At 45.8% G+C, this 67,481-nt stretch overlaps 7 protein-coding genes across 11 annotated transcripts in view; 2 read left to right on the top strand and 5 right to left on the bottom strand.

The window, feature by feature from the left end:
- Positions 1-7,811: 7,811 nt before the first annotated feature.
- On the bottom strand, positions 7,812-10,343 carry 42sp43 (P43 5S RNA-binding protein). Of its 2 annotated transcripts, none has more exons than XM_086184632.1 (9): positions 10,147-10,343; positions 9,934-10,034; positions 9,760-9,856; positions 9,565-9,653; positions 9,368-9,441; positions 9,172-9,252; positions 8,849-9,078; positions 8,656-8,709; positions 7,812-8,345 (listed from the first exon to the last, which is right to left on the bottom strand). In XM_086184632.1, the coding sequence occupies exons 1-9, from the start codon at positions 10,273-10,275 to the stop codon at positions 8,079-8,081; spliced, it is 1,122 nt and encodes a 373-aa protein (XP_086040758.1). In that variant the 5' UTR covers positions 10,276-10,343; the 3' UTR covers positions 7,812-8,078. The 2 variants fall into 2 exon arrangements, with proteins under 2 accessions (XP_086040758.1, XP_086040757.1); XM_086184631.1 differs by having other exon boundaries at positions 9,166-9,252.
- A 3,564-nt stretch (positions 10,344-13,907) lies between these two features.
- LOC147244790 (disintegrin and metalloproteinase domain-containing protein 11-like) lies at positions 13,908-33,555 on the top strand. 2 transcript variants are annotated; one of them, XM_086185712.1, is made up of 26 exons: positions 13,911-14,393; positions 14,945-15,135; positions 18,511-18,587; positions 18,833-18,899; positions 21,841-21,923; positions 22,021-22,087; positions 22,168-22,228; positions 22,670-22,839; positions 23,383-23,454; positions 23,663-23,829; positions 23,916-24,000; positions 24,312-24,402; positions 24,881-24,932; positions 25,439-25,538; positions 25,816-25,887; positions 25,992-26,084; positions 26,418-26,498; positions 26,580-26,630; positions 26,714-26,777; positions 26,868-26,973; positions 27,489-27,608; positions 27,691-27,859; positions 29,176-29,287; positions 30,130-30,220; positions 32,488-32,505; positions 33,331-33,555. In XM_086185712.1, the coding sequence occupies exons 1-26, from the start codon at positions 14,333-14,335 to the stop codon at positions 33,344-33,346; spliced, it is 2,337 nt and encodes a 778-aa protein (XP_086041838.1). In that variant the 5' UTR covers positions 13,911-14,332; the 3' UTR covers positions 33,347-33,555. The 2 variants fall into 2 exon arrangements, with proteins under 2 accessions (XP_086041839.1, XP_086041838.1); XM_086185713.1 differs by lacking the exons at positions 30,130-30,220; positions 32,488-32,505; positions 33,331-33,555 and adding an exon at positions 29,678-30,117 and having other exon boundaries at positions 13,908-14,393.
- Positions 33,556-35,277: 1,722 nt separating this feature from the next.
- On the bottom strand, positions 35,278-40,864 carry p3h4 (prolyl 3-hydroxylase family member 4 (inactive)). The gene is made up of 7 exons (XM_086185715.1): positions 40,307-40,864; positions 38,875-39,024; positions 38,585-38,756; positions 38,144-38,272; positions 37,893-38,038; positions 37,417-37,500; positions 35,278-36,562 (listed from the first exon to the last, which is right to left on the bottom strand). Exons 1-7 carry the CDS (start codon positions 40,745-40,747, stop codon positions 36,413-36,415), a joined length of 1,272 nt encoding a protein of 423 aa, XP_086041841.1. The 5' UTR covers positions 40,748-40,864; the 3' UTR covers positions 35,278-36,412.
- A 2,431-nt stretch (positions 40,865-43,295) lies between these two features.
- Positions 43,296-49,338, top strand: fkbp10a (FKBP prolyl isomerase 10a). The gene is made up of 10 exons (XM_086185714.1): positions 43,296-43,642; positions 45,834-45,979; positions 46,059-46,248; positions 46,352-46,497; positions 47,175-47,364; positions 47,446-47,591; positions 47,688-47,877; positions 48,113-48,255; positions 48,335-48,498; positions 48,597-49,338. Exons 1-10 carry the CDS (start codon positions 43,311-43,313, stop codon positions 48,783-48,785), a joined length of 1,836 nt encoding a protein of 611 aa, XP_086041840.1. The 5' UTR covers positions 43,296-43,310; the 3' UTR covers positions 48,786-49,338.
- On the bottom strand, positions 49,179-55,067 carry LOC147244793 (cytosolic 5'-nucleotidase 3-like). Its single transcript, XM_086185716.1, has 9 exons — positions 54,905-55,067; positions 54,399-54,497; positions 54,206-54,275; positions 54,038-54,084; positions 53,208-53,293; positions 52,588-52,677; positions 52,355-52,517; positions 52,078-52,278; positions 49,179-51,211 (listed from the first exon to the last, which is right to left on the bottom strand). The coding sequence occupies exons 1-9, from the start codon at positions 54,905-54,907 to the stop codon at positions 51,101-51,103; spliced, it is 870 nt and encodes a 289-aa protein (XP_086041842.1). The 5' UTR covers positions 54,908-55,067; the 3' UTR covers positions 49,179-51,100.
- Positions 55,068-55,944: 877 nt separating this feature from the next.
- On the bottom strand, positions 55,945-59,513 carry LOC147244794 (kelch-like protein 11). Its single transcript, XM_086184436.1, has 2 exons — positions 58,920-59,513; positions 55,945-58,722 (listed from the first exon to the last, which is right to left on the bottom strand). Exons 1-2 carry the CDS (start codon positions 59,459-59,461, stop codon positions 57,138-57,140), a joined length of 2,127 nt encoding a protein of 708 aa, XP_086040562.1. The 5' UTR covers positions 59,462-59,513; the 3' UTR covers positions 55,945-57,137.
- Positions 59,514-63,031: 3,518 nt separating this feature from the next.
- brd4 (bromodomain containing 4) overlaps positions 63,032-67,481 on the bottom strand; it is a 26,835-nt gene continuing 22,385 nt past the window's right edge. For 2 of the 3 annotated variants that reach the window (XM_086184130.1, XM_086184128.1), the window contains exons 13-19: positions 67,102-67,481; positions 66,900-67,006; positions 66,634-66,784; positions 66,418-66,554; positions 66,092-66,297; positions 64,850-65,102; positions 63,032-64,393 (exon numbers count right to left, since the gene is read on the bottom strand). The exon at positions 67,102-67,481 is cut by the window's right edge and continues 520 nt beyond it. In XM_086184130.1, the coding sequence (XP_086040256.1) occupies positions 64,325-64,393; positions 64,850-65,102; positions 66,092-66,297; positions 66,418-66,554; positions 66,634-66,784; positions 66,900-67,006; positions 67,102-67,481 (1,303 nt within the window). In that variant the 3' untranslated portion in view covers positions 63,032-64,324. The remainder of the gene's footprint in view (positions 64,394-64,849; positions 65,103-66,091; positions 66,298-66,417; positions 66,555-66,633; positions 66,785-66,899; positions 67,007-67,101) is intronic. The other variant, XM_086184129.1, reaches the window with a different exon arrangement.

A 67,481-nucleotide genomic window follows, 5' to 3' on the forward strand; every position in this document is an offset into this window, starting at 1 on the left:
TCCGTGCTGAGGTACTTTTTCTGTGACAAAAACCTCAATTTCCCCCGAGGGATCAAAAAAGTTTCTTTCTTGCAAAAGTGCACATCAGACAGGCAGTTCTCAGACTGCTGCTTCATGTTTTTGTAACCTTTTCTTCCTCGTATACTGTTGAACTCATGAGAACGATTCATTCAGGCTTACACGGCTGTCACTTGAATACTTCTTTAACAATAATTAAAAAGCAAGGGCGTCTGTGTGTCACCTCTTTGCACATCTCACATGGATGCAAGATTTAACAAACCTTTGTTGCAACCGATGCAATCCAGACATACGGAGTGAGTCGAGGTGGGTTTCCGCTGGTTGTCGCGGTGAGAAGGCCTTGATAAATGATTGTAAAGGTTCAACTGGTCATTTGAGATGTGATAAAACAATGTGGCTGTCACTCATTTGCAATGCTTTTTAATTACTGGCATGTCTGAAGGGGGGCCCGCTCATCCGAAGCCAGGCTTTGCTCGATGAAGCCTCCGACAAGCTGATCGTGATGTCACAAAGGACGCATAATCAATCCGGAATGATTGTCTCATCAGGTGTCGTCTCAAGCGACACACATCTGATCAAAAATATTCAGACTGTGTGCCAAAATAACTCAGTGGCCGGCCTTCATTGCTCTATTATGCAAAACATATGACAATGAAGGACTGTGAGTTTTCTTGACCTGCCCCATCAATCCACAGTCCGTCCGCGCACGTGTGATTCACGGCAATTCAGTCACGCCATAATCTGCTGCAGGGTATAAATTCTTCACTGTACCAAGACACAAACTGATTTGCTGTATAATGAGAGAAATAACCATAGTCACCATCTCTGTATGAGACACACAAATAGGCCCGTGCTATTTATGCCCTCCCTGTGGACTACTAGTTGAATGATTTTTCATGGAGACCAAGGGGGGAAACAGCAAGCGTCGCACATCGCAGACGAAGGAAGCAGGAGATGATGAATATTTTTGCCATGAAAATGACCCCAGCAGAAGACAAAACGCGAGAGAGCTTTGATGTACGATGTGACACAATTTAATGACTGAGGGGAGATGATGAACAGCCCACCGCTGGTCTTAGGTCAGCTAGGGAGATGATTTCAACAAGAGGAGGAGGAAACGTTGGCGTTTGCTTGTACTGCCAGGAGACTGAAACTATAGAACAAGTAGCGAATGAAGTAACGTCCCTACAAAGAGACGTCACAGCTCTTAAAGCAGCATCGTGGAACTTTACTGAGCACTAGCGCCCTCTGCTGACATCAAGTGGTCAAACCAGGGGAATTTCACAAAAGCAATGCAAAGTGACTACAACGACTTAACATCAAATTACGGCATAAAATAAAATGTGGCAGTAACAGCGCTAATGGAAATGAATCAGGCTTCTTCTTTGTGGAGGGGAGGCTCCTTCCCTGGAGCATCACGAGACGGGACGGGATGGAATGGGACAGGACGGTTCAACATCAGGAGGTGTGTTAGGGGGGTGATTGGTACCAATAAGCACCAGACATTGCAGTGGGAAGCCAATTTTTCACCCCCCATTTGAGTCTCTTTTACAGGACTGGATTTTGCGACTTTAACCCAGGCAGACATTGTTTTCATAACCGTAATCATAAAACATCGTTTTTCGACTGAATTTCATTTCAAGGTTGTTCATTTCGAGCGGTTGTCAGTGAGCAACGTTTTTAAAAGCTGGCTAAACCAAAGAGCATTGCAATGTCCTACTGGGACTTTTTGTATCTGCGGTGCTGACTTGAGCAGATATTGCTGTGTTAAGAGATGGTGGTTATTTTCATGGTTATCTGACACGTTTCCGAGATCGAGTAGGGTCAAATACGAGATGCTGGTGCGTTCTCAGCAGTAAGACCTGGCAACATACTACACTATGAAAACAGGAGGCTGAAGAAACAGCAGATTTCAACAAGACTGAGACAGAGAAGAGTAGAAATATGATTTACATGAGGTGAAATAACCGTTTCATCTGCTCTCACCGGGTGACGATCAGAAAATCTGGGTCTTGTTTCTCTTTTGTCCGCTTCACCTCCTCCATAAACTTCCTCTCGCTCTTCTTTACACCTCTGTCATGATTTCTGTACTGAGAATTCTGAGGTATCTCCTTGTACCTGAAAGCAGCACTGCAAGCTAGCAGGAGTTTCATGGCTGGTCAGCTCAAATTACTGTGCAGGAACAGACGTGCGGCGCTCAAGAGGAGGAATCAATGAGGAACCACGATGTTTTTCACAGTGTACCATCACTAAAATGTTGGCTTAAAAGAAAACATGTCATCCAAAAATGAGGAACATTTTTGGATGACATTCAGAGTCCTGGCCACCGCTGCGCTTGTCCCCGTTTCCTAGAAACTGAGACCTCCTGCTTTGGCAATTTTGTGAACCAGATGAATTTCTGTAGGCAAATTTTACCCGAATGAATTCATCGTGCCACTTTGTGTTAGTTGAAGCTTCTGCTGCCTTGAGCTCAGCTGCTGGTTTATGTTTCATTCGCCAAACTGATCAAATTCTCATGAAGGAACTCACCAACATCTGAGAGAAAAAGTTAAATCAGAGGAGACGGGATTGCTTTATCACACGCCAATGCTCGTTTTTTTTTTTTTTTTTTTTTTTTTTTGCCAAAGGGATGATGGAAAGAAGGACAAAGGTCATGTTGGCGTCTTGTCAGCCTGAAACAGACGTCCTGGTAGAGTAAAACAGGTAGCATGTAACCTGTGTTGGTATAAACTGGATCTAGAATTGAACAGGTTGTTCTCTCTACCCTGGGACGTTTCGCCTCACCGACCATCCAAGTGACAGTAATAATCTCCATCTCCCCGTGGTGGAAGCTCACTTAAATGTCAGCCAGTTCTTGCTCTTCGATATCAGAGATTTTGGTCTTAGCCTAACGGCCAGTAACTGATTAACAAATGATATTTCAATGAAGTGTCACTTCAAATGAGACCGCATATGCTAGCATGCTAAAAAAAAAATTAAAAAATGCCCGCCACAACATGGACACACAGATTTAATTGCAATAATGACGGACAAAAACGTCATCTTTGGCATATTAGAAGAAAAAAAACAGATGTTTGGTTGATTGAAACAGTTACGAGCTACACCTTCAGCACCCTCCTCATGCACGTCTCGGCACTTGTGCTTGCGTTCCCCGGTGGAACGAGAACCCTTCTTACCCAACAACAGTGTGCCATCGGAGATACTCGCTACAGAGAGTTAATGATGCAAAACGCCGTTCAGCATTACATGTGCAGCGTGTCACAGCAGCCAACTGGGGGAGCGAAGCACTTCAGCATTTGTTATGTCATTCCCTTCCTCTCCCATCCTTCCCTGTCTTCTCCCTGCTTTAAATGCATAAAACTACCAGTGACATTTCAGAAATGGGTAGTGGAAAAGGCACGTCGTTGTTTCTCAGCAATGAAAAGCTCTCTCTGAACGGAAAAAGGGAGGTTTTGGGTCATCTACTCAAGAGGAAGCAGTCTAATTCGGGGGATGACGCGTGTATGGTTAACCTACTTCAATTTATCTCCTTTTTCTGGATTTGATGAAGCAACATTTCTCTATTTCTGTGAATGGGACTGCGTAAGGAGGATGTGTGCTATGACTCAAATCATTTCAAAATGTCCTGTGAGGGGTCGAGAAGGGGTTGAAGAAGCAGGAACATGAAGAAATTATTCCTTAATACCTCGAGTTTTTCTCTTGTGGTTATGTCCTCCATTTCAAATGGTTTTACTGCGAGTGGTCCAGCTGTCACCCGTGATAAACCTACCTACAATACGCTCTCAGACAGGTTTTTTTGTTTTTTTGGGTGGCATATTAGTCGTCTGGAGGTTGAACGCATTTATTTTGGATTAAAGTGTCTGCCAAATGAACGTGATCAAATAATGTAATGTATAATTTGACCCACATAGCCACCTGGCAGATTTTCAAGAGCATTTGTTGAGTAAGTGGTTAAAAAAAGAAAAGGTGCTGTCAATTCCTGCAGTTGACACATTAGTTTAATCATTTTGTTGCCTGACTAGCCACTCAGCGAGGACGCGCCCCCGTAGGTCGAGGAAATTTCATCCAGGGGCTGTCGTCATCGGGATAAAAATGATTCACAAGAGGATCAAGGCGATTAAAATGTTTTATTGGGGCATTTTTGCCCTTGAGTGTGAAAAATAATCCAAGAAAAATGTGCAGCACCTCTGAATAAAGCCGCAAAGAGGAGATTTATGAGTCTTTTCAGCACAAACGGAGGATGCAGCAGAGTGCTGTGTCCCGTCTTCACAGACTGGCTTTAACTACGACATGAAATCTGGTTTGCTGTTTTTTTTTATAGAGTGGGAGGGGGGGGGGGGGGCTTTCAACAGACAAATTGTAACCTTTTAAATAGGGTGAACATCAACTTGATTTTTTTTTAATCTATTAATCTATTGAGAAAGTAGCTGCCCAGCCCAGTTGCTGTGCATTCATGAGCAAACGGGAGCCTCCGAGGTGGAGAACGCGCTGATCGCCTGTTGAACTCGGAGTAAACCAAAAGGAAAGTGGGCTTGGCGTAGATGTCAAGTTGATTGATGTCAATCAACATGGTGACAGATGAGAAATCTGCACGCAAATAATTCACTTCAGTCGGACTCATTAACACAGGTGATGGTCATGTTTACTTTTGGAATTGTCTTCCCCATGTTGCTATTTTTCATGTGGCTCCATGATGCTACTTCCCTGTCGACACCATAACTGAGAGAAAGCAGATGAAATATTGACCCCCTGAGCTTCCTTTTATTCCTTCTTCTTTTTTTCGTCTTATTTTTGCAGTGACAAAGAGCTTTAAGTCCCTTTGTTTGTATTCTGGCAGAAATAGACCTACTTCCCCTCCTGGTGAATTCAGAAAATGCTAACCACCTACATGTTGTCTGAAGCAACTGGAGACTCAAAAATATGAGCAGTAAAACTTCACAAAGCGTCCACTTACAAATTCTCAGACGCGTCATCACGGTCAGTCATAATTTCTGGTGTAGTCTCACTTTAAATCAGAAGTGGGAGGTTTCCAAGTTTAAATCCTGATCCCATTGCAGCTTTGGTAACGCATAGCTTTTGCACAGCAGGTTGATATTGTGATTGACGGCCTCTAATTGCAGCCAACAGTCCAGGACTCCAAAATCAATTCTTTAGTTTCATTTGATAAGAAATGTGAGGCTTTTGTTTGCCGCTTTATGACGCTGCAAAAAAAAAAAAAATGAAGCTGAGTACGCTGCACCAAAGGTCATTCTTCTCAGAGGAGGGATAATTGGTACGGTCTTTCCAGAGAGGGAGGTTGATGGTGCTTGGTTAAGTGCGTGCCATTCATTTTGATAGCGATGCTGCTGGTGCTGGTCCACAGCTCAGCCTCCGTGACAGCTCTGTCAACGTCATCACTCTCGAGGGATTTCACAGCACCGGTGGAAAACAGTTATCAACTCTGCAGTCAACAAGGAACATCTAATCACTGGAGTGCTTTTTACACCTGCTGAACACCTGTAAACAGCCCCCCCGCCTCCATCCTGTTGCTTCTTCAAACCCCGCTGACAAAACAAGGAACGGAACAACGATTCAACCTCATTTACTATGTTGCATCGCCATAGAAACAAGACTTCTTTCAACTCTTTAAAAAAAAAAAAACAGTTCTGAGAGTCAATCTGAAGAGGAACTCACTCTGATTGATGCTTTTATAACGGACTGAATTATACAACAGGCAAGATTATTAAAGATAAAAGACACTGTCGGCTATGACGACATTTATTTCTACTGAATGAAGTTGTAGGACAGGTGAACATATGAGCCCCAGAGAGGAGCAGCAGCGAGCTGGTGAAGGAGGCCCGGGGCTGAGGGGCCCAGAGAGGGACCCTCAGCCAAGCTGAAGTGAAGTGCTGGTAGTTTTTTAGCTTTCTGTCAGTACAACAAATGTAAATGAACAACTTCCATCCACTGCACACAGATGCACTCCGCCTCACTGGGATGATGCAGCGCTTAAGCTTCTGCTTGGCATTCCAAGCCGTGTAATGTGGTGACTCACCGGTACGCGACAGCTCTTGGGGTTTGGCAGCTCCTCGTCTTTGTCAAAATCAATAGGCAGAAATGCAGCTTCTTCCAGTTACAGTAACCTTGGAGGGCCCCTGGGAGGCAGCAAGCTCGTGCAGCGCCTTGTGGTTAACATTTGTGTCTTTCACTGCATCGACTGCTCAGTTCTATGAATATCTCTCCAAGTGGAACACCTCAAGTGGAGAAGTGAAGTTGCTTTGAAGTAGACTTGTGATAACGAACCCCAACACAAAGACGTGCTGTATAAAACCCTTAAATCCATACAGTGCACTTTTATAATTAAGCCTCTTTTACGTCAGCAAAAATCTTACCTCTGATTTTGTCTGCAATAGGTTCAAACGATTCAATCTCATGAAAAATGACCCTGCAGGTATTACTTGGGTCAGGTTGGAAGGGGACCGACGTAAATACACAATCCAGGTGACTGCAGGCTGCAGGCCAGACTCAGTTCAACGCTACGACACGCAAGATGGAAATCAGTGACTGCAGAAAAACATCGCCACTGACATCAATGCTGCTTTTATGTGGCAACAGCAACAAAAAACAGGCCTGCAACTGTCAGTCCAAACATATCCATCATGTCTCATCAAAGTTTGATTTCTTGTACTCAGACACGATATGAGCCCAAAATCTGTTTTCCATAGACTTTATTTTGTGAAACAATGTTCTATTATGGGCTTCACATCCCCGCAAACTGGCTCGGTTATCATAATTTGATCCGTTTGGTCCAGTAACTTTTCGAAAGTCTAGAAGATTTGCAAGATCAAATCATTTTAATCCCATTCAAGTTAGCGGAGGACAAACTCTGAAGTAGGCAGGCTTGTTCTATTCTCCTGCGTGGCCCCAAGAGAACGGGAACAAGTGTTTCCTTCCTACCCAGAAGCCAAACTCTCCTGAGGTACTTACATAGGTGTGAGTGAGGCCCCACCTCAGACGCTGTCGCCAGGTCTCTGTGTACCCCCATGTGTCACCTTGGTTAGAAAAAAAAAAAACTTGTTCACACAATGGAAAAAAAAAAAAGTGTAACAGGACAAGTTACAGGTGTTAAAACCAACGAGGACACATGCGCTTTGCAAACCACTGCAGTGAAATCCAACATCTTTCTCCAAGCAACCAAAGGAAACTTGAGCAGCGACAGTAAGAACGTCACTGTGTTCAGTTGGATTTCTCATTCAGCAAAACTCCAAATATTCTGATTCCAGCCTCAAAGTAAGATTGGATCATCTTGGATATGGAAGGTGTCTTTGAGTTCTAATTAAGCCTCAAGCAAAAGCACGAGTTGCACATCTACTTCACACTTTGCCTTTTAGTTGAGGTCATTTCAGTGAAATAAAAAAAACAAAAAACACCAAGTACACAAGCATCAGCGCAACAGATTTGACAGCTGAGAATCTTGTTTTCTAAGACTCATCCACCCCCAGAGGGGACGTGCTCGCTGTGACTCAGCTCTTACTCATGTGCAGTGCTTTGTTCATATTTAATGAGCTCCAGCATATTCAGCAAATGTCAACCAACGAGTGCAGCCAAAGCATGCATAGAGGAGAGATGCCGGGGCAGAGCAGCTGTTGTGGTGCGCCAACAATAAGAACCCTTTCAACTGCAATTACATGAGCCAACAATCAAATCCAGGCTGAGATGATACCTCTCCAGCAGCTGCTTGCTGCTGACTGGCAGGCATCCAGCTGAAAACGTTTAGAGCTCAAACATAAAGGTGAAACAGCACCAAGTGCCACTTTCGGAGGAAGGAAAATCATTTTATTGGGTCAACAATTGTCATTTAGGTAAATAAAAGCACTTCAAACGATGTATACTGCAAGAATTCACTCAAGATTCTTATAAATTCTCAAGTTACATTGGAGAAAATTCTCAAATTTCAATGTACATCTACATTTGGAAAATAAAGTGACCCAATTTGCTCGCGCATAGAAGAGTCCAAAAAAAGGGTATGTAAAAAAAAAAAAAAATCAAACTTAGTCAAACGCACATTGGATTTCTTCTCTTTAAACTTTCACTAGTGTGACATCAGCAGGCCTGTCCTCCAGAGAACCAGGTCGTCTGACGGTGAACAGGTTGCGCAGGTTGACCTCTGGGTCAACATAATGAGGGATCTTGCGTTCATTGAAGAGACCAGAAAGGTTGGTTTCCACTTTGGCACGTCGCGAAATCCGCATTCGTATGGCAAATAGGTTACGCAGGTTCTCCTCCACCAGGGGCAGGTGGTGTCCTTCCAGACGCTTCTGCCAGGATTTCTTGGGTCTCAGACGTTTCTATTAAGGTTTGAAAAAATTATTAATTTTGGGCAGACGTTTAAGGGATAAAAAAAAAAAAACATTTCCACAGCTCAAAGTCACAGTACCAAGTGTTTAGCAGGCTAGCCTTGGACAACATTTTAAAGGAGAGGTGCATTTTAATGGGAAATTACGTCAATTCCAACTCAGGCTGGCTTCCCGTCAGTCGGCCACAGGGATGTCAGCTTTCAACAGGTAGAAAGAAATCCAAAATCAATAGTCCCCGTGTCAGTTCACTCTGGCTCACCGCTGTGGAACCTTTAGCACATGCAAGACCGACGTCAGTTACCTTCAGAGAGCTGGCGCTGGGGTCGTGGTGAAGCAGGTGTCTGGTCATACTCTCCTGTGGAACAGGTCAAAGCCATCACGGTATTAGGAATTCTTAGTTTTGTTCAGGCTTCGATTCCACACACACACACACACACACACACAAATCCAGTCAAACATTTCCAGATACCAGTCATGGATGAAATGCTACGTACCCGCATAGCAAACGCGCGTGGGCAGTCAGGGAAGGAGCATCTGTACTTGAGGAGCTCCAGATGCACCTTGCGGATGTGGTGTTGCAAATTGAAGGTTGTCGAGAAATAAGCTTGGCAGTCGTCTCTGGGACAAACCAGCACCGGCTTGTGAGACGCGTGGACCCGTTTGTGGCGCCGCAGTGCATCGTTTTTCTTAAACACCTTCTTACAGACTTGGCACGTAAATGCAGCTGTAAGAGGGGGAGAGAAAAAAAAAAGACAAAATGTTATAAACGTGCTCCCTCTGCCTCAGAATCCGAGTTTCAGGAGATACTCACACTTACTTGGATGTTTGGCCATGTGCTTCACAAGTTTCCCCCAGGTGCTTTCAACTACCTGGCAGTTGGCATGATGACAGCGGTAACCTTCAGAGATCCAACAACCAGTTAAAACAGGGGGATGGCCAGCAATGTCCTCCTCTATGAGAACTTTATTCTCAGACGGAAAAAGGAGCGTCTGGTAAAGTCAACACAGACCGACCTGCGTGCTTCTTCTCATGGGCCTTCCGGGCGACTTGAGAGTCTAAGATGGCCGAGCACCCATCCTTCGAACACCTTAGAGCCCCCACCACCACCACCCCGGGGACAAGAGTGAGACAATCAGCTAAAAGTTTGTAGTCTAGCCACCAGGAGGAGGCAGGTGTCAGGTTTTACACAAACGCTGCACGGCGGACGTACTTGAACCCTGCAGCCACGCCATGCTCTTGCGCGTGCAGCTTGAACTGTTTGCGCTTTTTGAAGGTCGAGGCGCAGTTCGGCTGCCTGCACTGCGGAGGACAACAAACCCGCTTAAGCCTGACATCTGACGCTGCTGTCAAATACGGCGCTTTGGCGCCATCTGATGGGTGAACCCGCTCGGTGCTTCAGAAATACCTTGAAGTACTTTTCCTTCTCGCCGTGGGCGTAGCTCACGTGCCTCTTCAGTCTCCCCGCGTTGAAGAAACTTTTCGTGCAGGTTGCAAACTTGCACCTGTGTTACAAAAAAAGGCAAATCCTCTGTGTGTGTGTCGAGGGGAGTAAGTCTTCGACGTGGGACACGTAACTTACTTGAAATGCTTCACCCCCCTGTGCTGGAGCATGTGGCGCCTCAGGTGGGGTTTCCTGGAGAAACGACACCCGCAGCCGGCGATGGTGCAGCTGTACGGACGCTGTTGACACGTTTAAACCGGTAAATATTCAACCCTGTCTCTTCTTTTTTTAGGTGCACATTAAACATCACTGGTTAACGAGGGAGAGGCGAGTGTACTGTGGCTCCCTTACCGCTCCGGTGTGCACCGTCTCATGCTCCTTCATCCTCCACTGCCTGGTGAACGTCGCTCCGCAGTCAGCGTGGGCGCAGTTGAAGAGCTGCAGCGCGGGATTACCGGCAGGTCTCCCGCCGGTATCCATTACACCCCGATATTTTCACTCTTCTTGTAGTAAACTGTGAGAATGGAGGGGCCGCCGCTTGAGTCAGCCTGTCTTATGGCCTCTTGAAAGCATTTAATTGGTTAATTGACAGCGGGGGGGGGGGGGGGTGTTCTCCTATTCGCGGCACCACAGGAAAAGCTGGAATTAATTAACCTAATTAGACATACCCGTGTGTGTATACGTAACAGGTTTTTGTGTGTTTTTGATGTTGCCTGCTTCAATGCAAGTGTGATGCGGGCATTTGTACAGCAGAGGGCGCTGCGCTTACGTCTGGCTCTCCATGTAGGTTTAGAAAGACTGTTCAGCTCATCTGAGTCCAGCTTGGAAGGTTTGAGAATAGTTCAAGAGCAGAAAACTCCACTTGATTCCAGAAAAAGTAACGATTTACCGATTTGTTCCTTAACTTATTTGAAAATTTCAGTGAAGGAAGATCGTCAACTGTTTATTCTCTGAACTATTCTGCTTATATAGCTTTGATATCTGATTGACTCTTAAAACAGGCGCACTGGGGCTATGAGAGGGTTCTCAAAAAAGGGCAGACATATTGTATTTTTGTGCCATTAGCCATTGTACTAACATTGCTGATGATGATGATGATGATGATTATTATTATTATTTGTGAAATGTGGTCATAATTGACCTTTGTATTCTTTAAATTTTGCATTAATTCTTAAATTAAAGGAACAGGAGGAGGAGGGTAGAGAAACGTCTGGACTGGTGGTCAGAGATATTTCACCTCCCATCCAAAACTCCTCTTTCGAAGTGTCTGACAGCACCACAGCTCTTAGATGCACCACAGCCTGGATGGCAGACGAGCCGCGCGGTTCCCAACATTTGCTACGTTTCGGAAAATGAGAAGTCAGATAATCCAGTCAGTGTTGGAACTGCGTGGCAATGAGATGGGAAACTGCTTTTCTAACATTAAATGTCGTGAGATTGAAGTGCTGTTTGCTTCTCAGTGCTTCTTCTCCCAGCTCACGTGTTTATCCACCACAAAAGATCCCATCCATCCATCCATTTTTTACCGCTTATCCAGTGAGAGGCAGGGTTCACCCTGGACAGGTCTCCAGTCCATCACAGGGCCAACACATAGAGACAGACAACCATTCACACTCACATTCACACCTACGGTCAATTTAGAGTATCAATCAGCCTCGTCCCCTCTTGATGTCTTTGGACTGTGGGAGGAAGCTGGAGTACCAGAGAGAACCCACGCAGGAACAGGGAGAACATGGAGACTCACACAGAAAGACCCCGTGCTCCAGCCGGGGCTCGAACCCAGAACCTTCTTGCTGTGAGGCGACAGTGCTGACCACTGCACCACCTTCACCCCCACAGAAAAATTCCATTTAGATGACACATAATGGAGGTGTCTGCCCAGCTGTACGTCAAGCCTGCTCACTCCACCCTGTAAACAGAGTAAACAGTTCCAAATGAAACATGATCATGAGAGGTTGGTTATTCATCTCATCAATTTTATTGTATTTATGTTTTTTATTCACAGTTTAATTAGTTTCTGAATGCTTTTCATGTACACATCAGATGAACAGTAGCTAGTTGAGCTGCTGGCTGTTGTGACACTCCTCCTGCCACCCCCCCCCCATCCCTCCCTTCCCCTCTGTATCTCACTCCCGCTTACTCCCATGTAGGGGTAGATGAAATATTCAGAGGGGGCTGGTGGTGCTCAATGTGCCTCCATTAGCAGGATGTGTTGCAGGGCGGCTGCTGGGAGACTCCACTGCATCAAGGAAGCCAATCACACAGGTCAGCGGGCGGAGACGCCGCAGGTCTCCACATTCACTGACTGATCTCCTCTCAGGCTCTCAGGGAGCAGGACAGTTGATTTTACTCTGTCCGACAGGTAACTTCATGATAGTAATTGGATTCAGTGATGAATGACATTTCCTTGTTCAGCTTTTTGATGTCCTTGCAGCGCAGTGACGTGTCCGTTCCAGCAGTTAACCTGATAGCTGCTGTCTCACTTTGGAGCTCGGGAGTCTGGAAACTGTTTTTCTACTGAACATAATCTCCTGGTTTCACGCTACAGCAGCTGGACCCTGCAAATCTTATATGTCACAGTCTTCCCTGAAATGGCAACGACTTTGAGTAAACAGGAAGCCTGCATTCTGCAAGCTTTAGGAAGCAGGATCGGTGATTGAAAGGAACCAAAAGTATTTGAATCGTTTCCAGTGTTGAGTAGGAACACGACTGCTGCTGCAACTGACATCCGGGGCATTTATCCCTGACAGAGTGCATCAGGTAGAAGTGCTTGTTTTTGCCGCTGACATTCAAGACACCTACAGAGTGACACACACATCTCACACGCACAAAGTCTGGCTTGCTTACTCAGTTGTAAGTTCAGTGGGAGCAAAGCCTCGGGGTGTTGTGGGAAGGAATTTTTTCTGAGCTTCCAGGGACTCAGAAATCACAAAACAGCCATCTACATCAATCATTTGTAGTCTGAATGCAGCTTTCCATGAAGGGGGTGGAGTCATGGGCGGAGTCGAGCAACAGAGGAAACAAAAGACACTCTTCTTTTAATAAATAACCCATGAGGTATCATCCATGACAGCCCTGGAGGGGCCATGGAAAGAAAAACATGTATATTTTGCGGACAAAGAGAATTTATTCATTTTTTTTGGCCATAAAATTGAACTTGTTCCCTCATTTTAATTAACTTGTGGTCACAAGATACATCTTGTTTTCTTCTTTTTTGAGGAGGATGAGATGTGGCCATTCATTTAATTAAGCTTGAGAGAAGGAGTGGCCAATATTTCTCTGTCTGCAGCCTCTCCGGGGCTCCAGCGTGACAATGAAGAACTGCAGGTCTTTACTCAGAACAGAATGAATTCAGGTTTTATGAATAGAGCTATTTTGTTTCAAGTGATCATGGGTAGAATTCTGCCCGCGTTTGGTCTTTGAGGAATGGAGCTGTGGGCCGGAGGCGCTGTGTTTCTGAGTCGTGCGTCCATCACATTCTCATTGCTGCAATATCTCAAGAACAACTTGAGAGAAATACTGCAAACTTGGCACAAACATCCACCCAAGGATCAACTCTGAGACTTTTGCGGTTACACTGACAGGCACACATCATGGAGGCATACAAACAAAATACAATACTTGTAGTTGTAAAACTCCAGTGTACTTGGACACCCTGGAAGCAGCCTTTACCACTAAAAACACTCGAACCTTGAATTAGAGATGGTGAGAGTTGGGGGTTGTCTGACACACCTGCTACAGGTGAAGCCACAATCCCTAACACAGTTATAATAATCAGGAAATCTGGCCTCAATCCCTCCTAGGAGGAATTGCACTTCTCATTTTAAGACTGGCGTCATATTTTTCTGCGTCAAAATGACTGTGATGATATTAAGATGTAAAACATGAATGGCAACATAAGGAGAAAGCCCCCCCCCCCCCGCCTCCTCCCCGGCAGTTCCTGCTCCTCTCCCGCCGAGCAGCAGCTTCTACAGCCGCGCTGTCGCATCCATCCTTGCGCGGAGCTGCATGGCAACGAGAGGTGGGACTGAGGGCGGGTACCAGCGTCCCACGTGTCCTCCTCACCGCAGACCCAACGCATTTCTCTCCGCTCTCTCATCCTCCGATTCCGCATACACACACACACACACACACACACACACACACACACACATACATACATACACATATATCGTCGTCCATACGCACCCGCGCAGCCCTGCGGACAAATGCACCCGCGGTGCGCACTCACCGATCAGCCTCCCGGCCTGTATCGATCCTCTCCACAAACCGATGCTATGATTCATTTTTTTCATCATCCTAACATGCAAATCCCAGTGTTCTGCGTTGGCCGGTGGTGAGAGAGCGCGAGAGAGAGAGAGAGAGAGAGAGAGAGAGAGCAGGAGATGAAAGGACGCGCATCATCAGATGTTTAGCAGATTCACTTCGGATCCTCGCCATCACTTGCGCCGTGCGGTTTGTGGTCTCCTTCCTCTCCTCCGTTCGTGACATTCTCGACCGCCCTCGATGTTGTAATCCGGGGGAATATGTGAAGATCATGCTGGCGGTGTGGTGCTTCATGGTCTTTGCTGCAGTGGGCGAGAGGCTTGCGGTCTCAGGTAAGAGGAGACTAGAGAGAGAAGGGGGGTGGGGGTGGATAAAGAGCGGGAGCACCCTTTTCGTTTCCTTTGCATCCGCATTTTTTCTACTTGCTCCAGCACTTTTGTAACCCCCCGGCTTGAGGCAGCGATTTTTATTGTAGCGGGATCTCGGTGCCAAGCAGCCTAATGGCCTGAAAGCACCCTGCGATGCGGTAGATTTGCTGCATCAACACATTCCCACCGCAGCACCCATCGCCTGGTGCACATAACCGTCCCCTGCCAGGTTTTACCCAATAAAGATTTGAACTCACTAACTTGTCAGACAGCAACACAGAGTTTTTTGACCGGGTGTTGGATTATAAATCCAGATGATGTAGTTTATGTGTGTGACAAACCCTAAAAACCCCACTGATATCCACCAAACTGATCATGAAAATGGCACTGCTCACTCTGCATGGCTTGTTCAGGTAACAACTGCCATCTTCTTCTTTGGCTCCCCAAATGTCAGGCTCAGGTGTGTCCCCGCCCCACCGAGGGCTTGACAGTCTTGTTCTGTTTTGAACGCGCAGGTGTGGACAGGAGCTCAGTGCAGAATGGAGACATCTGGGACTGGTTTACCTCAACTGGGCGTCCAGACGGCGGGGACCCGGCGACCGAGGTCACCTATCCCAAGCGGCTGGTGCAGCAGATTGAGTCGGAGGAGGAAATGGCTCACAACCTCTTGGATACCAGGGTGAAGAACAACACCGCGGACGCCTCGGTTAGTAGTGACTGAGGATAATCCAACCCTTTGAAAGTTTCATAATCCTAACTTTGGTTGTATTTTTTACAGCGGATCACTCGTGAAAGATGAAATGAGTTATCAAAAGTGGGGCCCGGAGTTACTCAGGGGCCCTTTAGGAATCTCCCAGTAAAATGAGGGGTAGATTAATCTCACTGTAATCTGATTAAACAGAGAGTATCCCAGATGGACAGTGTGAGGACGGCTCCAGGTCCTCTCAAGTAGAGTATCCTCTATTAATTGAATACCAGCTGCTTAATATGCTTGTCAACAATTAAAATCCTGTGTTAAATTGACGGTGGATTTGCAGCCAGTCTGTGTGGCACCTATGGGTGTGACAGCACCAAGGCAGGCTGTTGTTCTACTGAACAGAGCCTGGTTTCTTCCGTCGGTGCAGTGCTCAGCTGTCTGCTGCTCCTGCGGCCCCAGCTGCACAGGGATGACAGTGCAGGGTGGTGTCTCACAGCGTTCTTTACCCCGTGTGATTTTGACCCAGTTAGGCAATGAAAATCCCTCTGAAAGATCTCAGTGACAGTGAGGTTACAGCAGGAGGACCCAACCAAGACAGACAGGTTGTTTCACCTCCCGTTTTCTCACCACGGAGGTCACAGTTGGATGGAGTTTGACTGGAAGCAGGTTTAGGCAAAAGCTTTGAGGCTGATTTTCCTCAAACTTGGAGCTGATAAGTCATAGCGCCCCCTGGTTGCAAGAGAAAATCAAAGAGTTTTTTTAATTCTTTGATGGACTCCTCCTGAGTCGGCCAGATATGTCTCAGGTCTGGTCATATATCCCCTAAGAAAATCCCGATGGGTCCATGTGAGAACTGTGAGTTTTCCTTTCATGAAGTCACCGTGGCGAGGCGGACAATTTTGATACTTGGTTGTAAGTTGACTTCAGGGAGAGTATATTTGATTTACATCAAAATTACTCTTTGTTGTCCTCATGTGATGGTAATTGTGCTCCCTGTGCCACCTCAGGGATACAGGAAGTTTGTGGGTCCAGTAAAGTGGTCTTTTGTGTTGCCTACCAACACTGGGGGGCCCCAGCACTGCCGTTTGGAAGAAAAGGGGTTTACACAGCAGCGTATGTAAATTCCAAACACTATCAGGTTTCACCGGCCTCACGAGCGCGGGCCAGGGGCCGAACCTCTTCCTCGGTGGAGTTACTCGCACTTTGGGTGCTTTCTAGTTCCTGTTGTAACATCTGGCAACAAGTTCTGGACGCCCTGACCTGCTTTGCGTGCTGAGCAAGCATAAAGAGCTGCTTAAACGTTTGTGTGCGTGATTGTAGGGGCCCTCATTGCCACATGACAAAGCTTTGCCTCTCCTGAAATATTCAAGCATCACGTCCGATCATCGCTGCCGTGCTGAGGCTTCTTCATTATTCAGTGGTGTGTTGAAGTGTGTCCCCATTAATTATGAACCAGGACTGTGTGAGAAGTGCTGCACGGCCCACAAGTCTTGAGCGCTCCACATCCCCGTTCTTCTCTCCGTCTCACTGATATGATGTAGCTCATAGAACCGGTACGAGCGAGGACATTTAGCTCCTCAACACACGCCAGCCACTTGTTCCAGCACTGCAGCTGAGGTGAATGACGTCCCGGTGAAAGAGATCCACCTGAAATAAAAGTGTCGCTAAAAAATATTTGCAAACAAGTCCAAGTGGACACGGTCACCAATCTGTGCTCAACCTGTCTAGACCTGCAGTGTTTTGTTTTCTAAAATATTAAAGGACCGTGGGATCGGGGACGTGATATATTTAGAAGCAGCAGAGGATGCGCTGAGTTTTTTCCCTCTTCTTTTTCTTTTACATCATGCTGAATTGAGATGAGGCAGCATTTTTGCCTTGCGGGTTTGATTATTTCATGTTATCTGTTGCTGTGTGGGTCGACTCAGGTTAGAAAGTGAATGCTGCTGATGTCTTGGCAGTAACTGCACATTTTAATCAACGTTTAAGATGTCAAGGCAGATTCTGCATCGAGGTTTTTATACGTCGGTAATTATACTGCAATGGCAGATGAATGAATCCCGCCATGTTATATGAGATGCAGTAACTATCAGGATGATTGCTTAATGTTTGAATAATTACTTCATTTGAATGATCGTTCACTCACATCCTAACATCCTTTATATGTCGATAAGATCTGCAACATGAAGTTACACAGTGGGTCGATGAAGTTGCCTACAAACGCAGGTGGGAGTTAAAGCCCCTGTTGCCAGGTGCGCTTTGCATTTTGGGACGTGGCAGAACACGCAAACGCTAGCAAGTAGGAGCAAGATGCACCAGTCCAGACCCCAGCACCCTCTTCCTGTCCTGGTGCTGCCCCAGACACATCTGCTTTTTAGGGACTTCATTCACTTTTATCTGAAGGCCAGCTGTTGATTGACTGTCCCGGCTAGCTGGTTACTCATCAGACCCCCCAGTCCAAGCCCTTTTTGGAAGATATATGCAAAAGTCCAACAGAATTATGCAAACACAGGAGCTTCGTCCTTTATGTACATCTGATCAATAAACATTCTCACATTCCTCTTGTTCTGGATTTATTGGCAAACCAACTTGTAGTTGCGTCACCACCTTACACGGGTTGTAGTGACGAATTTTGACTCGCATGGATTTTTTTTTTTCCAGTGTGTGTGAAAAATAAACCAGACAAAGAGGGAAACGCCCCAAACTGACAGACCCACCGACTGATTCAGACCAGAGCAAATGAGCCGCAGAGGTCAGAGAAGCTTTAATAATCAGAACACAAATACCACCTTGGTCGATGCTCAGACACTGATGGACACCTCGCCACTTCGGCAGTATGAGGGATAATTCCACGGCAGTGACGCGTCCTACCGTAAAAGCCCAGTGATTCACTGCAACCTGGTTCCTCCAGACTGAGATCGAAGCCATGCTGGCACAGTCCGAGCTGCTGGGGAGACGCACTGTTTAGTCTGCAGTACAGCTCCCTCTCTCTTCTGGCCCTGCTGTCCTCTCACCTCCTCAGCTCTGGCAGCTGTCCATGTCCATGAGGGGACATTGGCACAGTTGAATGTACCAAGTTTTCTCCTCCTCCTCCTCCCCTCCTTCTGTCAACCCCTTCTTCATCCATCTCCATCACCAACCTTCAGTCTCGCTCTTAACTGGCCGTAGCTCTCTGCAGTCGTGCCCACCAGCCAATGAAGACTTTATCAATCATAATATTTCAGCTGCTGAGATGCTTTTAGAGCATTCACACTATTGATTCGGATGAATTATTCATGGCAGTCTTTCAAAATCTCTCCTTGGCTTCTACAGAGTGGCACACTTAACTAGAATTGTTTTCTTTCATTTTGATCGATCAGCAAACCAATCTGTTCCGTTTTCTTCCAGCGTGTCCATGTGGCTCAGAGCTCTTTCCAGGTGGAAGCCTTTGGACTCACCTTCACTCTGGACCTGGAGCTAAACCAGTTAGTATCACTGCCCCACATCCTCACGCCTGTGTCAGTAGGTGCTCTTAATCACTGCAGCTGTTCACATTAGCATCGAAGCGCTCGGCCACATGACAAGATGGGGAATACCTAAGTGGCACACAGACACACACTGCTTAATGTGTATGAGGCGCCACTGAATTTATTAACAGCACATTTTCTGGAAAGAGCACATCTTGATTCTAGGACAACTGAGGTAATATGTGTCTCTACTCTCTTCGCAGTCACCTCCTTTCTTCAGAATATGTGGAACGGCACTTTAACCAGGATGGCAGTCCCTCTGAGTCCGTGGTAAGATTTATTTTTTTTTGTGGGTGTGGATGAAATATTGAATGTCATGATTGGCACAGGCAAGCAGCTTTCAATGAGATGACCAGAGTGGCAGTGCAGCATTTAGTGATTGACGCAAGATCCCCTGTGGGCTGTAGAATACAGTTTATTTGTCACATGACTTATTTTGGGTCCAAAATCCCTCCCCTGTTCTCTCCTCTCTACTCACCTCTAGGAGTTGCAAAATGAAAATAACACATTTGGACACTACACAGATCCTCCCTGCACCTTTTAATCCGTCATCGCTGCATAATTCAGAGGAGCAGCCTTGGGCGGCGGCAGCAGCAGCAAATTTAGCAGCCATATAATTTAATAGTAAATACGTTATCCTGAGCTAATTTCCCCAAATTAAAGCTGTAGTGCATAATATTCCCATATAAATGAACATCCCTTGTATCAAGCCCTTGCAAAACGAGGTCTCACGATGCTCATAAAACTCATAGCCGGCAGGTAAACCTCTCTCTGCATTTCCCATTAGATTGAGTTTATGGTGACATTCCCACGCTGCTGGGAGGGTTCGTACTGAGCGTGCTCTACGGCCAGAGCACCAGACGCTTAATCCAGCTGCTATGACGGTTACGTCCGCTTAGCCATGTGCTAACGTGAATGTGGGTGAATAATTTAATAGCGCAGCTCTTGTAGTCTTTCCAAATGTTGTCTGATAAAATGCCACCCACCTTCTCCTCTCATCCATGTGCCATTTTTTTCTGTTTCCCAGCACTTTACACGATGACATGAGTGAGCATCGCTCGCGAACTACTACTATAGAAGGTCCAGCTCACTAGTGGACTGTATAGTGAGTGATTCACAGACACCGCTTTAATTTTCTCTAGTGCCTAACGCAACATAATGTTACATTACTATTTTAAAATCATCTCATGTGTCGAATTAAAACCCTCATTTTAGAATCCCTTTTGTCTTTGTCTTTTAAGGCAAATGTGTGTAATGTTGTCATGTATTATTGAAGTTGGAACAGTTTGATCTTGCTCTTTTATCTATTTTTGGAAAGTGTTTGCTCTGCTTCGGAGCCAGGCTGCCGTTATGACTTTGTGTGCTACAGCTCTGTACATACGTGGGTTTCGCCTGTCAGATGTTCATGCGTCTATGCCGTGGCCTTTCAGTCAAGACGAAGAGGCTCTGGATGCCTGTGGTGTAAAAACCACGAGCTCTGAGGGAGAATCGTCTTGGGATGACGGGAGAAGGATGAGAGCCTTGGCATTCAACATGACGTGTGCTTTGCTTGTCAGACAGACCAGAGGAATGTCACTGCATTCTGCTAGCCACGAGGGATGCTAATATTTTTTTGGTACAAGTGTGCCACTCACTGCCCCCCCAACCCCACCCCCCAAGCATCCGCCAGTCCTCCCAAACTCTCCCTTTGACCAATCACCAGCCTGTTTCCATAGCAACCAGTTAGCTCGGCAGCGTCATTAAGTTCTTGGCAGAGAAGAGAATGAAAGAAGAGTGAGAGGGAGCGAAGAGAAGAGCAAGCAAGAGAGGAGGAGGAGGAGGAGGAGGAGGAGGAGTAAAATTCCAGTAAAGTGAAATGAGCTTTGGCAGTGGGAGGGGTCATTTTGGGGTTTTATAGACAATATGTTTGTGGCCGGACTGGCAGGAGGGAAGAGGAGGCTTGCAGGGCCGAGGGTGGAGTCCTGCGATCAGGCCAGATTGTCGCTCCACTGGATGGAGACCTCACATGATGCCTCTGATGCTGCAGGACTTTGGAGGCGTGATGCGTTCAAGGCAGCACGTCACCAGACAGATCTTTGTTATTCAGGTGGTTTCATTTTCATGCAAAGCACCAAGCTGTTGATGGCGAGGCTGTGACGCCATTTAACTCCAGGGGAACCAGTGGTTGTCACGTTACCTGGTGGTTCATTGTCACTGACCTTTTCACAAGGTCACAGTGCACATTTGAGTGTTGTGGACATTACGATTTATCTTAGTCTGTCTATCAGTCTCTATGAGAGATGGAGAACATGATTTCAAAGTCTGCTTTCTTCTCTGAGCTGAGGTCAGAGTGCACTCACATCAGTCTGAACAGAAAACAATGTCTCAATTTCTCCGTGTGTTTTTGTTCTGATCGCTGGTCCAGTCCATGTGGTGCAGGTGAGTCCCTGTGATGAATACAAATAATATGTGTCGCCCATATGTCATGACTTCAGCCAGATGTGGGCCACATGTTGTGGACTTATGGCTCATTTCAGGCAGCCACAGTTTACCCAGAGTCACTGCTGTACAAAGAATAGTTTTAGATCAGATGTGGGCCACATTTGGGCCGAAAATTCAGTGCTATGTTGGTAATTAAGTCACTTTGTAGAGCGAGTAGCCTTACCTTGTTCAAAAAATCTTGCCGCTGGGATTCAGGAAGGAGTGTAACTGTATCTCTGCACGACCAACATGAAGGAAGCGAGAAGATTTGGCCTTGTTTTGGTCTGAGGTGCTGGTCCTGGAACGCAGCGGTTCCCAAACCTTCCCCAATGATATAAACCCCTTTGAAATAGTTCATCAACAACCGTGTAACTGACTGCCTGATGAAGAGGCAGGGAACGTTGCACATAGATCCTACTAAGAGCTATTTAACAACACATTATTCAATGTTGATGTCTCAGATCTAACAGTGTGGGCAACACGAGTGTTGATTTATTGAAGAGATCCTTATGCAGCAGCTATTTCCACCTCGATAGTCAGGGGAGCAGAGTAGAGAGGGGAAGAGTACCGGACACAAGTAGGTCACAAACTGCCGCAAAGGCCATAGGAGGGAAGTAGGAGAGGGGAGACGCTGAGAGGTTTTTCCTCTGAGTTGAACTATCACGATCCAACCAGTGAAGTATGAACACGAGCCTGCAAAGATGAAGTGTGTCACTAGTGGTTGTTTCATAAAACAGCGCTGTGTCTGCAGGGAGGGGAGCACTGCTACTACCAGGGAAGGTTAAGAGGTTTACCTGAGTCCTGGGTGGCTCTCTCCACCTGCCACGGCCTGTGGTAAGACTGACAGATTATTTTTGGCATCATATGCCAGTTCGGTATTTATTTATGTCTTCTTATTTCCATTTTCCATCGTCCTCTTCTTTGTCCACAGCGGCATGTTCTCCGACGGCGTCTTCTCTTATGGGATTGAGCCTGTTCACAACGGGAGCAGCAGTAAGGTAAACTAGTCCAGGCAGCCGGTAGTTGCAGATTCCAATGCTGGTGCTGTGAGGTCTGACGTGGCTCTGCTCTATCACAGGATAACGGCGCTCACTTAATCCGCAGGATGCCTGACATCAGATTTTCCCCCCACTGCTCAGGTATGAAAGCACAATTGACTAAGAGACTAGTCAGTGTGTTTCAGTTGCACTCCTCCTAGTAGCTGGACCAGATCCATCTCAATTTTGGTCAGAAGGTTTTAGGGGAGTCCCAGCCTGAGGACATCTACAGTCTGAATTCAAGTCATTGATTGTAGTCATAGTGCCACCTAGTGGTTCCGGGAAGTAAGCCTAATGGAGCAAACATCATTTGATTGCAGGAAAAGAGCAGGAAGTAACAACACGAGTCAACACAGACACTGATAAGTTCAGGTTGGATCATGACAGTAATGAATGGCACATAATCATCTCAAGTGTCCCAGGCTGGGTGACAACTACACTCACGACTCGTTTGATTGGGAACTGTTTGGGCTGCACTTTAGATAATTCCTCTGCAGCTAACGGGAGTTAAGCACCTGCAGCTCTGCTCCTCTGTGTGTTCAGACTGTTCTGAGGACAGCAGAGGAGACGATGGTGATGACGACAGACTGGACCAAACCGGGGAGCAGCAAGCGTCGGGGGGGCTGAGGAGATCCAAGCGGTTCGTTCGCAGGCCCTCTGTTCAGACCGAGACCAAATATATCGAGCTGATGGTGGTCAACGACAATGACATGGTGAGTTGGCGCCGGTACCATCCAATCAAAACAATCAAACAACAAGCGGTGTTAAAAATCATAAATGCTTCTACTTTTGGTTGCGAGAAGAAATCCTGAAATTTAGTAGATTCAGTGAATCCAGTAACAAGAAAGAGAAAAGATATTTACAGAATCACATCATTCGTATCTTCGAGAGATTCTGTACACAAGAAACTGAAAGTTTTTTTCTTCTTTTATCAGTTGGAGAACATGATCCTCTGTTCCATAGGAAGAGTTCTGTAGCTTTGGTGCTCAGGTGCTGTTGTTCCCCGCTGTTCGTTCTGCAGCGACGTCCTCCATCTTTCTAATAAGAGCTGGACTGATTCAGCACTTGATGATTTTTTAGCAGTGTGACAACAAATATTCATTTTCGGAAATAAGAAACAATATTTAAGCTGAGAACTGTAGGCAAAGAAGATAAAGTGTTAAAAGTGTGTGTGTGTGTGTGTGTGTGTGTGTGTGTGTGTGTGTGTGTGTGTCATCCATCTCTTATACCATCTGTGTGTCTTTTTCTCTCCACAGATTGTACAGCTGCGTCGCTCCGGCAGCCAAACAAAGAACTTTGCCAAAGCGGTGGTCAACATGGCAGATGCGGTATGAGCTCTGTTTGTTGGATTATAATCCTCCTTCATCTAAACTCTGCATAGACACACCACCTGTCAAGAAGTGTGTGTGTGTGTGTGTTTGCAATCCCATTTTTTGGAAATGATTCAACCCTGCTAGCGTACAGATCTACATGCACACGATGTTCACAACAAAGATGTCACGTAGCTGCAGACTGAAGGACATATTTGGTCTGCAGATCTACAAGGAGCAACTGAACACGAGGATCGTGCTGATCGCCATGGAGACCTGGACCTCAAAAAATATGATGCCAGTTGTGGAAGACCCACTGATAACGCTGCAGAACTTCATGAAGTACAGGAAGGACAACATCAGAGAGCAGAGTGACGTTGTCCATCTTTTCTCGTAAGACGACTACAAAACTGTCTGCAGAAAAAATGTTTTGAATGTAACTGAGGCTAAATGGTGGCGTCTCTCCTGTGCACCCCTAGAGGGCGTACGTTTCAGAGCAGCCGCAGCGGGACAGCCTACACAGGAGGAGTGTGCTCCCCCGCAAGGGGAGGTGGTATCAACGAGGTGAGGAAATCTGCGTTGGACATGAACCTTGATCTGAATTTACCTGAAGGCAGTTAAAATACTACACCTGAGTATGTTCCAGAAATATTGCAGTGGAGGATTAAAGTCAAATACTCTGCGTAACAAAAGGCCCCATCACCAGGCTGTGTGGTTATTGATTGATTCTTAAGCAGAAGTTGATGAAAAGGGTCGTTTTTGTGTTCGGTGTAAACTTCTTGTGCGGGTTTAAACAAGGCATCAAGTACGATCATTTAACTCTGACTGAATGAACGAAGTCTGTCAAATATGGTAATGAAACTCATGTGTTGCAGTTTGGGAACGTCGGTGCTATGGCCATAACTTTGTGCCAGAGTCTTGGTCAGAACATCGGGATGAGGTGGAACAACGCACGGAACTCTGCAGGTGGGACTCAGAAGGAAGCGGAGAGGAAGATGCAACCCAAGAATTGAGCAGAATAGACTTGTAAAGCATGGCACATGGGTGGGGTGGGGTGGGGGGGCGCTAGTATTGTTACCCACATCCAGCAGTTCTATTCTGTAATTACACTTCTCCATCAGGTGATTAGTCACCTGCATCCAAGAAGGATGGCGTGGTGGTTAGAGAGTTGCTGCCAGTGAACAATGAGGCTGTGTGATTAATGTCAGAAAGCCTTTAGGTCCATTTTTCAATGCCAGGACGAGAGCTCAGCACACACACTCAATAGGTCTCATACCACCGCCGCTGATGTGAGCGAGAGGTACCGCCAGGACAGACATCATCAATCTCCTGCCTCCCTGTCCGTCATAAATCTGCATCACAGGCTGTAAATGTTGATCGGCAAGTATTTTTTCCCGTGATTTATCCTCCTCCTCCTCCTTCTGCTCCACATGCTTCCTCCCAGGAGACTGCAAGTGCCCGGACACCTGGCTGGGCTGCATCATGGAAGACACAGGGTAAACATCCATGTCACTGTGAAAAGGAAAAAAACAAACAAACACATTCTTCTGTTTGTTGACGTGATTGAACAGCAGGATTGTCAGACTCTGAGCTGCAATTTGTTCCGTTCATTTCCCTCAATTAGACGATTAAACACCTGTAACACAGAGATGCTTTGACTTCAGCGCAATGAGCCAAGCAGGTGATCCACTATGACAGAATTACAAATGTGAATTAAAAGCATTTACTACACCAGTAATTTGGCTTTTTTGTAGCAGATGGAGGAATACAGATTTCTATTATGCATTTGAGTAGCATCTTACTACAGATGGTTACATTTCTGTCAGATTGCAACGAGATGGCACAACACCCACAGTGGATCTGGCATTTCTCACTGGCTACAGAAAGGAATTATGCTCCTTTTTTGTTATTGTTTTGGCCTGTCTTTGTTTCAATTCTGTGTGTGTGTGTGTGTGTGTGTGTGTGTGTGTGTGTGTGTGTGTGTGTGTGTGTGTTAATACAGATACTATCTGCCCAGAAAGTTCTCTCGATGCAGTGTAGACGAGTACATCCAGTTCTTGCTCCAGGGGGGCGGTAGCTGCCTCTTCAACAAGCCCAACAAGGTGAGGGCCACGTTGGGATGTAGGATGTAAAGAGGAGTCACCCCAGAGAATGAATATTCATAGGTTAATCAATTAGCTTCTCCATTAGAATGCATTTTGAAGTGCTTTCTATTTTCAACTGCTGCTTCTGTGTGAGTGCTACTCAGTTTCCCTGCACTCTAATCTTTGTTTCCTCTTTAAATAAATCTCCAACTCCAGCCAACAATTTCCTGTGTTTCATCTCTCATCCATCTGCCTCTCATTTATATAAAGACACATATATTTCTCTCTCCCTCAGCTGTTGGACCCTCCGGAGTGTGGGAACGGCTTTGTGGAGCCCGGGGAAGAGTGCGACTGCGGATCCCAGGTGGTGGGTACCCTTTTTTTATACCTCTGTTCAAGACTGAAGCTGCTGCAGATGGGTAGCGCCGCCATGTTGCGTCTGAGCTTGTCGTTGTGTGTGTGTGGCCGCAGGAGTGTGCTCGCAGTGGAGGAGCCTGCTGTAAGAAATGCACGCTTACCCACGATGCCATGTGCAGCAACGGACTCTGCTGCAGCAGCTGCAAGGTGAGTTGACATCAATTCAACTTTTTATTTTCTATAAAGCACCTTCAAAACAAGTGCTTCCAAACTGAAGGCAGGATGTTGGAACTTGAACAACAAAAACACAAGTACATACGTCATTAAGATAGGAAAAAATTAATGAAAGACAATACAAAACATAAAAAGTAATAAAAGATATTAATCACTCCACATGAAAAATAGGTTATTAAAGAGTATATATTATTAATAGAATCTGTAAAAAATGAAAAACAGTGCAATATTGATAAAAGACAGGGAATGAAATAGATCATTTGACAATGGAAACAAAAATGCTGACGTGGTTATTTGCTGTCCCAGTATGAGCGGAGGGGTGTGGTGTGTCGAGAGGCTGTGACCGACTGTGACATCCCAGAGACCTGCACCGGAGACTCCAGCCAGGTAGCTCTGATGGCTCGCTGTGATGTCAGCAGCAGCTGAGGTACAGTGACTGTGTCTTCACGCGCTTGTCTTTGTTTACAGTGTCCTCATAATGTCCATAAGCTGGACGGCTACATGTGTGAGAACAGCCAGGTAAGAGCCGGTGCACGCGCTGCTTTTTCTCCTCCGAAGCGTCCCTGCTGGTTGGCTTTATTACCGCGCTCTTGTCCCTTCAGGGCCGCTGTTACAGCGGACGATGCAGGACTCGTGACGGACAGTGCAGGAGTCTCTGGGGCTATAGTGAGTATTTGTTCTCGTGTGTAGTACGGCTGCTACATGGCTTCTTCTTTCCGCTTTATTGGTGACACTGTCGTTTGTTTACTCTCCCAGACTCAGCAGACAGGTTTTGTTATGACAAGCTGAATGCAGAGGGGACGGAGAAAGGCAACTGCGGTCCAGGTCCTGACGGCCAGGGCTGGCTGCAGTGCAACAAGCCGTGAGTCACCCTCATCCTTTCCAATGTTCCGCTAAAATCCTAACAGCTCTATTGTGTCTCCGGTGCATTTTGTTAAACTGTAACATTTCTACGGAAGATTAAAGCTGCGACTGGCTTTAATATTTGCGAACACAGACCTTCTGAAGGGAAAAGGTTTTGTCTTAAGTGAATCCTCAAAAAAGTGATGACATTGTTTCTCTAGACTTTTATTCATGTTTTCAAAAAAGAACTCTATTAAATTGAATTGTATACTGTGTATATATATATGTATATTTATATATATATATATATATTTATATTTATTTATTCCTTTTATTGACTTTTAGCTCTGATTGTGTAGTAGGTATGTCACTTCCTGAACTCAGAGTGATTCTGAACTCAGTCAATTCTTGTTTACAAGGAAGCCATTTTAACCTGATCTGACACGCTGACGACGAAACAAAGCACAGAAAATTGATTGTGGGTCCGAGTTTTATGCCCTTTTCTCTCTTCTGTTGTCGTTTTTTTTTGTTCAGGGATGTTTTGTGCGGCTTCCTGTTCTGTGCCAACATAACAATGAAGCCAAAGTTTGGAGACCTCCAGGGGGAAGTGACCAGCTTCACCCTCTACCACCAGAACAAGTACCTGGACTGCCGGTGAGTGGGACACCTGATCTGATCTGAGGTCTGTATGAGTATGAATGAGTGAAGTCTGATTCTGGCACCTGCCTGTGTGCAGAGGAGGCCATGCTCTGCTGGAGGACGGCTCAGACCTGGGCTACGTGGAGGACGGCACTCCTTGTGGTCCCAACATGATGTGTTTGGAGCGACGCTGCCTCCCTGTGGCGGCCTTCAACCTCAGCTCCTGTGCAGGATCCAACTTAGGACGCATCTGTTCTGACCACGGGGTACAAAACTCTTTCATATTTAGCAGGAAACATGATTCTGTTTCTTGTCTTTCAAGTCTATCTGAGTCCCAATTTAAAGCCTGGATGCATTTTCTGCTTTTCGGAGATTCCTGATTAACACTGAACTACTTTAATGCTGCTCTAATAACGGTCACTAGCTGGTTCCTGGCTGACAGAGATGATTCGTGATCGGGAGACTGGTCCCAGTGTGCTGCTCCGGAGAGATTATTCAACATAAAATGCCACATTCCTGAGGATTTTCTGCTGCAGAGGCACGTCAGAGGATGTCACTGTGATCAGCTCTCCTGCAGATATCCCTGTGATGATTCCCAGCACAAATGTGTCGATTCACAGTCCAGACAGTCCAAATCCAAGTGCCAACAATAGAGGGCCTGTTGGTGGTTGCCGTTAGTTACGTGCTAGTTTATATGTGCATGTTTTCACTGTGCAACTGATGCGCGTTCACGATTTGGAGTTGAGTAACTTCCATTCCAACAGCAACCAGGTTTTAGTTTGGAGGACTCGGTGTGGCTCAGGGGAGAAGTTGTTGCAAATCAGTGTTTTTAATTTGGTCTGGTTTACTTTCACACTGTCACTTTGCCAATGGCACCAAGTATCGTAAACAAAAGTCATGTGGTCAGATGAGGCCGCCTGACCTCCACAGTCACGTCTCGAATGACCTTGCACTTGTAACACGGTCTAACTTTGACCGCCGGTCGGCTTTGAACCACAGGGGTCACTTCGGTTGGAGCCTTTTAACTTTCTGACCGCATTTAAATGTCCGTCGTGTTCTCAGCCTGCTCTCCTGTGACCCCCAAAACCCACAATCGCACCCATGACTTTGCTGTCCACTGTTGGAACTCTGGTGTCATCTACAACTACAACGCAGTGTTTTAATCCACTTTTGCCTGAGCAGCTCAAAAAAAAATCTCACCTGCCCCCCCTCTCCCTCTGTGTGAGTCAATGAAATCAGTGTTGTTGTTTTTTTGGTTCACTTCCTATATTTGGCCAGTTTCCTTTAAATAACTCAAACCAACCGCACCAGGGTTCGATAGGAAGCCAGCCAAGACCACCCCTTCTTGGCGATCCTGCTTGTTTTGTTCCGCATCAGAGCGGATTTGCTGTGTTCAGATATGCTCAAATGAACCGGGCTGAGCAGGGAAACGCTCCCCCTGTCCTCTCCGAAGCGGTCTGGGTGTGAAAGCTGGACACACGGATGGCTTTTACCCCAGCCTTTCTCTTAGTATTTAACTTGATGTCTCTCTCTCTCTCTCTCTCTCTCTCTCTCTCTCTCTCTCTCTCTCTCTCTCTCTCAGACCTGCAGTAATGAGGTGAAGTGCATCTGTGACATTAACTACACAGGGAAGGACTGCAGCGTTTTTGATCCCATCCCCGAGCCCACGGTCCCCACGGGTCCTGAGAAGAAAGGTCCATAGCGCCTGTTACACTGCCGGAGTCTCTCTCTCTGTCCGCCTCTCATATCCCCCTCATAGTCTCTAGTCATCGTCATTGTAGCTTCTCTATGTACCGAAGCAAAGCACTGCATCCTGTCCTCAAACACCAAGAATAGATCACCTGACTATTGTGAGAAAGTTTAACATCAATATTTAGGCCTTCCTTCCTGACACGTCTTGCTTTCTATGTTGCGTGGGTGTGTGTTGAGACACTTTTACTCATTAGCGCATATGTGCATGTGTATGTTAGTGTGTGTGTGTGTGTGTGTGTGTGTGTGTGCGCGCGTATGTGTGTGTGCGTGTGTGTGTGGTGTATGTCTTGCAGGCACTGCCATCTTCAAGTGTCTTCCTTATTTTCTTGCAGTCTGCCAATGACACAGAGCAATTGAGCAGCTGCTCTCATAGGGCCAAAAAAGCCAAAGCTACCCTGAGCAAGAGGGTGTCCAGCTGAAAGAGCAGGAGAGGGCAATGAGAACAAAGTAATAAAACACTCTCTCTCCTTTGTTTTTGTTTTTTTTTTGTAACTGTTGTCTCCCTGACCTCCCTCGTTCACCCGCCCATACTCCCACCTCCCACCTCCACCCCCACGTGCTGGTGTCCTTCTATCCCTTCATCTCTCTCTCTCTCTTTCTCTCTGTCTGCAGGTAGCTGCCTCTGTCTCTTTCTCTCTCTCTCTAGTAGATGTCGTTGATGTACAGTGTTGATGCTGTCCTCTGACGTGTGTTTTTTTAGTGGTGTTGTTTTGTTTCTACCCCTCCTCCTCCTCTTCCTCCTCCTCCGCACCCTTCCTCCCCCCCTCCTCCTTCCTCTGCGCAGGTCCCAGTGGCACCAATATCATAATAGGGTCCATCGCAGGTGCTATTCTCCTGGCAGCTATAGTCCTAGGGGGAACAGGATGGGGATTTAAGTAAGAGTTCTGGCATGCCTTTGTGTACCTGTCTGCTTCTACCCAAAGGACCCCCCCCCCCCCCCACCCACCCCCTTCCACTCTCACCCTTCAGAAATAACTCATCACCCAACCCGGGGCGGGGAATTAGGGAGCTGAAATGTGCTAATGCTTGAACTGCCTTTGGCGTTAGACTCCAAAAAAAAAAAAAAAATCGACGCAGCGCTCCATCCTTTTCTTTCCCTCCCTCGCTGCCGCTAGGCTGAGTCTGCCAGGACCCGCTGCAGCAGCACGTCTCTCAAGTCCACTAGAACTGGTGCCACGTACGGAGTTTCCTCCTATGTGCAGTCCCCCCCCCCCCGTTATAGTAGATAAAAGAAATACCCTTTTCATTCTCTGTTCTCCTCCTTTAGGCGAGGCCTGAGGCCCAAACGCATTCGCTGACGTGCATCCCCTGCACCGTTCCACCTGTGCATGCTCGCTCTTGTTCACCAAATCCACTCTGACCTAAAATGACTGCTGCCGCTACGTCTGATGAGATCCGTGCACAGTAGAGAGAGAAGTTCTATTTTATACTTCCCCTCTGCTGAACACAAACATGATACTTTCCACTCTACATTATTAGACAACTTAAGTTACTTTGAATATGATTAGGCTTATGACAGGCTTGTAAAGGCCAACGCATCACACCAAGGAGTGAGGCGATGACTGGTGCTGGTGTAGCTGTTTGCAGGATTACTCAAAGGACACTTGGGTGAAATACTGGCAGGATGATAGAACTTTGGATGAAAAACAATCAGTTAGATTTTGAGATTGATCTGGAACCCCATCTGACGACGCCATATCGTCTAGACCAGGGTTGGGCAACCATGTGCCATGGCCGTGACTGATTAACACACCTTCAGCCACAGAAGAGTGTTAATCAGTGGAATCAGCTGTTGAAGTGTTTGGTTGGAAGGAAAACCTGCATACACACGGCCCTCCATGGCACATGGTTGCCCACCCCTGGTCTAGACAGAGGAATTTGGGCTCCCAACCTCTCCAAGACTGAATTAGTGGTTTCCAGGCTTTTTGGTCTAATATATTTTGTTGTCAGGGTCACATTATAGAGGTCTAATGGTTACTAAATGTTCAATTTTTACATTGTTTTATTTCAATAAATATTTGACTTTTCCCATGTGTCACCAGAAATTAAAGATCCGAGGAAAAAATACAAAACCTGGAAACAGTTTTTGTATCAGAACCATCATGTCACAACTGATCTGATCTGATGAAAACCCCAGCATATGAATTTAGTTTAAAGAGTTATTTTTACGCACTGATATGAATGGAACTAGAGAGCAACCGGACCACAGACCCCCACCGAAGAATCCGTCTGACAGCCTGACACCCAAAGACTTAAGACCTTAGCAAATCCCATTGTAAAAAAAAAAAAAAAAAAGGGGGGGGGGGGTTTGATGGTTCTTCACATAATTTTAATGTGTTGTACCTTGGCCAGTGTTCCACCTCCTGACCAAATTTGGTGGAAATCCTGCTAATATTCAATTACATGGCAGTCATTCCATCGCCTCCTTGGTGAAGGTAGTAATGAAATCATACATAATTCTATACGAGTCCGAACCAGTACTTTACTTGAGTATTATATGTATTTTTTTTGCACCACTTTGTTGGTACTCAAGTCGAGTCTGACTACTACTTCCGCGACTGCTATCATGGCTGATAAAAGGCCTATGGATTTAAAAAAAAAAAAAAAAAAAAAAAGACGCACATTTTATTCATCTTTCAAGTTGTCAACAATCCTTTTAGGTCAGAGGTTTGTGTCGGCGCATGTGTGCATGAGGACGTGTCCTAGTCGGACCTCTGGCAGAGGCTGTGGGTTTCATAGTTTCTCTCGTGCCCCCGCCCCACCCATCCAACTCAGACCGGATGGACCTGAGCGGGTTGGGGGGGTCATGACCCCGCTGCATGTGGTGTCATTACTGCAATCTGGCAGGAAATGTTTTGGAGAGGAAAGGTACCTGAATAATGGATGAAAGACTTTTTTTTTGTTGTTGTTGTTGGATGTTTCTGACATGATTTGAATATTCATCCAGATTTAAATTCACATGTCAAACAGAAGCCTGTCAGTGAAGGTTCTAGGACTGATTATGTGTTCTTCCTTGGTATTTTAGACCAAATGCAGGATGATCCCTTTTGTAACTTCCTGTAAAATGTTGTGGCTTCGTTTTTAACTGTCACTTTAATGCCCTGACATTTTCTCCTTTCTCTCGTGTGCTTGTTGGATGCAGAAACATTCGAAGAGGAAGGTACAACTTTGCATTTCTAATTATTTGTCTATGTGATGTGCTGTTAATGGAGTGGCCACCAACTCCTCCATCCACCCCCCCCCCCCCCATCGACTCACTCACAGAGCATCACGTAACCCCGTCACTGTGGCTTTACTCTCATCTCACTCCTCGTCCTTGAGTGCGTCATCACATTTAAGTAAGCACAACTAATCATCACCGTTCCCCAAACCTCTGAAACGACCATAAAAGTTTTTCTCATTTCATCATTTCCGGTTGTCTGCACGTGTGCCAGTATTTAGGAAAACGCTGACTTTCATTTGGCGTCAAGCCAAATAGGAGGATGGATCCCCTTCTCTCCTATTGAGTGCATCGGGAAGCTCAGGCCAACAGATACCAGTTCGCTTAGCTCAAAGGGAAGTGTTAGCATACCTTCATCAAAAGTATCAGAACATTGTCTGTTCCTCTCAGCCATGATTAGCATTCACCCTTCTAGTCAACGGTTAAACTTTTTTGAAGTCTTGGCTGAAGTTACAGAGGAGCTTTCAGGTGCTGCGTGAAATCAGCGAGCCCACGCGGTCAGAAAAGTGGTTCTGACCTTGGAAGCGATGCTAGAAATACAATGGTTTGAACGTAGCTCACGTTCAGTGTTATGCAGGTCTTTAGTTATGTTAATGCAGGCAAAGACTGAGTACTTGACAGCTTTTGTCGGGGAATGCTACCCTTCCCATCCACTTCCATTCATTGCGCTAAGCTAAGTGGAGGAGGGGGACTCTCTCCTGGTCAACAATCCTTTTAGGGTTGACCTGTTCCTTTAACCGTCTTTTTTTTACACCCCTCTTTCAGATCTGGAGGAGGATAAGATGTCTGCTCGTCCCTGGGTCTCTGTGTCCTGTCTTCTTCCTTGCACTGTGTTGTTTCCACATCGGAGAGGAAAGGAACAAAAAACAAAAAAAAGTCTTCCACTCCTGTCCCAAATCTCTCCAAAACCTCTTCCGATTGTCTTTCCCTCCTCTCTCCGGTCCGTGTGTCTGTCCTCCTGCCCAGCGGAGCTCCTCTCACCATACCAGCCAAATCACTTTGCTGTGGCTGCAGGCCACTGATGATTGTGTCTGCCTGGAGACGCCAGTGTGGTCCTCCGGTCCGGCTTGTCGAAGAATGTGTCTCGGTGTCTCTGAACCTCCTTTCTTCACATCAACAGTCTGATAAAGAACATATCAACAGCGGACCAATCCGACATGTCTTTCCATGCCTGCCAACCTGCACAGTTCCATGCTGGACCGGCACCGACTGGCCATCTGATGGACTCTGACGATGCTGAAATGTGCTGAAAAGGAACTGAATTTCTCGCTTAAAAAGGACCTCAGGCACAGTTCCTGCAAGACTGGGCAATGGACACAAATCTTAAGAACTACAGTTCGGCAGCATAAAAAAGGAACCTACTCTTGTGAGCATGTTTTCCAAAGATAGGCTGAAGAGAGACTAAAGAAGCATTCGCGAAAGATCTGACGGATATTTGTTCTTTTAACTTGAAGCATCTTACCTGCCCGACTACAAGTTTTCAGGTACAATAACGGAAGTGAGGCGATTTGGTTTTGGGGATTATTTAAAAAAAAAAAAAAAAACATAACACAACAGCTTTGAAGCAGCAGAAGACCGTAACTATGTGTTCTCACAACATACATTCCACAAAAATCTGTCTGTGTTCACCACTTTTCGGGGGCCCAAAGTTTTTAGGAGGTTAAATGTGTGCGTGTTTGTTCAGGGGTGAATGTTTGGATGCCAGATATTTTTCACAAGACAGAATGTGTGTGTGTGTGTTTCTATTCGTGTTAGAGGCAGTTTAACCAGGAGAGATTTCATCGACTACGGGCTTACGGCATCAGTTCATTTCACCCCGTCGTCGCTATTTTTATGAGGGTAGAGACATTAGTGGTGATGAAGGAAGGACGAACCGAAGATGAAGATCTGGATGTGGAGATGGACGTCTAAGGAGTTCCATGGACGGCTGGGTCGCGCGACACTGGATGGAAGCGAGGTGGATTAGGTTAAATCTGGACTGAAACGGAAAAGAGATGGAGAAGCATGAAGATGTTCTTCCCAGCCGAACTTCCGCTAAGCTTTATTTGTGTCCTCCTATCACCGGAGAGGCAGGTTTTGCCTCCAGGGCATCGCCACTGTCTACGATCTGTTCCGGCTGCTGCCATGACACCGTAAACATGCGGCACGCTAAAGAAGAATCCTGCCATTTTTATGTCATGTATCTACAGAAAAAATGAGCACTTGCCAACTATATGCACACTCATATGTAAATATGTGCAAGATATACTGAATGTTAAATGCACCGTATGGAAAATTATTTAAAATAATGAGTTTTATCTGTTGCAGCAAACATAGCTATCAGTTCCTTGACATGACTTGCATCTGCAAATCTCTCCTGTGGTCAAGGCTGTCCACTCGTCTCTTCTGGATCATTCCAGCCGTCACAGAAATGTCTTGAATTAATATTTTGTACATTTGTCGATAGCCCCGAGTCCCGGCTGGACGCCACAGCCCGGAGACTCGCTGTAAATGAGACAGAGGAGCTCTAAGGCGGGTTGAGTCTGATCATGTGTGCGTGTGTGAGGTCAGGTCGGTTGGTTGGTTTGAGCTTTGCACTACGGCAGATGCACTATTGTTCTTATTACAATACGTACAGAGCTGGTATCAAATACAATCTGTTGAACATTTTCAAGTTTAGTGGGGGGGGGGGGAGAAGCATCTTACCCCGTATTTTTAGACACTAACTTTTTTTTGAATTGAGATTTAAAAAAAAAAAAAAAGAATAATGAACTATGGCTTGCAGATGGATTGAAATGAAGGAAAATAAAATACTAAAACACGAAACGTAGACGCTCACATCTTTCCGCCTTCCTGTCTCTGTATTTCATTGTTTTAATGGATGGAAACACTTTAGTTTCAGGCTTCTAAAACAGACTGATGACAATTATTTAAGTCAAAAGGGGACAACAAACAAACAAACAAAAAAAAATCACATTTAAATTAACTAAAATATTTTCGATGCGACTCCAGCACAGCATCATGATGACGAACATTTACCTGAATCAGTAGGTATCAATCAGCTGCAGCTTCTGGGAAATGTGACTTAAGTTGAACTCATGTGCTACTCACGGCCGTTTACTGGTTACTTCAAACAGTTGATATCAAATTTCACATTTTTGTTTCACCATAAAAAAGCAACAAAAAAAAGAAGAAGAAGAAGAAAATACGCTGTATTTCTTGTAAACAAAATAAATTACTTTAAATAATGCAGAGAAAAGTAGTTAATGAGCTCACAAACTGGGGGAAGCTTTGATTAAATCGAGGTAATCAAGACCGTTTCCATACGTTTTAGGATTAATTGGACAGCTCTAAAATGTCAGTTAACATTTTTATCAAATAAATGAGCTGGTAATTTCAATTCAACAACAATGCAAACAAAAATCTATTAAAATATTTTAATTTTGAACAAATCATCCGTGGCTGACGCCTGATTCAACAACACCCAAATCAGTGGTCGACAAATGGTTCAATGTGAGAAAATCCAAAGGTCGCTTTCCTTATTCAGAGTCATTCAGCTTCATTAAATACGTCGGAACCCGGATGTGTCGCCAGCAGGTACGTACCTCAGGAGAACTACAGGCCTGTGCAAACAGAACCGCTTTAAAAGGCTGACGACAGCCGAGGCAGAGCACGTCGCCCTGTCGTCCCCATCAACATGATAAAAGCGTCTTTCTCGTCTTCGGCTTGTTTGTGTTTGGGTTTCTGTTTCATGCTAAGTACCGCTGGGACTGGAGTTCTGACGGCGACATTCTTTGGTGTGTAGCTGCGGGAGGTGGAGCGGCGCTGGATGACCAAGCGTTCTTCTCCGGGGATGCGGAGTAACATGTCAGTCTGCAACCTCTCCCGTGTCCCACTTCGTTTTGGGCTCCTGCCACCACTCGGCCAGGAAGGACTCCTCGTAGTCCCCCATCCCCTCGAACTCAGAGTCCGGATGCTCCGAGTGAGACGAGGCCATTTCCTCTGGACTTACCACGTCCTGCAGTTGAACACACAGAGTCAAACAACGAGGCATATCTTACTTTTAACTCTGCATCAATAAATCTGTCATTGTGGAGCCTGTAATTCAGGATAAACTCCATCTGCCCCACCACACCCCCCTCCCAGGCCCACGTGGGACGGCCCACTTACACTTTAATTTATGTGGCACAGCCTCAGCGGCCAACACCTTCCAGCCACATACCACACTCTACTGGTGGACGCCCCCCCCCCCCCCCTCCACATATCTTCTCTTCCTCCCTTCCATCGTCCCCACAGCAGCCTGCACACTCCGCTCCTCTACCCTCCACACAGGAGATCTTGTTTTGTCTGTCTGTGTTGACTTCTGCCGCCACATCGCTACGACGGCGTCTTCTGTTCAACGAGATAATCTCACAAAGTCTGGGAACCTCGTCAGATTAAATCTGTGAGGCCAGAGGGAAACAAATGTTCCTTTGGAATGTGGGTACTTTGGGTTCTTCGACCTTCTTTTGTTGAGCCAATTCTTTCCATTCACCTTTATACCACCGAGAAAAAAATGTTTTTATCCTGTTGGTTTTCTTCCTGTTCAAAAAAAAAGAATTCTTTTAATTTCTTTGTTGTTGGTGTGATTTTTCTGTCTTTTTTTTTGGGGGGGGGGCAATCACCATTTCCTGACAGCGTTCGCCTCCTTTCACAAACAGGAGGAATTACGGCGTGTAAACGAGCAGGAGACAACAACAAAGTGGAGACAATAATAAAAAAAAAAAAAGACAAGAAAAAAACCCGACAGGTTTTACAGTCAGACGAGTTATCCGGTGTCCAAACGCTGTTTTATGAGGCTGTTTTTTTTTGCCAGCGATAATTCCAACCCACCTCGTCGTCTGTCTGTAGGTAGTTGAGCGTGAACTCCAGCATGTCCCTCTGCTTGGTGGTCTGGTTGAAGTACCTCAGCGCCTCCTGGAGGAGCAGAGCTCAGCTCATCACATGTTCAACCATCAAACCTCCACCAGTTTCTCGGCGCTGCACTAAACAACAAAAAGTAGGCTCGGGGTTTTGGTTTTGGGTTTTTTTTTTTTTTTAATTCGCATTGTGAAGGGCCTCTGTGGCTCTCGGGCCTTAAAGCAAACCGAGGTGCCACATTTACTTGAAACCGAGGCAGCTTCAGCAGTTCCAGAGGTTTTATGGTTCCATCCAAATCCATGCCGAGGTGGAACAAGTACGCATAATCACCACTCTGAGATTGTGTTAATGTTCGCGCCAAGACCACTGGCTGCTATATTCGGTGGCCTGGAACCAACCCGTCCCTTCCCTTCGCTCGGTGGCGGAGCGACAACGGAAGCGGCACTCACGGGTCGAGGCTGGAAGTCCGTCTCCTTGAGTCCCCACTGCTCCCGGTAGAAGCGATAGTACTCCACGTTCTGCAGCATCACTTGGTCTTTGGGGTCAAAGAGCAAATAACTGGCTACACACGGCGCGGCGCTCTTCACGTCATTCACTGTGAAGCATCCACATAATAAAAAAAAAGAAGAAAGAACAGAAAGCATCTCACCACTAGACATGATATGAGTGCCAAATAAAGAGCTTTAGAGGTCGTTCTTACATTTATAATAAGAAAACTGGAGGTAGTGATACATGGTGGCGACAAACTTCTCCACGAAGAAGCCTCCGACGCTGGGGGTGAGGAGCTCCTCGCATCTCACCTTGCACCTGAGCACGTCGGTGTAGAGATCTGAGGGAGGAGGACACTTCATTTACCCACCCGGTGGAGTGATGCAGATTTTCAGGCAAGGTCATGGAGGCCCAGTCGCTCCTCCCGCCTGACCCCCGGCACCTTCTTCCTCAGTCTACGCTGTGACTCTAGTACCTCATTTCTAATGGAATCCAGTCCAGGAGCCACTTGGTGCGGAACAGTTCTCTAGTGGGGTCATAAGCAGGATCATTCTGCTACTGTGAGTGGGACTACAAGTTCGACAATTCAGGCCTCTACTGGGGTCAGAAGCTAAAAAAAAAAAAGGAAAAAAAAAAGCGCCCCTCTGCTCACCTGCCAGGGTGGGGTAGAAGTCTTTGTACTCCAGGATCTCGTAGGAACCCTCGCAGCCGGCGAGACAGAGACCGTAGACCTCGAAGTACTGCACGATGGCCTGTTCCATGTTCCGCGCACTGTTACTGAAGTCTCCGTTGTTGTAGAGCATCACACTCTTGAGGAACACACTCTGTGTCGAGAGAGAGAGAGAGAGAGAGAGAGAGAGAGAGAGAGAGACATGGTCACAGAGGCTGGCTGGAGCGTCAGTCACGTGACTTACCTCGCCGCGGATTGATATAGCTACCAACTTCATACGGCTGCTCCTCGTGGTCAACGAGGTATTCCTCCACGTCGAACAGGGTCTTGTAGTAGTTCATGTTCTTGGACAGGTAGGGATCCTTTGGGTTCTTCTTCAGGAAGGTGTGAGCTGCCGCCACCGCTTTCTCCACATTGTTGAGCTGATGAAAGGAAAAATAAAAACCTCACAAAAGGAAGGAGATCAAGTCGTCTTCAGGGCTCTAAAACAGCAGCCTACACAGGAAGTTGCGCTAAGAACGGCTGATCCATGTGTAATATTCGCCGGATGAAACCAGCAAAATGACCCAATATTTTACAGAGAACCTCAGAGAGCAATCCCCCCCCCCCACACACACACACACACACACACACACTCACACACGGAGCAGGATCAGCTGACTGACCTGGTGACCCCCCACTGCCACAATTTTTCGCCTGAAAAACCAAAACTAAAAACCCCAACTCATCTGCTGGCACGGCAGCTGCCAACTCTTCTCTCCATGTCACAATTATTCCCTTTGCTTCTGTCACAACCAAACAAAGAGCCACTGTTTTACACACTTCCGCTCTCTGACGCCGGCCCGTTTGGACTCATCTTGATTTCGGGGTCCAACTCTACAGAAGAGCATCGTTTATCTGGTGTTGTGTTGTTCTTTGCACCCTGAGGCACAGGTGTGAGTCGGGAGACACCTGACCAGCGCTGACATTGAAAGCTTCACTTTCTACTTCTTCCCTTGAAGCTGATTCTTGCTGATGGATGGAAGCTGCTGTGTTGACAGGAGCAGCTGTTAAACCAGAGCTCTGCTTCACCTTTTCCACGTGTTCCACTTGTTAATCTGGACTAAAACCGCAACGGAACCGGTGGCATCAGCTAGACCCGAGTGTCATGAACACATCTGGATCCTTCCCTCATGTCAGGAAATCCAAAAAAGGTTTTTGATGCTGATGGTTCTTTTAGTTGCTGTTGACTGGAAATTTCTTTCTTTCTTTCTTTTTTTTTTATTAAAAGGGCATTTAAGGACAGTCAGGATCGGACTACCAAGCCTTTCTTCTCCTGCCACATCACCTTGTCAGAGAAGAATAAGGGGATTGTTCCAGGGGGGAACACTGGAAGAGACGTGGCACATGCTCAACTACTAACAGCAGGAGGGTTCAACAAAGCGGGGGCGGAACGGGGGGGTCCTCTCAGCACATTTGGCCGACGACAAACTTCCTCTCGGTGACGTCAGGCGTCTGCCTCGAAGTCTGAGGACCGCTCGCGGCCGTTTCACACTCCCACGAATGATCTTGTGGTGTTTGAACTGAGGATGCGGTCCGGAGGCTAAGCCCCGCTAACAGGCCGGATTTCTGCATTCACAGCGGGGTGAGTGAGCTGTGCGAGGCTGCGCTCCGGACTCCGGGCCTCCCCCGTGTGAGTGTGTGTGTGTGCGTGTGCAGCCTCACCTGGTAATACGCGTACTGGATGTACCGGTACGGTTTCCTGCTCTCGAAAGTTTCCAATAAATCCCTCTTCGGGTGCGCGAGGTTAAACACCGGAAAGTCCGCTTTGCACTTTTTCAGACACGCAGCCCTCAGCAGAATGTGACGCACGACGCGGAGGCTGCTGTCGGGGAACAGGGTATCGTTGTCCCGGCTGACGGTGCTGCAGTTGCGGCCGCAGAAAGCCTGGCTGTCCCGCAGCAGCCGGTGGAGCCGCAGGCTAAGCTCCAGGAACTTGATGCTCTCTGCCCAGTTCTGCGCCGCGTACTGCTCCAGTGCGTAACCGTACGCGGCGTCCAGCGGCATGATGTCCTTCTCCGGGAAACTTCTGAAGCTGTACTTCTCATACTGAGCCTCGAGCAGGGCCGGGAGGAGGAAGGCCAGACACAAGCTGAGCGGGAGCATCGTCGCCCTCACTGGCTCCGGATGAAGACTCGTCCAGTTTTGAATGGATCAGGAAACTTCCTTTCTCGAGGGAACGCTCCTGTCTGACTGCCTGCACGTAGGCTCTGATGGCCTTGATCAGATAGAGCGAGAAAACAACAATTTCCGGTTTAGACATTCAAAATAAAAGCTGCACTGACGTGGGCCTGTGGCTTAAACTTTATTCCTTTTTCTTCTTTTTTTTTTTTTGCCTGTTTGATTAGAGCTCAGCTCAACTTGCCCAAAAACCACTTGTATGCAGTCATAGTTATTTTTCAATATGCAGTGTTGTAAGATGAAACGAAGAATTTTCACTTCATTCACATTTTAAAAAAAACAAAAAAAAATAAGTTTTTGAAAAGAATGCAAAAAATTAGGGATGCAGAATATTGGTTATCATTTATTTTGTCTGTTTTGCTCAACTACATAACAATACAGTTAATATTCAATATAATTCATATTCAGTATATAGGCTTTTCCAAATGTTTTAGGGGAAATAGGAGCAATTCTTTCAATCTTACTGCTAACATGTGTTTTTTAATTTGTACATAATGTCAATAACACATGACCTTGTTTTATACAGATAATATCAGTAGCTATCTGTCCAAAGTATTGTTAAATATTACTGTTGTAAATGTAAATAAATGAGCCAAAAAACATCCATATTCCTACTTAAAATTGATCAACATTTAAAAACTTCCACAGAAAAATGTTTGTACATCATTTGCTGATATAATGAAGGTTACGCGCATCTTCCATCCAAAAAAACCAACAAAATAAAAACAAAAAAAACCCAACAACCTTTATTTGCAGCTGGCAACTGTTGACAATTATTTTGGAGGCAGAAATCTTCACTTCCGGTCTGAATGGCTCTGAATCCGGTTCGTTTGACAGATTATAATCTGAGTTTGGACCTCAGAGAAGTCAAGAATGTCCAGTTTTCCTCAGTGTTTTCCAGGATCCTAACACCTTAACTTGACATTTACGTTGTAAAGACATTATTTTAGAATGTTTGCTGCCAGCTCTCATCATTTTAGATCGCGATTTAGACAAATATAACTTCTCCTTTTGGATGAGTTTAAATGTGTCCGTGGGGCTGTTGTCTTAATTTATGGTCGTGATTTTAACGCCCATCCCGAGCGAACTGGCGTGTTGGGACACGGATATTGAGCCTGGAGTTCATCAGCATAGTTGACTTTTTCTTTTTTCCTTTTTTTTTTGCTTGAGGGCAAATCAAAGCAGTGGTTTTTTTTTAATACCTGAAGCTTTTCTCTCACTTCAGAGGCCTGCAAACTACGAAGCCGCCGGATGGTTGTTAGGACCCAGGAGGTTAGAGGGAGCCTCTGCTATGAGCTCCAAAGCCGTTAATGATGCTGGAAAGAAACTTTATAAAAGGAGACGAAAATCACGAAATCCATAGGATTATGACTCCGAAGGATATTCTGGGATAAAAAGGGGTGGGACGGGGGGCTTCAGGATTTCATCTCATACGTGAGTGAAATCGTGTGGGCAGTCCTCAGGGCCAGGCATTACACGTTTGCAGAATTCCATTAAAAAGTGGGTGGGGGCCCGGGGGCCACTCCTCCTCCTGCTCGCTGCAGTTCACGACCCGCTGGAGTCGTCAAGCCACACGAATAGAGAGACGGAACCACGACGGAAGTTGCGTTGACATCCCAAAGAAGTAAAAAAAAACAACAACAACAAAAAAAACAGTAAAAAGTATTTTGTGTGTTTCTGGAGCAAAGCTCAGGGTTTGTGTGGGTCGCACAGGAATCATTACTGGAGATGTGTACTGGCAATGAACACATTTCCATGTTTATTTTGGTTTGTTTTTGATATTTGAATTCAAAAAGTAACGTTAAAAAATAGAAATTTTGCGACCGAAATAATTAAAATGTGCTAAAACCTGAAACTTGGAGACATCTTTTGGTCATTATTCACATGTACAAACACTGAAGAGACCCTTCACTTTATTTGTGATTTTATATCCACAAAGACAACAACAACAACTGCCCCCCCATATTATTTATTTGAATATTGGTATTTAGATTTTATATATATCCTTGTTTGTCATACGAATATAGAAAATATTCATCCAGTGTTCCAGTTTTACATTTTAAAAAAGCTTGTCTGTTTTTCAGTGATAGGACAGGATACACAGACAGTTCTGTTTGAAGTATATTGTTGTTATCACAGTTGCAGTGGTGCAAACATTACACACAGCAAAGTGTGTTTTGTTCTAAAAGTGAATTATTCAGCCCTGATTTGGGGGAGCGACAGTGCGGTTGCCTATCGTGCATCGTTACTCAAATAAACGTGACTAGCTATAAATGGAGCTCCAGGTTAATAACGGGTGTAATATCATAAATATGATTTCACAGTGGCTCTGGCTCTCCAGGTGACCCTGTCGAAGTACCCTTGAGCAAGACACCGAGCCCCTAACGGAGGGATGTCGTTCCACGTCCTTAAAAATAAGTCTTTTATTTTGTAAACCCTGACCGGAAGCAATTCATCTCAGTCCGTGCGATATCTCACAGCCGGGCCGATGAAACAAATCGTCCACATCTCCTGGTTGCATCTCACTCCGAGCCTTCATCATCACCACCGCCACCACCCCGTTGGCCAACTACCGGGCCGGGCTCCCTTGCGCGCTGCCAGCTTCCGCAGTTCACGTTCCAGGCGGCTCCTCATCATGTTTTCCGTCTTGTTTCTGCTCCATGTCGCCTCTGTGAATTGCGAACCCGGACAGCTGCTGGACGTGGTGGTGGATCGCTACGACATCCCCAAGTTTTGCCCCCGAGAAGTGCGGACCGAGGATTTCATCCGTTACCATTTTAACGGCTCCTTCCATGCGGGCGGCGAGACCTTCGACTCCAGGTGAGTCCTGTCGGATGCGACGCTGAGAAAGAAAACAGCCGGCGGCTAAACTGCGGCTACGTAGAAACTTCTGCTAGTTGACAGCAAGGTTACCGGAGCTCAGTCTCCATCAGTGAGTGAAAGTCCAGGACGAGTTCCGCATTAAAACTTGTAGTTGTTTTTTTTTTTTTTAAATTATAGTTATTAATATTACTTCTGCCCTACAGAGTGAGTATTTGAAAACGTCATACTAAACTATTGTTACTCTGATTTATGAAAACTGTCAATTTTCTGCAGCTGACATGAACCTCATTATGTAATGAGCTGGCTGCGGGGTTTACTGCATTTTCTTAGCATTATTAGTTTAGTTTCAAAAACATATTGAATGTATGTTTATGGAAGCAAACATAGATTTGCACGATAAAATGTAAAACAAAACAAAAAACAATGTTTGAATAAAGAAGCCGTGAAGTTGATAAAGTACTTTATTCGATTGCACTTTCCAGTTTTACTGCACGGTGTCATTTATTGACAACAAACACTTCTACAGTGTCTGTGCAACACGATGGAACGTTGTGTAATGGGTTACAGTTTTATTTCATTTAATTTTTTTATTTAATATTTCATTATGTTGTAAATCACAATGTTTCCAGTACTTTTTTTTTTTTTTTTAACTTTTTTGCATTCTTTCCTTTCTCATTGGGGGAGGCTGAAAAATTTTCATTCAGGCCATAAAAAGTTTTCTACTAGAAAATGTCTTTTTCTGCACGTAAACCTCTGTCAGAGAGATGGTTTTAGTTCAAAAACCTTAAATAACTCCCGCAGCTCAATATAAACAGTGACGGAGGTCAGCGAGTTGTGTTCAGGGTCTCACTCAGTTCACCTCTGCATCTGGCATTTGTCTCCAGTTGTGTATTTCTACTGCAAAACTTATTTTGTGATGTGTGTGTGTGTGTGTGTTTTTTTTTAAGTGTTCTGTCACTGTAGACGAAGGTAACACAAAACTCCTTTTTGAGGTTTAGCAAGACGTCATCATGGTTTGAGGAAAAGAAAAAAGAAAAAAAAGAACCCTTCACATCCTAAACCACGTAATGCAAAAGCCTGTGGCGGAGAGTTTTAGCAGCAGACGTCTCCAGCGAGCACGAGTGCAACACAAATAAACACGCAGGCGACATGACACAGGAGGAGAAGTCAAACCATGACTAAACAAGGAGCCGACCCACAGACGAGGGTTCACTCCTCACATGCGGACCGGCCGGCAGATTCAACCCCTGGCAGGCTCAAACACCTCCAGCCTTTTCACATTGCAAGCATTTATTAAAGACCTGAATGATGAGGATGTAAGATTTGGTCACAAAATGGGCTTCAAATACAGATTATTTGTTATTATTGGGGGGGGGGTGGTGGCACGGTGGTGCAGTGGTCAGCACTGTCACCTCACAGCAAGAAGGTTCCGGGTTCGAGCCCCGGCTGGAGCACGGGGTCTTTCTGTGTGAGTCTCCATGTTCTCCCTGTTCCTGCGTGGGTTCTCTCTGGTACTCCAGCTTCCTCCCACAGTCCAAAGACATCAAGAGGGGACCAGGTTAATCCAGACTCTAAACTGACCGTAGGTGTGTGGCTGGGAGAGCCAATGGTTTTCTGTCTTTATGTGTTGGCCCTGCCATGGACTGGTGACCCATTCAGGGTGAACCCGCCTCTCACCTGAAGGCTGCTGGGATAGGCTCCACCCCCCCGTGACCCTTAAGTGGTAGAAAATGGATGGATGTCATTATTGTTCGATCCAACAAGTATTTTCACGATTAATTAATGAGCTGTCCGGTCTATAAAAGGTCAAGAGATTTTGAAAAATACTCATCAACTCTTTCCAGAGCCCAACATGACAGGTTCAAATTGATTCTTTACAACAATCGAGAACTCAGTTTCCTCCCCAAAAGCTTTAAAAAAAAAAAAAAAAAGAAGGAACAACATGTCACAGGACCCCCCCCCCCGACCTTCTGGAGGCTTCCTGGTTTAGGGTTGTCGATACACACATCTTTCTGCACATCTGTATGATTCTTGGTACCGCGATATGTCTTGGATGCCTCCAGAACGTTACTTCTACTTTGGCTCATATGTCCACTGGGACGCGAGGCTGAACTGCCATGATGGTTGGTGGTCAGAGGTCAAGGTCACAGTACCCTCGCATGAACGTGATGTCACTTCTCTCTTCCAGTCATGACCGAGGCAAAGCCTACATCAGCCAGGTGGGCCTGGGCAGACTCATCACAGGCATGGACCGCGGTCTGCTGGGCATGTGTGTCAATGAACGCAGGAAGATCACGGTCCCCCCTCACCTGGCCTATGGAAGTATCGGAACAGGTGCGGAGGAACACCACACGAACTCCATCAGTGTCTGTCTGCGGTGTGTTTATGTCCAGTTGTGTTGTTTACCTGACAGGTGGCGTGATCCCCCCTGACGCTGTGTTGGTGTACGACGTGCTCCTGCTGGACATATGGAACACTGAGGACAAGGTGCAGATCCGGACCCTCAGCAAACCTGAAAGCTGCAATCGCACCACCGCGGTGTCAGATTTTGTTCGGTACCGCTATAATGGCACCTTGCTCTCTGGGAAAGGTTTCGACTCCAGGTGAGACTGAACTGCGGGGGTGGGGGGGCTGTAGGTTACTGAGGTGACCAGGGGTCTCCGGTTTTGGTGCATTTGAACAACTTTGACCTGTGGTTTTTTTTAGTTATATGAGGAATTCCACCTATGACACCTACTTGGGGAAGGGCGACCTCATCAAAGGCATGGAGGAAGGTCTTCTGGGAATGTGTGTTGGAGAGAGACGGATCATCATTGTTCCGCCCTTCCTGGCATACGGAGAGACGGGCTACGGTACCAACTAAAATGCTCCCGTTTGCTCGACTGATGAGAACATTCCTGCTGAGAATAATTCTGGAAAATAGTTTTTCTAGATTATTTTTAGAGCTGGGGCTGCACGGTGGTGCAGTGGTCAGCACTGTCCCCTCACAGCAAGAAGGTTCCGGGTTTGAGCCCCAGCTGGAGCACAGCCTTTCTGTGTGGAGTCTGCATGTTCTCCCTGTTCCTGTGTGGGTTCTCTCTGGTACTCCAGCTTCCTCCCACAGTCCAAAGACATCAAGTGGGGACGAGGCTGATTGATACTCTAAATTGACTGTAGGTGTGACTGTGAGTGTGAATGGTTGTCTGTCTCTATGTGTTGGCCCTGTGATGGACTGGAGACCCATCCAGGGTGAACCCTGCCTCTCACCCAAAGGCTGCTGGGATAGACTCCACCCCCCCCCCCCCATGACCCTCAACGGGATAAGCAGTAGAAAATGGATGGATGGATGGATTGTTCTAGCTTTGAAAGTCTAACAGGATTGACCAGGAGTTGACTTGCTCACAGTCAGCGAGGGTTTCAATGGGAATGTTAAAACCAGACACTAAATGTAATTGAATCACCTGTCTTTCACCTGCCGTTATGGTTACACTGTCAAGTCCAGATTCCACTGCCTCCTAGTAAGCTTCCATGTGGTCTCGGGACCCCACAGGTACTCGCGTCCCTCCTCAGGCAACGCTGGTGTTTGAGGTACTGATGGTGGATGTGTTCAACCCATCGGATGATCTGATCTCAGAGGTGAAGGAGGCCCCTGAAAGTTGCACCCGCAGGACGGTGACTGGAGATTACATCCGCTACCACTACAACGGCACCTTCCAGGATGGCACGGCATTTGACTCCAGGTAAACTCTCCATTTGTACTATTCGAGGAGGCAGAATACCATGGACTAAATAGATGCTGACTGTCACGCTTCCTTTGACAGCTACCAGCGCAATAGAACCTACAACACGTACATTGGCAAGGGATACGTGATCAAAGGAATTGACAAAGCCTTGGTGGGCCTGTGCATGGGAGAGAAGAGGAGGATTATTGTGCCTCCTCACTTGGCGTACGGCGGAGATGGTGTCGGTGAGTGTGACGCATGAATTTAAAGAGTTTAGAGGCAACAAAACCACTAAGACTTGTGTATGTTGGTAACACTGGTCCTCTATGGTCCTGCCGTAGGAGACCTCATTCCCGGCTCTGCTGTGCTGGTCTTTGACATTCACGTGATTGACTTCCACAACCCTTCAGATCTGGTGGAAATTAAAGTCACCCACAAGCCTCTGGAGTGCAACACGCGCAGCGAAGCCGATGACTTGATTCAGTATCGTTATAATTGCTCCCTGATGGACGGCACCCTGCTGTACTCCTCGTGAGCGCCCACTGCTGTTCACTCTGCCACACTGCATCCTCCTCCTGCATGTAATCATTGCTGGCTCCTCGTTCTGACAGATTTCAGTGGCGCTGCATACCACTTACGTATCCATGACAACAGCACGTATGCCTGCATGGCTCAAGGTTTTGGTACATGGAAGAAATTTTTACAGGGATGGATTTTTAAAAATGTATTCATGTTTAAAATGGTTCCACTTTATGTCCTGTTCCAGGGACCATTTTGACTCACCGTCCATAACGACTCTTGGAGCAAGCATGGTGATCATGGGTCTGGAGAAAGGTTTAATTGGCATGTGTTTGGGCGAGAGGAGAGAAGTGATAGTTCCACCCCACTTGGGTCACGGTGAAAATGGAGGTGAGGCAACCGGAACTGCTCATTTCACAAATGGCATGCAAACGTCCATGCTCAATCTGCTGTCTGCTTGTGTGTCCAGCTGGCATGGTTCCTGGGAGTGCTGTGCTCTTCTTTGAGCTGGAGCTGGTGGAGCTACAGAAGGGTGTGCCTGAGGGCTACATGTTTGTGTGGCTGGATGACAGCCCTGAGCCCCTCTTCCCGGCCATGGACCTCAACGGTGACAAGCAGGTTCCTCTGGAGGAGGTAAACCACCAGCCCTCTAATTACATGTCCTCTAAATACACTTTATAGAAGCATCTGTAGAAATGATTGATAATTCAACTCCTTTTTTTTTCTCCCAGTTCTCAGCTTTCATTATGCTCCAAGTGAAAAAGGGCAAAGGTCGTCTGCGGCCTGGGGTCGATGCCAACAGCATCATTGAGGACATGTTCAAGAACCAGGACAGTAATAGAGACGGGAAGATTGTAGAAGATGAACTGAAGCTTAACACGGATGAAGAGTCTGAACAAGTGAAACGAGATGAGCTGTGAAGAGGACGCATATTTCAGCAAACATGCAGTCGTGGGGGTGGGGGTGGGGGTGGTACATCCGTCCCAGCGGCTGTCGCGAAACTTAAACGTTTCAGATATTGAAACATTGCTGTGCCTCTATTGAAGGCAACCAGACCGCTCGCGTTGACTCTGTTTGAGTATATTCATCAAGATGTGTGTTATGTACAGGAAGTAAATGTTTTAAAAATGTGAAAAAGTCATCTGTCAAGAAAAATGTGTTCTGATGAGGGAAAAAACAAACATTTGACTCCACCACTTACACAGAACTACCTTAGAACGCACTTGGGCGGCCCATCTCCCATAGGACTGGCGATGGATGTACAGCCTGATTTATGATTATGAAAAACCACTGTGTTTACTGTATGTTCAGGGTTGCCAGTCGCTACAACAACATAAGTTGTAATTATATTTCTAGGCACTTGTGACACTGATCCTCTTGAGAGCAGAGGCCTTATTTCAATAATAAGAAAAAAAACTTCTCAAAATGTGTTGTGAAACATAAATTAAAGTTTTATAAAAAAAAAATAAAAAAAGAGAGAGAAGGTAATCCATTTTTCATTTCACACTCGGCTTCATTTGACAGTCGGCTTCAGAGTCTTTAATAAAACAAGTCGGAAACTGATGAAAACAACTTTGAAGGTATAAAGACAGAGGATGGAGGAAAAAAAATGCATGATGGGAGAATGATGCACATTTCTAACCAGACGAGCTTTGATTGCTGTTTTTAAAACCGTAGAGCGCAAATGATGTGACGGTGGAGTCCGGTAGAACCAAACCTCTGGAGGTCCGGCTCGGTCTCGTTCAAAGCTTAATGCCATCGCACCCAGTCACAGCACCATTCTAATTTCTTCTTCGTTTTAGCACAAATTATATTTAAACTGTACAACTACTATATTTAGCCCTTGAAAACCAATTGTAGCTGCCAGAGTTCACCACTAAGTGGCAGTGTGAACTAACTGTCCACTAACTGTACACACCCTCAGTTTATGACAATATGGCATCAAACTCATTTAACAGGAAGAACCGTGTCATTTGAAGAAGAAAAAAAATACAGGAAGAAAGTTTGGAATACGTTAAAGATGTGAGGTTGAGGTTTCTTACTAAGAGGCTGGAAATTCGGTAGAACAAACAAAACAAAAACAAAAGCCAAGTCTTGCATTGCTGTTTACGTTACCGTATACAGTTACTACCGCCGATACACCCATAGAAACACTTCTATCTGGATAAGAAGTACACAGTGCAAATCTGGCTTCCACCATGGAGTTTACCCCCCCCCTCCCCCGACCATAAGAGGACGGCCGATAGAGTTCAACAGGGATGATGCGTTTTTGTAGGCCAACCCAGAAGTTAGCATCACCAAGGGTTCCCTCAACCAAAAGCCCGTGGGATTTTTTAGAATCTGAATCACTACAGTCTATGAACTCTCTGGGAAAAGAAAAGTTTACGAGTCGTGCGCGTTTTGTTCAGCAAAGATAACCTTCACACCTGAACGCCGCTTTTATGAGTTCTGGAGTGGAACTATGACATCGTTACTGGTGCAAACATTGCGCTGAGAACAAACTGCACTGCGGATGCTTGACTTCAAAGTCAACCAGCCCTGCTCGGTAATTCACCAACGCTTTGATTTGAGCTAAAAGAGCCGATAATAATCGAACCGGCTCACTCGCGCACGTTAGCGCCCAATCAGAGGTGTTTGTTTGATCTTAATGTGACTGTTGGTGGATTACTGAGATTGTCGTCTGGATTATACCGCACACTGCACTTGGGAGTTTGTAAACGAACATTTTGGAGCAGTTTGGCTGTTGTTGGCCGTCAACCATCCTTTTCTCCACGCTTAAAAGAATGCAACTCGCTCTTCTCTGTTATGGAGTCACCAAGAAGAGACGCAGGAGGTAAAACAAAATATTAGTGAGTACTTAAAAGCCAAAAAACACTTTTTGGGGGACATCGCTTAACAAAAACAACCACAACAACACAAAAAAACCATTAAAAATCTCACAGACTTGGAGATGAGGGCCGCTCGATGATGCTGACTAACTTCCAGGTTTTAGAGCTCACCCTGCATCCCTCTATAGACACATAGATATAAGAGAGAGTACCAACAGGACTCACCAACAATCAGACAAAACAATGTGCATTTAACCCCCAACTCTCGTACACGACATGCAGTGTACATAACATGAACTCTTAGCTGGTTGTCAATCAACCTCCAACTGGTGCTGAATGAGTCGGGGTCTTGTCAGCTGACGCAACCACAGCGTCCATCACCAGCGGTCTAAAAAATACATAACAGTTCACTTATTGCCGGTGAGGTAGAGAAGTACAGCATTCGGGACTTCCAAGGTCTCATCCTTTACTAGTACAATGTCATACGAGTCCAAGTAAGACTGCTTCCTCTCCTCTACCTGAGGGGGGAAAAAGAAGAGGGATGGCAATGAAAAGGTCTGAGTGGAAACTGACTCTACTCCCACAGACGTCCAGGACAAGCGGAGCTTGAGCAGGACGAGGTCGCACAGTTCCAGTTCTTATCTCCTGATGAAACCGCACATTTCACTGCTGTTGTTTTTGTATTCAAAGATCCCAAATACTTGTTTGTGACCTTTAGAAGTGCAGATTGGAGGTTTTTTTTTAACCTTTGGCCTGCTGCTCCCAGTCATTTTGATAAGCTGAGCTCAAGTCCTCAAGTAGAGGAATAGTGCAAGTCTGATTTTATTTTTCTGCGAGAGAGGTTCATTTCCTCTCTCAAATTACCGAATTATCATTTTGACCACAATATAAACGAAGCTTTTCCTTTGCCACGACTGTTACACCATCAACAAGAGTGATAGGCGCTGAGTCCTTCGTCTTAAAGGGCCGGATGCACCGATTAATTTCCCCATTTATTCAGTCCCTGGTGGTTCACTTAAGGCTTTACAGCTTTTATCGGTCATTTCTTTTCAACAGCAGTTTCTGGGTCGCATCAGTGCATCAAGTTACCTGCAACTCAGAATGAAGTCTCTCCCTGCTTCAAGTGTCACAAGCCATTTATGATGGGAGACGAATTCTGACAAGGTCCAAACTTATTCACCAATGTTACAAGGACTCTCCACGGTGATTGTGAGGAGAAGCTCAGTGAGAGCGGAACGAGGAAAAAGTCCCCAGAGAACACAGGTGGTTAGTGTCCTTTGTCTACATGGACATTGTCTAATAAAATACAAAATTAATATTCTACTTTTGAATTTTTAAGACTGAAATGAAGATGATACAGGAGCTGGTTGACGGTTTTTAGTACCTTGTCATTGAGGAAGCCGATCTTAAGGATGTTCTCGATGTCCTGCACCCCGTCTGCCATGGTCAGATCTCCCAGCGAGTCTCCCAGCAGCAGCACGTTGGGTCGCGTCCGCAGCTCCTGGAAGTGGCCTGTGTTGAGCAGAGCACCTTCTCTTTTGTTGTAGATGTGGATCAGCTCTCCTTTGAACGCCCTCAACACTCCCTACAAATCAAAAGGGGGCAGAGTCATCCTGCTGCGTGGCTTCGAAACTCAGAGAGTTTGAGGTGAGACTACTCACGCGCTCGTCGAAGTCCATGTAGTTGGAGAAGACTTTGACGTTGTGGTGGAAGACGCCAGCCTGGCGAATCACCTCTTCCAGGATGTCTCCGATTCCAGCAGAGAAGATGAGCAGAGGTATGCTGTGCTCGTCCAGGTGGTCAAAGAAGAGCTGGTAGCCGTCCCTGTTACAACAGCAGGTCGTTACCATGGCGCTCAAACCTTCTGGGCCTCAGAGGAAGCAGGCTTTGTTACCTCAGCATGGCATCAGACTCCCGCACCACCGTGGCCAGAAGATCTTTCCTGATCTTCTGCTGCACCAGGAGTTCGTGAGCTTTTGTCCACCTTTGAGAAACAGAAGCAGCACCGATTCACTCGCGTGTTCACCTTCTGAAGTCACAAACGCGCAGAGCCAGCCAGGAAACGTCAAATAAGGCCCGTCTAAAATCGTGTTATTTCAGCAATATAATCTCATTACAATAGCAAGTGCGCACATTGTAGAGCCTTCAAAAACATCATGGCGTGACATCAATATTTCACCTGTCAATACTGACAACACCGACAGTAAATGTTCAGAGCTCATCAGAATGTAAGTCGCTCATTGTGTGTCGGTACGTGCATTTTTTTTTCTGGGAAAACTATCAAATACATTCATGATTATCATCCATCTATAAAATGTAAAGACATTCAACTTTTGTTTGGTATTTTTTAAACGTAGAATTCACAGCCCTTCTCCTGCGTTAACTTGCAGAGACGACCGTGTTGACTTGGTGCCACGGAGGTGTAGGACTGCTCAGCGCAGGGAAAAATGACCACACATCAAAGTCAGCCAACATTTCTGACGGCGACGGTAATCATCTGTGTCCGACACTCACCACTCCACCATGAGGGGCAGCTTCTCCTCTATCGAGCGTGAAGAGTCGATCTCGATGGGGTAGTACGTGTTGAGAAGCTCCTTCAACTGAGAGATGAGAGAATGTGTCAGAAAGCAGAGGCGTCCTCACCCATCGCATCACCAAACCGCCAGCGTGCTGCAGAGACTGTTTGTTACACCTCCATCTTTTAATCTTATCTGATGTTATTTTCACAATCTGGATTATGCCACACTTCCGTGATAAAATGCTCTGAAGCTTGCAGTTCACATGGATGCAAAGCTATTTTTCCTCTGCGTTAGCGCAGACAGGCTAAGGTAAGTGGCTCACACACACACACACACACACACACACACACCTCCAGTGCTTAAGTGAGTAAACTCATGGTAGGTTTCAGTTTTACAGAGGTGAGACAAAACTCTTACAAATAAAAGGTTGTGAGAACTAAGCGTTTATTCTTCTATGGCACAGAAATGAACTCAAATGAAAAAGCTCAACAAAAGGTAAGTGAGTGTGTTTACATACACACACACACAAATCTGACAGATGGAAACCATCCAGCGACGGCAATAAGATGAGAACAACTTTGTGTGCTTATCTGACTTCACGTATCGCAATAAGAATGTTTATCTGATTAAGAGCATCAGACTAAACTGGTTACAGCTCGCAGCTCCAACACCCAACCGCAGGTTAATTATTGAGCATGTAAACACACATGTGGATACAAAGCAGGATTTGTGTGTTTGCAGTGTCCTTCTGTGGACATCCTGAACAAACTCGTACTGATCCGGACACTTTCTTTGAAATCTACAGCACGAAATCCAAACACCTACCTTTTCTTTGCAATCATCAGAAATGAGTTTGCTGTTATCAAGAATATCTGCAAATTAAAAATAAATAAATAAATAAAAATAAACAAAACAAAACATACTATCACGTGACTTTATAACTGCTGCTTCTCTTTGTGTAGCAAATTAACCCATGGAAGAAGTTGAACTTACTATGACAAGTGGGGCATCTTTTCCCATTAAAAGCAAATCTTGTTAGAGTCATGTCAAAGTCCGAGATGACCTGTGAGACAAGAACACACACACACACACACACACACACACACACACACACACACACACACACACCGTTATCGTCGCGCAGATCTTGTAACAGTCAGACATTGCTGGGTGTAGCGTAACCTACCTGTAAGGTGTTGGAGCCTGCCTTCAACATGGACTCAAGGATGTCCTGAACCTTCTGAGGGTCCCTCATACACACCGAGGCGTTGGACAACTCTGGAATCTAAACCGGATACAAAAAAAAAGAAAAGAAAAGAAAAAAAGTGGCAGTAGTTGTTTACTGTTGCAAACGTTATTTTAAGTTTCCGTTTCAAACAGCAAGTCCACTAAACATGTTCGCTAGCAAATCACTTCCTAGCCAAATGGCACTCCATCCGGCTAACCTTGAAAACATCTGAAACATTTATACAATAATCAATAACTGTTTTTTTGTTATTGTTTTTTTCTTAAAAACACTGAGCTACTTACACCATGGGAGTAAACCACATAAACCTAACCGAAGCTAACTCTGCCTTAGCCACGCCACAGCGGTCAGCTATGCTAGTTAGCGTGCTAATGAGCGAGTTCGCTTGTGTAAACTGCAAATGTTTACATTTGTCCAACATTCTCGGAAACACTAAAGAAGATCACCATTTTCTTGAAATGCGTTGCAGATCCCTGTAGGTTGCTTCCACAGAAAGCGGCTCATCAACTCTCAATTTCTTTTTTGGGGTTTTGTTTTTTTTTTTTTTTGAATGTAAAGGCGACAGGGTAGAATCGTCTGAGCGACTCTGTGATTCTGCTGCCTTCAAGACCTTCCTAAAGTGTGGGGGTTTTCCAATACCTTCACGCTAACTACAAGTCATTCGTGAATATGAGTGAAAATGATTTACGAAACATTATAAAATGTGCAGGAATATATCACAGTAAGTCAATTGGGTTTTTTAAGCACTTGAACGACTGAATGGTTAGAGTTGTTGCCTAAGAATTAACTACGAGTCGGTGAGAAGCCGCTGAAGGCAACACGAAGACTTGCATAACTTGCTGTGGGACGGTGTGTTCTCTTCCCCTCTGAGCAGCGATGGTTCCCAACCGACCCGGAACAGTCCCAACACCATTTAGCGGCCACTGGAGTATGAGAGAATTATAATTCGCAGATGTGCATTTTACTTCTCAGTACTACAGCTACTTTAACCTGCAGTGAGGCAATAATTTTACCTTAATTTAGTTGCAAAATCATTTTAAAAACGTCAGACTGAGAGAAAAGTGGACATAGAAAATTTTAAATCTGTATTTTTGTTGTTTATTTTGGAAATAAAAATTCACATTTTAAGATGAGAAGTAGTTTAATGTGTTATATTTACAGAAAAATGAAGTTGTATCACAGGAGTTTCTATTAAAAACAAATGCTTTCGAAGCAGCAGAATTGTACGAATACGTGTAGAGAAAGAGCTCGTCCATATGACGTTAGACAATACCTGCCACATCTGCGCTCCAAAACTTGAACTGCGAGTGACGACATCAGTACTTTTAATCCACTGGAGGAGCACAAAGTCTAGACTATCACATGCAAAAGAAATCGACAGAACTTACTCCTTTTGGTATTTGCAGCATTATTTTGGTTGCTCGTGAAGTAGAAATGGTTTTAGTTTTTGTCAAAACCTCGACATTTGGAACTTTTGAATGCAAATCAGAACACACACGATGATTTTATTATGGTTTATTTTTAAGTCACTTTGGAGGAAGGAACAGCATAGCAGAACTCTACACACAGCTGGAAGTGAAGTACCATAAACACAAGAGTTTACAAGACATTTAATGCAAGGGAACAGAACAGCAGTAAGACATCTTTTCAGTAAAGAAAGCTGGGTTAAACAAAAGCTTTTCCAAAATACAATCCCCTTTCTCTGATGGGAGTTAAATCAAAGTGCACTGGCAACTTTTGTGTGTGTGTGTGTGCCTCTTTTAAGACTTTACAAAGTGAAGTGCAGCTCCTTCAAATCTTCAAATAACCAACTTCTGCAAAACACGCCTGCCACTCTCACAATGTTTGCGACGCATCTTTTCTTGAATGAATGGAATGCGCTGAGCAACCGACAGCCAAAGTGCAAAAAGAACGGAATGATTGAGCCATTGCCGGTGATGGGTTCCCACGTCGAGTTCATCAGAGGAATGATTTTGTGCACCGTTTCACCTCTTCAACAAACTTAGGCTAAAAAAAGAGAGAGAGAGAGAGAGAAAGAGAGGGAGAGAGAGAGAAGAGACTGTACAGGTGTTGTGAAGCATTTTAATCTAAAAGCAAACTAGTCTACTGGAGTTGAAGTCATTCCTATTTAGTTGCGGAGGCTGCAGGATAACAAACGGAGCCATTCTAATCGAGCAAAAAATAACTTCTGGACCAATAACATACTGGTATGAAGAGATTGTCACACTTTTACAATGGAATGAAATGATGTTAAGCGACTGAATGTAGGAATGCAGTTTTCAGTTGCCTTCCCTGCGCAGACATACATAAAGGAATGTAAAATATCCATATAAATGTATCTAGCTTTATGCCATTTATGTACAAACAGATAAACAGCATCTATGTCAACATACTGTTGGATATTTAACTGTTGGCCACGATATAAGACTCTTATTCACATGTTTACATTCAACGTTTCCCTTCACGCAGGCCACCACGCGCCTGCCCACGCTTTTCACAGCTTTAAACAAATCAGCCATTAACGCGACGCAGTATGAGAGCCGATGGCACAGCTGAATGAAATCCAGTGAGAGAGCAACACATGACCCACGGCATGGATGGGTAGGGCGTCCATGATGGTGATGGCTGCAGTGGAATGGCGGTATTCTCCTCGTGCGGGTGAGGCCGATATCGCCCCGCTCAGCACTCGATCTGTGACTGAAGCTGCCGGCGGAGGGTGAGGGTACGGCGGTGGAGCTGCTGCATCTGCTGCATGCGATCTCGTTGGCGTGCCAGGTTTTGGGGCATGGGGTAACGCTGGCAGCCATACAGGAAGCGGTAGGGGATGCGGACATGGCAGGCTGTGGCTCTGCAGCGGGGTTGAGGCATAGGCGGCAGCAGCATCCAGCGCTTCCTCTCTGCGCAGTAGCGGTAGGCCTCTTTGCGATACTGCTTGTCGACATCGTCACTGTTCTTCCAGCCTCCGATGATGAAGACATCCTCATCGAAGTGGCAGATGGCGGCGCCCTCGATGCTGGTAACCTCTGGTGGCAGGCTCTCCAGGATCTCGTCGGAGATGCGTACGCTGATTTTCTGTCTGGCGACCTCATCCCTCACTGTGTAGCTCTTGGGGCAGCAAGAAGCCGTGTGGTAGAAGTTAGTGGAGGCCACAGCCATCTGGAAGATGCAGTAGTTGTCAATAAGAGGCAGGGAGTCAACATCCTGCCACTGGTGGCTCTCTGTGTCATAGCGAGTGGTCACCGTCTTCAGTCCGTCCTCGTTATCCGTGTCGACGGGCGTGCGTGCTGTGACATAAACGTAGCGGTCCTCCACGCTCACCGCCTTCACATCCCGCAGGATTTTGGGAGCCGATTCCAGATTGTGCCACTTATCCTGCTCAGGCTCGTAGACACTGACGTCTTTAAAACCTGGACTGAAGTTTCCATGGCCGCCAATACTGTATAAGATATCCTTAATGCAGGTGAGGCCAAATGAGTGCTTGCGCGTGGTCAGGTTGCTCACCTGCTCCCAGGTGTTACGATTCGGGTTATATCGTTCCACCGTCTTAGCGAAGCCTGGTTCCATAGAACCAGCTACATAGACGTGGGACTCTGTGGCGGCAATGGCGTGGCCGTCTAAGTGGTTGTGGATGTGCGGCAGGTTGACCCATCGGTCCTCGTATATGAAGTAACCCACACACTCACTCAGGTAGTCTCCTCCCTCAGACACGCCGCCAACGACCATGATAACGTCCATATTCTGGCCAAAGCGAGGCTGAAACGAGGCCATGTGGGAAGACCAGAACTCCATATCAGCAGACTTGAGGTTCTCAAAGCGGATGGCGTGGCCCTCTACGGCCTCAGACACCAGCCGGAGACAGGCCTCATTGGCAGCAACCAGACGCTCATTTTTCACCACCCTTGTCAGGTAGGTTGGTTTAATCTGGGGAAGCCTCAGAAGGCGGAAAAGCTCCTCAAAGTAGCGACTTCGCTCCTCGGGGTTCTTCTGCACCCACTTCACCACAGCTTCAAACAGCACCTCCTCCGAGTCCACCGTGATCTCCGCATCCGACAGCCAGTCGCGGACCAAGTGAAAGGGGAGCGTGTAGAACTCCTCGTCCTGGATCACCTTGTAAAAGTTGCGGCGGATCATGTCCGCAGCCCTCAGAGCCAACTGGTCCAGGGTGTACATGTGTGCTAGACTGTGCACGGCCACGCAGTTGGTCAAGCTCAGCTTCTTCTTGAGAAACTCACCGCAGAAATCCTTCAGCTGCAGCAGGAGAAACCTAAGACGGAACCAACAGAGAGGAGAATGTGATGTCAGAGAGAAGGAGGTGAAATGATAATGCCAGTTTCTGGTGGGGTGGGGGGGTGTCTTCTTCACTGCAAGCATAACAATTTAGGGTAATAGAGCAGCAATAGAAGGCCTCATGATTTTCTCTCTCACATACACACAGAAAAATACTAGTAAATCAAATCCTACCTATCAGCAAGCTCCAGTACTTCATGTACATTGCAGGTGCTAACACGTATTTCTCCAGTGTACATATACTGGATGACGCTCTCCACCGTCTCGGGATCCGGCCCAGTCTCTGAGCTCCATTCCTTCATCTCCACGCGCCCGGACAAGGATTCGGAGAACTGTCCCCCCAGCAGAGGGGTGAAATAGTCGGTTGCCGCAGCCAGGACGGACCTGTGGGCTGAAAACTCACACGTCTGGATGTTCCCTGCGGCCGCCCCGCTGCTGAAGGCAAGCGTCACGTCGCAGAACATGCCCTGCTTCCTCTGCTCGTTCTGCCGCCGAGACAGCTCCGAGCAATGGGAGGAGGAGGTGAAGTCCTCGGCCTCCTCCGCGTCCCCGTCCCCGGCCAGGGCGCTCGGTGCGCCACTGCCGCCGCTGCCGCTGCTCCTGGCGGAGTCCTCCGGGTTTGGAGCCGCCGCTGCCATTCTGCCGCTGACGGTGAGCAGGTGTGGGAAAGGAAGTAAACTAGCCAAGGAAAGGAGGCGACATACGCAGCCACACATACATGATATGGAGTCAAAACACAGCTCGATGGTGAAGTGCGTTTCTTATTCGATATCACGTATCAAGGCAACCTCCCAAGCGGCTGCAACCCGGAAGTTCTCAAAAAATAAAAGGCCGCAGTTCTTCCGAGTGGCCACTTGAGGTCAAACATTATGAGTCCCGTTCAGGTTTGCTGCAGACTTAAACAGGTTCATATTATTAAACAACAATATTTCATCTAAATGCATTAAATGCAGACAAGAAAATAAAGTTGTTTTAATATATATATATATATATATATATATATATATATATATATATATATATATATATATATATAAAAGTATATATATATACTTTTAAGGTTTAGATTTTCAATATGTGTCAAATATATTTTAAGGTTTATTTTTAAAGCCCTGGAGGGACAATATTGTTTATTTCCATATCATTTAATGTATGTAGTACTTTTCTAAGATGATGATTAAATCAATGAAATGTTTAATCAGAAAACAGAACATTAATATATCCATTCTCTTAATTAGTATATTTTTTCAAAATTTTAAAAAGATTTTTTTTTAAAATTGTAAATAGAAACCCAACGACTTATACCAACACGGAACCAACTTCCCCAGACAGAATTACTGACATGCGCAGTAGAGGGCGTAAACGGCGTCTGACGTTGACAGCGCACTTTAGACGGCTGCGGCTGTAGGGTTGATCCTGCACTCTCAGGAAAACTTGTGATGACACGTATTTGGTTTTTTTTGCGATGGTGCAACGAATGTAACGACCTCATATTCGACCACATATAACTGACGTGCCTATAAAATTAAAATTTCAAGACAAAAGGCTTATATTCATTTATACACGACCAGTCAAAAGTTAGGACACACCTTTTTATTTAAAATTTTTTATTTATTTATTTGAACTATGAATGACAACATATATGAGTTATGTGGTAAACAAAAGAAGTGTAAACTAACTCAAAACATGTGTTATATTTTAGATTCTCCAACATAACCACCCTTTACTTTGATCACTGCTTTGCTCGCTCTTGGCGTTTTCTCCATGAGCTTCATGAGGTCGTCACCTGAAATGGTTCTCCGACAGTCTTGAAGGAACTCCCAGAGATGCGGAGCGCTTGTTGGCCCTTTGGCCTTCTCTCTGCGGTCCATCTCATCCCAAACCATCTGGACTGGGTTCAGGTCAGGTGACTGTGGAGGCCAGGTCATGTGGTGCAGCACTCCATCACTCTCCTTCTTGGTCAAATAACCCTCATTCAGCCTGGAGGTGTGTATGAAGTCATTGTCCTGTTGAAATAGAAATGATGGTCCAACTATGGGAGGTGATGGGATGGAGTGTTGCTGCAGGTTGTTGTGGTAGCCATGCTGGTTCAGTGTGCCTCCCATATTGAATAAATCCCCAACAGCGTCACCAGCAAAGCACCCCCCACACATCACACCTCCTCCATGCTTCACGGTGGGAACCATGCATGTAGAGACTGTCCGTTCACCTTTTCTGCGTCGCACAGAGACACGGCAGGTGGAAACAAAGATCTCATCAGACCAAAGCACTTTTTCTTTCAAAAGTTTCCATGTCCAATAAATAAGGACCCTAAAGAGAAGCAGTTATCAACCTGAGGCTGGTTACAGAAGACAACTCTTTTTTTGGTACTTTTCTATATCCCCACATATTTTATATACACATTTTAGTGCAAAATCCATTGTTTTCCACATACTTCTAAAATTCTGTCTTTCTTTCTTCAGCAGGTTCTCTGTTCAGTGACCTAGAGACTCCAAATCGGTCCCAGCTCTCAGTTCCGCGCTGAATTAATAGGACACACACATCTTTTTCATTACATTTTACTGCCACTGTTGTTGTGGTTCTCATAATGTAAATGGAGAAGAAGCAGCTGCTGGATCAACATTATCATTCATGTTATAATATGCAGCTATAAAGTTGACACTATTTATGCCTTCACCTTGAAACTTAATCTCTATAGGCGTCCATACTTTGCCGGAGGGTTCTAGAACCAGCAACAATCCCGCGCAATCATTTTCTGCTGCCCCCCTGAGGCCACTCTTGGTACTACAACAATATGTTTAACTAGAACCTTGTTTTCACAGTGATTAGAATGAGTTGCCCCGCACTTTCCTCGCAGTGTCGGACGAAGTGAAACAGTGTCCACGGGAAGTGTAGAAACAGCGGTTCCAGGGATAGAACGTGATAGAACGGAGAATAATAATTAATAATCCAACGGGGTGCAAATGTCTACCGACCTGTTAGTGAGCAGGTGAATGACCTCAAGGACTTACATCAGAAAAATGAAGAAAAAAAAAAAAAGACTCAAAAGAATTTTGTTTATTTTTTTTATTTTCTATAAAAGAGATGAGTTTATTCAATGATCATAACAGACTGAATCAGAGACCTTGATAGACCACTCACATACCAAACAATAATGGAGGAAATTGTTTGCACAAAAAAAAAAACCCATTCCACCCCCCCCCCCCCCGCCCTCAAAAAAAAAACAACTGAACAAATGTAACACAAAATAAAATACCTGAATAAAGCAAACTCTGGGCTGAGCTGCGAGTCAGCACATTCTCTGTAGAACACATGGCACAACAGTTACTGTGGAAAAAAAAGAAAAGAAACAAAAGAGCTAAGAAGGAATGACATTATTTTAACCCTTTCAAAGCCAGTCTAAGAATAAAAATTATATATTCATATATGGTGGACTTCATTGAAATTAAAAAGGTGACTTAAGCACAAAAAAACAAAAAAACAGGTTCTCCTGAAGTACTGTTTATTCTCCTCTTCTGTAGTTGCTTATCTGTATTGGGGAACATGCCTCTCTGCACCACACACTTAAAAAAAGGAAAGAAAACACAGTCACACACTCATCCAAATTTACAGTCACACCCACAGACCAAACGCTAGTGTGGCAACGCTGAAACAGACCTACCTAAAATCCGCTGATTGAACGAAATGAGCGAGTAGTTGTCAGGTGTGTACACTCATAGAAGTCCTGCTAAAACTAAATTTAAAACCCGAATATTGACAACGGGTGAAATATAAAATGCTGTCTTATCCTTCTTTTTTTTTTTTGTAATTATTTTACTTTTTTACACAAACTCTTTCCAAAGTCTCCCTCCCCATTCAAATATTACACTACTCATTCCTTCCTAACCCCCACCCCCACCCACCCCTACCCCCACCCAACCCTCTCGAAGTGTAATATAAGCCAACGAGAATTGCAATACAATACAGGCACTGGAGAAAAAAACACTATGAGACAAGCTGAGAGGAGGACTTCAGGCCACCCCGGGCTCAAACTGTCTCCAAGAACAGAACCAGAACTCACATCCACTATTTATCCAACAAGAACAAAGACAGAAATCAAAGTTGTTTTTTTTCAGCGTCTTCTTAACTTCTTTGTCTTTTTCTTTTGTACTGTGTGCCCTCAGTGAATTAGAAGACTTAGATGCAAAAACTAAACCCCTTCAATTACTAACCTGATTCAAGTAACAGTTATAGAAAGGATGTTTGTGCCCCCCCTCCCCCTCCCCACTCCCCCCCACCCCCCCACCCCCAACACTGGCTGACAGGAGGGACAACAGGGGGCTCCTCATCGCATGTCTGATCCAGTAGTGTGACTTGTGAACACGCCGATCATATGAACGTTATGTCTCCAAGTGTAATACAAATAACGGTGCGACGTTTGTAGTGAAATCATAATCGAACGAAAGCTCAGAGACGACGGACCTTCCCAATCTTCCGCTTCCTGTTGGAGCTTCACATGAAAAATACAAGGCAGGATGAAAGCTGCAACTGTCTTTGATAAATACTTGCTGGAACTATGATAATGCATATATTCAGGGTTGGTTGGGGTCTTTTTTTTTTTCCTCTCCGCTACCTATCGCTTTTTTTTTTCTTTTTTCTTTTTAAGGACAAGAAATTGAGCATAAAAGATAATGGGTTGTTTGGCATAGACATGTGGTGGAGTGTATTGGTGTGTAGATTCAAAGAGGGAGGGGGGGGGGGAGAAAAGAAAAAAGAAAGATCCAAAATAAACAGTTATTGTAGTATAAGAAAATACTTCTTTACAGTAGATACTAGATGATGAAAAAAGGTCTGCACTGCTCCGACTCCTGGCTGTAAATCTTATTGTTTCCATGTGTGCAGGCCACAGAACATAATGGTCTTTTTTTTTCTTTTTTTTTTTAGGAAAGAAGTGTAAGGCAAACTGTACCTTCTCTGTTGAGAAATATACATGATTTACAGTGTGGAAGTTGAGCCCCCACCCACCCCCCCGAACCAGTACATGTGTTCACTTACAACAAACAAAAACAGAACATAAAAGACCAGTCTTCTCCTTCACCTCAGACGTGTGGCGGTTTCAAAACACCTCTGCACAGTCTGTCAGTAAATTATCAGAGCATTTTTAAGAGTTATTGGGATATCGTCCAAATATAGTTGTGACCCCCCCCCCCCACTCGCCCCCCCCGCCTCCAGTACACTGTAAGAAGAAAGTGTGACAAAGGCAACTGTGCCAGCATGGGTCCTCTCTCTCTTTCTCTGGTTGAGACATCAAGCAGACAAAGCCTGATTCCCAGGAAACGATGTTCGTGACAGTGAGACGATCCCCGTTTGTTGTGTGTGTGTGTGTGTGTGTGTGTGTAGTCCACGGGGGCGGGGGGCAAAGCTGACCATGACCGCCCATCCGACGTTTGGACTCAAGTCTCCGTAGGTCCGTCACTTCTACATCCAGTCCTCGTCCCTCTGTGATCGCCAAACCTCTTCAGAGGAGGCTGAATTAATCCAAGTTTTTCTTGTTTGTAATGTTTTTGTTTTTTGCAGTTACGTTTCAGTTGCTCCTCTCCTCAAAAGAGGTTCTCCTCGAAGATAGCCATTAACTCACTTTGGAAATTCATGTCAATAGTCGCTGCCATCTGGTGAGAGAAAACATTTCATTATTGGTTACGTCTGAAGAGAGCAGCTACAGATGTGACCATCTTCGGCACAGATGTTTGACAAGAGCAAAAGCAAATGCTTTTTTGGAGGCCAACTCAGACGTCCGCATCACCACCAGCTCCTTTATTTGAAGCCACATTCACGTTTAAAGGGGATTTTCATTCATGCCAAATGAGACTTGATGAGGCTCACATATTTTGTTCAACAAGACAAGCTTCCCAGACAAGCTCAAGTGTTATGAATGAACTTGCTTCACGAGCGGGACTTCTAGCTTCACACTTCTGCTTTCAGAATCAGTGGCTTGTTTTAGTATTTACCAGAAAACACACTGAGTGAGACGAGGGAACCCGATGCTCACCACCTTGTTTCCCGGAGTCACAACTCATTGCTACATCGCACATTACTAATCCTCTCAGGGCTTAAGATGATCTCACCGCTTCTCGCCGCCTCCTCTCCTGCTCTCGGCGGCGTGCTAGCTCCCTCTGTTGGTCTAGTGGGTTCTGTATGGCGGGCTGAGGCGGTGTGGGGGGTTGCGGCGGTTGCTGGATGGCGGCCGGCTGTGGCTCCTGCTGTGGCGGCTGCTGCTGTTGTTGTGAAGGGGCTTGGATGTGCTGCTGCTCCAGACGCCTGCGTGGTTCCTCGTGCACCCTTCTGCTCGGCTCCATGACGTCGTCGTCATCCCGACCTCTGGAAAACATCCAAAACAATAATTCAGACCACATGACACGGAGCGCTTTTTACGTTGCTATGGCGGATTGGCAGCTGCGTAGGAGATATCATTGCAGACACATCTGGTGTCGTCCTGGAGCTAAATATAAAAGTACAAGGCTAACAAACAGCATCGCTCCAAGATTTACAGCGTGGATGCAGATCTGTGCAGAGATGCAGCCACTAAAAGAAGCCAGCTGGTTTTATTCTCCTCAGCTGTCACGTTTACGATGGAGAGGATCAGCGATTACAATGTCATGGCCATAAAAGTCACATGCTGTGGTCCAGGCAAGGAGATTTTCAATGTCATTAGCTTGGCTACAGCAGAGTGTTCAAGACAATATCAATGCAAAATTAATCTTTTTTTTTTTTTTTTTTTTTACTTCTCGTACGTAATCTGCCTTTTAAATTAGTGATTATTTATTTTATGCTGCCATTGAAAATCAAATCATGAAATGAATCAACAAATTCTCTGAATCTTATCTTCTCACCGATTCCATCCACTTTGTTCATTGTTTTTTCTAAAACCAAAACTTGAATACCCGCTTGAATACTCTTCTCCAGCAACCAGTGGCATTCAGTGGCTTTCAGAGTTGTCAGATCGTTGTCAAGTTTTCGGGGTTGCTCGCGAAAGCCGGCGAAGGAAAAAAATTCACGCGTGACGCGTCAGGTAAAAGAAGAAATCACGTGTGCGTCTTCTACACGCAGAGCTGATCCATGCATCAGCCAATGGGATATTGAGGGATAAAGTTGTGTAGTGCCGACCACGAGACAGCCTCAACTCTGTGGCTATTGTGGTTCTACAAGGTGGCCACTAGAGGGCACGTTGCATTATCTTATAGTCCAGGGCTCCCATATCTTATCCAGCACTCACCAACCACACACACAAGTAGATTTGTGGCAGAATGTCCATTTGTAGTCCAGCTATAAACAACGGTCTTCCTCATTCTTCCTCTTGACCAACCTACCGTAGTTTGTCCTGCTCTCTGCGTAGCCGGCCTTTTTCCGCCTGCTCCGCTTGGGCCTTAAGAGCTTTCTCTCGCTCCTCTTTCTCTCGGGCAGCACGGCGGAACTGCTCAAAACTGTCACTGGAGGACTTTACTGCAGATAAGGGCGTAGATGTAGACTTTTGTGCCAGGCTTGCCCATGAAACCATATTCTTCAGTTTCACATCCTGAGACAGCAAGAAGAGGAACGTCAGTTGTTAATGACAGCAAATTGAAAATCTGAAAAGATGCCATTGATAAACTCATGCAACAACAGATGAAGAGGTAATTTAGAAAGTCCCCCTTACATTCCCTTGTACCTTTTTGGGGGCAATGGGCGCCTTGGAGTCTTGCTTGAACTTCTCCTTGTCTTGCAGGGAGGGGGGCGGTCCACTAGGCTCAGAGGAGCGGATGACAGGCCGTGAGCTGTCCATGGACTTCACATCTGCTCAACAAACAATCAGGGTCTCAGAATTACGAAGCTTTTTAAAGGAAGACGGAGGAAGAAAGCTCTCAACACTTACTCTGTTGGCTGTGGCCTTGCTGAGAAGGCTTGTTTTCAGGATGTTTGTGATGGTCCGGTCTCATGGCGGGGTTAAACGGTTCTCCTCTCATCACTGGTGATGGAGGCAGTTTCTCCTCCTTCAACCCACTTTGGCTCCCAGGGGCCCTTTGCTGCATTGCAAGTAAAAAGAGATTAAGTCAGACCCCAAACCCAATGATAGAAACAGTCCTCCTCCCCTCCCCGGGCCCCTAACAAACATAACACAAACTTAGTCCGGTCTCTCACCTTTTTGGGCTGCATAATGTGAGGTGGGGACTGATGAGACACAGGGGGAAACTGGGGAAGTTGTGGGGAATGTATCATGAGGGGAGAAGGGTTCTCCCTCATGTGACCTGTCAGCAAACGGAAAGGCTGTCAATCTTCAGCTAACAAAACACAGCTGATGTGTCTCGATATAGCCATCTTTGCCTAGTATTATCAGACTCACCAGTAATGAAAGGATCAGCTTTGGCCGGGCGAGGGGAGGGCTGCTCCTGCTGCTGCTGCTGCTGCTGCTGGATGATCTGCTGTGCTTTGTTGGTGGGCATGGACACTTTGTGTTGGGATCCCTGGGGCTGACCACCTAGTCCAGGACCAGGCTGGTAGTTCATTTGCTGCTGTGGTGGTGGTGGTGGTGGTGGTGGCTGCTGCTGCTGCTGCTGCTGCTGTTGTTGTTGCTGCTGCTGCTGCTGATGACTGTGCTGCATGTGCCGGCCTTGGTGAAGGGTCATCTGTTGGGGTGGGGGTTGATGTGGTGGGGCTGCCTGAGCCTGAACTGAAAGCTGGGGAGGAGGCAGTACAGTCTGAGAGGAAAGCTGAGATGCCCCC

This window comes from Aulostomus chinensis, chromosome 18, assembly GCF_037954235.1.
Source record: "Aulostomus chinensis isolate RoL2024-O1b breed Wild chromosome 18, RoL_Achi_v1.0, whole genome shotgun sequence".
Classification (NCBI taxonomy): Eukaryota; Metazoa; Chordata; class Actinopteri; order Syngnathiformes; family Aulostomidae; genus Aulostomus; species Aulostomus chinensis.

What these genes read in the sequence shown, in the direction of transcription:
- LOC147244794 (XM_086184436.1), bottom strand. Translation starts at nt 59,461, where the DNA reads ATGTGTGGCTGCGTATGTCGCCTCCTTTCCTTGGCTAGTTTACTTCCT. An exon ending in GTACTGGAGCTTGCTGATAG is followed by an intron (nt 58,723 to 58,919) that starts GTAGGATTTGAT and finishes GTTCCGTCTTAG; the next exon opens with GTTTCTCCTGCTGCAGCTGA.
- p3h4 (XM_086185715.1), bottom strand. Translation starts at nt 40,747, where the DNA reads ATGCTCCCGCTCAGCTTGTGTCTGGCCTTCCTCCTCCCGGCCCTGCTC. An exon ending in ACGAGGAGCAGCCGTATGAA is followed by an intron (nt 38,757 to 38,874) that starts GTTGGTAGCTAT and finishes CTCTCGACACAG; the next exon opens with AGTGTGTTCCTCAAGAGTGT. An exon ending in CGGACTTCCAGCCTCGACCC is followed by an intron (nt 37,501 to 37,892) that starts GTGAGTGCCGCT and finishes CTGCTCCTCCAG; the next exon opens with GAGGCGCTGAGGTACTTCAA.
- fkbp10a (XM_086185714.1), top strand. Translation starts at nt 43,311, where the DNA reads ATGAAACAAATCGTCCACATCTCCTGGTTGCATCTCACTCCGAGCCTT. An exon ending in CTATGGAAGTATCGGAACAG is followed by an intron (nt 45,980 to 46,058) that starts GTGCGGAGGAAC and finishes TTTACCTGACAG; the next exon opens with GTGGCGTGATCCCCCCTGAC. An exon ending in AGCAGGTTCCTCTGGAGGAG is followed by an intron (nt 48,499 to 48,596) that starts GTAAACCACCAG and finishes TTTTTCTCCCAG; the next exon opens with TTCTCAGCTTTCATTATGCT.
- LOC147244790 (XM_086185712.1), top strand. Translation starts at nt 14,333, where the DNA reads ATGCTGGCGGTGTGGTGCTTCATGGTCTTTGCTGCAGTGGGCGAGAGG. An exon ending in TCTGCTGCAGCAGCTGCAAG is followed by an intron (nt 26,085 to 26,417) that starts GTGAGTTGACAT and finishes TTGCTGTCCCAG; the next exon opens with TATGAGCGGAGGGGTGTGGT. An exon ending in AACAAGTACCTGGACTGCCG is followed by an intron (nt 27,609 to 27,690) that starts GTGAGTGGGACA and finishes GCCTGTGTGCAG; the next exon opens with AGGAGGCCATGCTCTGCTGG.
- 42sp43 (XM_086184631.1), bottom strand. Translation starts at nt 10,275, where the DNA reads ATGGATACCGGCGGGAGACCTGCCGGTAATCCCGCGCTGCAGCTCTTC. An exon ending in AGAAGGAAAAGTACTTCAAG is followed by an intron (nt 9,654 to 9,759) that starts GTATTTCTGAAG and finishes TGTCCTCCGCAG; the next exon opens with TGCAGGCAGCCGAACTGCGC. An exon ending in GGCGTGGCTGCAGGGTTCAA is followed by an intron (nt 9,442 to 9,564) that starts GTACGTCCGCCG and finishes GGGGGCTCTAAG; the next exon opens with GTGTTCGAAGGATGGGTGCT.
- LOC147244793 (XM_086185716.1), bottom strand. An exon ending in CAGGCTCCAACACCTTACAG is followed by an intron (nt 54,276 to 54,398) that starts GTAGGTTACGCT and finishes CTTGTCTCACAG; the next exon opens with GTCATCTCGGACTTTGACAT. An exon ending in CTGATGATTGCAAAGAAAAG is followed by an intron (nt 53,294 to 54,037) that starts GTAGGTGTTTGG and finishes CTCATCTCTCAG; the next exon opens with TTGAAGGAGCTTCTCAACAC.